Source organism: Macaca fascicularis, chromosome 9 (genome assembly GCF_037993035.2).
Source record: "Macaca fascicularis isolate 582-1 chromosome 9, T2T-MFA8v1.1".
Taxonomy (NCBI): Eukaryota; Metazoa; Chordata; class Mammalia; order Primates; family Cercopithecidae; genus Macaca; species Macaca fascicularis.
In genome coordinates this window covers 56,559,915-56,629,837 of record NC_088383.1, presented here as the reverse complement: position 1 = coordinate 56,629,837, position 69,923 = coordinate 56,559,915, and the positions used below count along the sequence as shown (strand labels likewise).

The 69,923-nt window shown below is 43.4% G+C and overlaps 4 protein-coding genes across 8 annotated transcripts in view; all 4 read left to right on the top strand.

Annotated features, from left to right (window-relative positions):
- The first annotated feature begins 13,661 nt into the window (after positions 1-13,661).
- LOC141407672 (ribosome biogenesis protein BMS1 homolog) lies at positions 13,662-23,649 on the top strand. Of its 3 annotated transcripts, XM_074001579.1 has the most exons (8): positions 13,662-13,849; positions 15,222-15,621; positions 15,850-15,940; positions 16,320-16,509; positions 17,779-17,858; positions 21,584-21,767; positions 22,649-22,791; positions 23,519-23,649. In XM_074001579.1, the coding sequence occupies exons 5-8, from the start codon at positions 17,854-17,856 to the stop codon at positions 23,616-23,618; spliced, it is 432 nt and encodes a 143-aa protein (XP_073857680.1). In that variant the 5' UTR covers positions 13,662-13,849; positions 15,222-15,621; positions 15,850-15,940; positions 16,320-16,509; positions 17,779-17,853; the 3' UTR covers positions 23,619-23,649. The 3 variants fall into 3 exon arrangements, with proteins under 3 accessions (XP_073857680.1, XP_073857681.1, XP_073857682.1); XM_074001580.1 differs by lacking the exons at positions 13,662-13,849; positions 15,222-15,621 and having other exon boundaries at positions 15,803-15,940; XM_074001581.1 differs by lacking the exons at positions 13,662-13,849; positions 15,222-15,621; positions 21,584-21,767 and having other exon boundaries at positions 15,803-15,940.
- A 2,398-nt stretch (positions 23,650-26,047) lies between these two features.
- Positions 26,048-56,172, top strand: LOC102116722 (arf-GAP with GTPase, ANK repeat and PH domain-containing protein 5-like). Of its 2 annotated transcripts, XM_065520681.2 has the most exons (10): positions 26,048-26,187; positions 28,003-28,125; positions 36,960-37,126; positions 37,492-37,557; positions 39,826-39,894; positions 42,529-42,563; positions 49,867-49,967; positions 52,589-52,624; positions 55,643-55,694; positions 55,937-56,172. In XM_065520681.2, the coding sequence occupies exons 3-10, from the start codon at positions 37,036-37,038 to the stop codon at positions 56,063-56,065; spliced, it is 579 nt and encodes a 192-aa protein (XP_065376753.1). In that variant the 5' UTR covers positions 26,048-26,187; positions 28,003-28,125; positions 36,960-37,035; the 3' UTR covers positions 56,066-56,172. The 2 variants fall into 2 exon arrangements, with proteins under 2 accessions (XP_065376753.1, XP_073857679.1); XM_074001578.1 differs by lacking the exons at positions 42,529-42,563; positions 55,643-55,694; positions 55,937-56,172.
- A 5,069-nt stretch (positions 56,173-61,241) lies between these two features.
- LOC123575563 (uncharacterized) lies at positions 61,242-65,649 on the top strand. The gene is made up of 3 exons (XM_045399938.2): positions 61,242-61,345; positions 63,467-63,529; positions 65,408-65,649. The coding sequence occupies exons 1-3, from the start codon at positions 61,273-61,275 to the stop codon at positions 65,539-65,541; spliced, it is 270 nt and encodes an 89-aa protein (XP_045255873.2). The 5' UTR covers positions 61,242-61,272; the 3' UTR covers positions 65,542-65,649.
- Positions 65,650-69,218: 3,569 nt separating this feature from the next.
- LOC102145365 (annexin A8) overlaps positions 69,219-69,923 on the top strand; it is a 16,333-nt gene continuing 15,628 nt past the window's right edge. For both annotated transcript variants that reach the window (XM_045399940.3, XM_005565214.5), the window contains exon 1: positions 69,219-69,315. In XM_045399940.3, coding sequence (XP_045255875.2) covers positions 69,295-69,315 — 21 coding nt within the window. In that variant the 5' untranslated portion in view covers positions 69,219-69,294. The remainder of the gene's footprint in view (positions 69,316-69,923) is intronic.

The following is a 69,923-nucleotide window of genomic DNA, read 5'->3' as shown; positions in this document are numbered from 1 at the left end:
TGTCATTTGAATTGGCTGGTGGTTTTCAGAAACATCCCACTGCCAGGATGTCTTTATTTGTTCTAAGAGCTCACTTAACGCAAAAGCCTTTTCCTTGAGGGCATTTGTCAAAAACATTTGAAGGCCTTTATTCAAGTTGGTGCCTGTATGAGGTTGTACATAACATTTTGGGCAGACAATAGGCTAACCAAAAAGCTTTAAAAGAAAAACAGGAGAATGAGATGTCCATAAGAGCTCTGAAAATTCCAACTGAATGATTCCTGGGAATCTGTGAGGCTACTCCCAAGTGTAGGGCTGCGTACATGTTCAGTAAAGACCTGGAAAGGCTCAAAGCTCTCACCTCTGACTGACCTTGAGGCTCTGGGCAAGCAGGAAGTGAAGGCTAAGGCAGAGATGTAAAGTGCCTGGCTGAGTGTTGAAGAGTAGCCCCAGACTACAAAATTATTTCAGAAAGCTCATTAAACACTGGACAACAATAACAAACAGCAGCAACAACAGCAACAACAAATAGGGGGTATAGAATCTGATTTCCAGAGTTGTTACATTAGATCAGGGGTTCCCAACCCCACGGGCCATGGACTAGGTCCATGACCTGGTGAGGAACTGGGCCACACAGCAGTAGGAGCAGTGAGCAAGCAAGCGAAGCTTCATCTGTATTTACAGCTATTCCCCATCACTCGCATTACTGCCTAAGCTTTGCCTGCTGTCAGATCAATGGTGGCATTAGATTCTCATAGGAGCACCAACCTTATCATGAACTGAACGTGTGAGAGGTCTAGGTTGCATGCTCCTTATGAGAATCTGATGCCTGATGATCTAATGCACTTCCCCTGCAGTGTGTGCATCTGTCACTGTCTCCCATCATTCCCAGATGGGACCGTCTAGTTGCAGGAAAACAAGCTCAGGGCTCCCACTGATTCTTCATTATGGTGAGGTGTATAATTATTATATATTACAATGTAATAATAATAGAAATAAAGGGCACAATAAATGTAATGTGCCTGCTCTTGGCGCAGTTGCTCACACTCATAATTCTAGCACTTTGGGAGGCAGAGGCAGGTGGATCACCTGAGGTCAGGAGTTTGAGACCAGCCTGGCCAACATAGTGAAACCCTATCTCTACTAAAAAGACAAAACCTAGCCAGGTGTGGTGGCTTGTGCCTGTAATCCTAGTTACTTGAGAGGTTGAGGCAGGAGAATTGCTTGAACCTGGGAGGCAGAGATTGCAGCGAGCCTAGATCACACCACTGCACACCAGCCTGGGTGACAAGAGTTAGATTTTGCCTCAAAAAATAATAATAATATAAATAAATACATAAATGTAATGTCCTTGAATCATCCAAAACCATCTCCCCTGCACCTCTGGTCCATGAAAAAATTGTCTTCCATGAAACTGGTCCCTAGTGCCAAAAAGGTTGCGATGAACTAATTTACACTCCCATCAACAGTGTGTTAAGTTTTCCTGGCTGGGCACAGTGGTTCACACCTGTAATCCCAGCACTTTGGAAGACCGGGGCAGGCAGATCACTGAGGTCAGGAGTTACCAAGGTCAAGACCAGCCTGGCCAATGTGGCAAAACCCAGTCTCTACTAAAAACACAAACATGGTGGCAGACACCTGTAATCCCAGCTACTAGGTAGGCTGGGGCAAAAGAATTGCTTAAACAAGGGAGGCAGAGGTGGCAGTGAGCCGAGATTGTGCCACTACACCCCGACCTGGGTGACAGAACAAGACTGAGTCTCAAACAAACAAACAAACAAACAAAAAACCTGGTGCATAAGTGTTCGCTTTTCTCCACAACCTCGTCAGCATCTGTTATTTTTTCTTCATCTGTTATTTTTCGTAATAGCCATTCTGATTGGTGTGAGATGGCATCTCATTGTGGTTTTGATTTGCATTTCTCTAATGATCAAGGATGTTGACCCTTTTCTTACATACTTGTTGGCCACATGTATGTTGTATTAGGGTACTCTAGAGGGACAGAACTAACAGGATATATGTATATATGAAAGGGAGGTTTTAGGAGAATTGAATCACACGATTACAAGGTGAAGTCCCACGATAGGCTGTCAGCAAGCTGAGGAGCAAGGAAGGCAGTGGAGAATCAGTCCGAGTCCCAAAACCTCAAAAGTAGGGAACCTCATAGCACAGCCTTCAGTCTGCAGTGTCCAAAGGCCTGAGAGACACTGGCATAACACTGATGTAAGTCCAAGAGTCCAAAAGCTGAAGAACTTGGAGTCTGATGTTCGAGGGCAGGAAGCATCTAGTATGGGAGAAACATGAAGGCTGGAAGACTCAGCAAGTTAAATCCTTCCACGTTCTTCTGCCTGTTTTATTCTTGCCATGCTGGCAGCTATTTAGATGGTGCCCACCCAGATTGAGGGTGGGTCTGCCTCTCCCAGTCCACTGACTCAAGTGTTAATCTCCTTTGGCAACATCCTCACAGATACACCCAGGAAAAATACTTTGCATCCTTCAATCCAATTAAGTTGACACTGAATATTAACCATCACCTATATCGTCTTTTGAAAAGTGTCTGTTTGTGTCCTTTGCTTACTTTTTAATGGGATTATTTTTTTCTTGTAAATTTGTGTACATTCCTTACAGATGCTAGATATTAGACCTTTGTTGGATAGATAGTTTGCAAAAATTTTCTCCTGTTCTGTTGTTTTCTGTTTATTCTATTGATAGATTTTTTTCACTGTTCAGAAATTCTTAGTTTAATTAGATCTCATTTGTCAATTTTTGCTTTTGTTGCAATTGCTTTTGGTGTCTTTGTCATAAAATCTTGACTCATTCCTATGTCCAGAGTGGTATTGCCTAGGTTGTCTTCCAGGGGTTTTTTTGTTTTTGTTTGTTTTTTTGAGACAGAGTTTTGTTCCATCACCCAGGCTGGAGTGCAGTGGTGCGACCTGGGCTCACTGCAACCTCTGCCTCCTGAGTTCAAGTGATTCTCCTGCCCCAGCCTCCTGAATAACTGGGATTACAGGCACCCGCCACCATGCCTGGCTAATTTTTTGTATTTTTAGTAGAGATTCAGTTTCACCATGTTGGCCAGGCTGGTCTTGAAATCCTGACCTCAGGTGATCCACCTGCCTTGGCCTCCCAAATTGCTGGGATTACAGGCATGAGCCACCATCCCCAGCCATCTTCCAGAGCTTTTACATTTAAGTCTTTAATCCACCCCTTTTTCTTTTTTTCTTTCTCTCTCTTTTTTTTTTTTTAACGGAGTCTCACTCTGTCACCCAGGCTGGAGAGCAGTGGCTCAGTCTCAGCTCACTGCCACCTCTGCCTCCTAGGTTCAACTGTTTCTCCTGCCTCAGCCTCCCAAGTAGCTGGGACTACAGATGTGCACCACCATGCCTAGCTAATTTTTGTATTTTTAGTAGAGACTGGGGTTTCACCATGTTTCTCAAGCTGATCTTGAACTCCTGACTTCAGGTGATCTGCCTGCTTGGGCCTCCCAAAGTGCTGGGATTACAGGCATGAGCCACTGCATCAGGCCAAGTCTTTAATACATCTTGAGTTAATTTTTGTATATGGTATGAAGAAAGGGTTCAGCTTCAGTCTCCTGCATATGGCTAGCCAGTTATCCCGGCACCAGTTATTGAATAGGGAGTTCTTTCTCCATTGCTTGTCTTTGTCAGCTTTGCCAAAGATCAGATAGTTGTAGGTATGTGGCCTTATTTCTGGGCTCTCTATTCTGTTTCACTGGTGTCTGTTTTTGTACCAGTACCATACTGTTTTAGGTACTGGAGTCTTGTAGTATAGTTCGAAGTAGGGTAGCATAATACCTCCAGCTTTATTGCTTTTGCTTAGGATTACCTTGTTTATTCAAGCTCTTGTTTTTGTTATATGTGAATTTTAAGATAATTTTTTTCTAGTTCTGTGAAGAATGTCATGGGTAGTTTAATAGGAATAGCATCAAAGTTATAATTACTTTGGGCAGTATGACCATTTTAACAATATTGATTCTTCCTATCCTTGAGCATGGAATTTTTTCCATTTTTTGTGTCATCTCTGATTTCTTAGAGCAGTGTTTGGTAGCTCTCCTTATAGAGACCTTTCACTTCCCTCGTTAACCGTATTCCTAGGTATTTTATTCTTTTGTGGCAATTGTGAATGGAATTGCATTCCTGATTTGGCTCTTGGCTTCACTGTTGTTGGTGTATAGGAATGTTAGTGATTTTTGTACATTGATTTTGTATCCTGAGCCTGCTGAACGTATCAGCTTAAAGAGCTTTTGGGCCAAGACTATGGGGTTTTGCAGATACAGGATGATCTGCCAACAGGAATAGTTTGACTTCCTCTTGTTCGATTTCTATGCCCTTTCTTTCTTTCTCTTACTTGATTTCTCTGGCCAACACTTCCAATATTTTGTTGAATAGAATTGGTGAGAGAGGGCATACTTGACTGTGCCAGTTTTCAACAGGAATGCTTCCAGCTTTTGCCCATTCAGTATGATGTTGGCTGTGGGTTTGTCGTACATGGCTCCTATTATTTTGAGGTATGTTCCTTCAATACCTAGTTTACTGAGAATTTTTAACATGAATGGATGTTGATTTTTATCAAAAGCCTTTTCTGCATCTATTGAGATAATCATGTGGTTTTTGTCTTTAGTTCTCTTTATGTGACAAATCACATTTATTGATTTGTATATGTTGAACCAACCTTGCATCCCAGGGATAAAGCCTACTTAACTGTGATGGATAAGCTTTTTGATGTGCTGCTGGATTCAGTTTGCTGTGTTTCGTTGAGAATTTTTGCATCAATGTTCACCAAGGATATTTGCCTGAAGTTTCCTTTCTTTGTTGTGTCTCTGCCAGGTTTTGGTATCAGGATGATGCTGCCATCACAGAATGAGTTATGAAGGAGAAGGAGTCCCGTCTCCTCAATTTTTTGGACAGTTTCAGCAGGAATGGTACTATTCTGGTAAAATTCAGCTGTGAATCTGTCCAGTCTTGGGCTTTTTTTTTTTTTTTTTTTTTGTTAGGCTATTTATTACTGATTCAGTTTCAGAGCTCATTCATTATTGGTCATTCAGGGATTCAATTTTTTCCTGGCTCGGTCTTGGGAGGATGTATGTGTCCAGGAATTTACACATTTCTTCTAGATTTTCTTGTGTGTGCATAGGGGTATTCATAATATTCTCTGATGTTTATTTGTATTTCTTTGGAGTCAGTGGTAATATATCCTCCATCATTTCTGATTGTGTTTATATGGATTTTCTCTCTTACTAGTCTAGCTAGCAGTTTTTCTATTTTATTGATTTTTTTCAAAAAACCAATTCCTGGATTCATTGATCTTTCAAGTACTTTTCTGTTTCAATCTCCTTCAGTTCAGCTCTGATTTTGGTTATTTATTGTCTTCTGCTGGCTTTGGGGCTGGTTTTCTCTTGGTTCTTTTGTTATTTTAGTTGTGATGTTAGGTTGCTAAATTGAGATATTTCTAACTTTTTGATGTGGGTATTTAGTGCTGTAAATTTCCATCTTAATACCACCTTGGTTGTGTCCCAAAGATTCTGGTATGTTGTATCTTTTTTCTCATTAGTTTCAAAGAACTTCTTAATTTTGGCCTTAAGTTCATTATTGATCCAAATGTCATTTAGGAGCAGGTTATTCAATTTCCATGTAATCGTATGATTTTGAGTGAATTTCTTAGTCTTGATTTCTAATTTGATTGCACTATGGGCTGAGAGGTTGGTTGTTATGATTTCAGTTCTTTTGCATTTGCTGAGGACTGTTTTGTGTATGATTCTGTGACCAATTTTGGAGTATGTGCCATGTGGTGATGAGAATGTATATTCTGTTATTTCTGTGAGGAGAGTTCTGTAGATGTTTATCAAGCCCATTTGATCCAGTGCTGAGTTCAAGTCCTGAAAATCATTGTTAATTTTCTGCCCCAGTGATCTATCTAATACTGTCAGTGAGATGTGAAAATCTCCCACTACTATTGTGTGGGAGTCTAAGTCTCTTTAAAGGTCTCTAAGAACTTGCTTTATGAATCTGGGTGCTCCTGTTTTGGGTGCGTAAATATTAATATTTAGAATAGTTAAGTTTTATTGTTGAATTGAACACTTTACCATTATGTAATGCCCTTCTTTGTGTTTTTTTGATCTTTGTTGGTTTGTAAAGTTTGCTTTGTCTGAAGTTAGGATTGCAACCCCTGATTTTTTTTTGTTTTCCATTTGCTTGGTAGATTTTTCTCCATCCCTTTATTTTGATCCTATGAGTGTAATTGCATGTGAGATGAGTCTCTTGAAGAAAGCATACCAATGAGTCTTAATTCTTTATCCAGATTGCCATGCTGTGCCTTTTAATTGGGGCATTTAGCCATTTACATTCAAGGTTAGTATTGATATGTGTGGAATTTTTTCTTGTCATCATGATGTTAGCTGGTTATTATGCGGTCTTGTTTGTGTGGTTGCTTTGTACTATCACTGGTCTGCGTACTTCAGTATGTTTTTATAGTGGCTGGTATGATCTTTCCCTTTCACATATAGTGCTTTCTTCAGGAGCTTTTGTAAGGCAGGTCTTGTCATAACAAATTCTCTCAGCATTTGCTTGTCTGAAAGGATCTTATTCTTCCTTCACTTATGCACCTTAATTTGGCTGGATATGAAATTCTTTGTGGGAATTTCTTTTTATTAATAATGTTGAAGATAGGCTGCCCATCTCCCCTGGCTTGTAGAGGTTCTACTGAAAGGTCTACTGTTAGCCTGACGGGGTTCCTTTTGTAGGTGACCTGACCTTTCTCTCTAGCTGCCTTTAACTTTTTTTTTTTTCATTTTTACCTTGGAGAATCTAATGAGTTTGTGTCTGGGGAATGATCTTCTTGTGAAGTATCTTACTAGGGTTCTCTGCATTTCCTGAATTTGAATGTCAGTCTCTCTAGCTAGGTCAGGGAAGTTCTCATAAATGATATCCTGGAATATATCTCCCAAGTTGCTTATACGCTCTCCATCTCTTTCAGGGACACCAATGAGTCATAGATCTGGTCTCTTTACATAATCCCATATTTCTCAGAGGTTTTGTTCCTTCCTTTGTATTTTATTTTCTTCATTCTTGTCTGCCTGTCTTCTTTCAGAAAGCCAGTCTTCAACCCCTGAGATACTTTCTTCTACTTGGTCTATTCTGCTATTAATGAAATTCTTGTATGAAAGGGTGGCCTACCCCTCCACACCTGTGGGAGTTTCTCGTTAGGTGGAACCAGAGACTTGAGAAAAGAAATGAGACACAGAGACAAAGTATAGAGAAAGAAAAAGAAGGCCCAGGGGACTGGCGCTCAGCATACAGAGGACCCACGCTGGCACCGGTCTCTGAGTTCCCTTAGTATTTATTGATAATTATCTTTACCAACTTAAAGATAAGGGAGTGGCAAGACAATAGGATCATTGTAGGGAGAAAATTAGCAGTAAGACATATGGATAAAGATCTCTGTGACATGAATAAGTTCAAAGGAAAATGCTGTGCCTTGATATGCATATGCAAACATCTCCATAAACCTTTTAGCAGCATTGTTTCAGCAAGTCCCACCTTTTGCCCTAAGGCGGTTTTTCTCCTTTCTCAGTAAACAAAGCATACAATTGGGTCTCACACCGAGATGTTCCATTGCCCAGGGACGGGCATAAGACAAATGCTTTTCTCTACCTTAACTGCCAACATCCACCAAAAGGCCTTCTTTCTTCTTGTACTAGTCTCCTCAGCACAGACCCTTCACGGGTGTCGGGTTGGGGGATGATCAGGTCCTTCTCCTCCCACGAGGCCCTATTTCAGACTATCACATGGGGAGAAACCTTTGACAATACCTAGCTTTCCTAGGCAGAGGTCCCTGCAACCTTTGGCCATGTACGTGTCCCTGGGTACTTGAGATTAAGAGAATGGTGATGACCTTTAACCAGCAAGCTGCCTTCAGGCACTTGTTTATGTTTGGGTGAAGGAAAAGGGACAAGATGGAGGAAGGTGAACAAGATGGAGCAGTCCCTGTTGTTTCCGGGTTCTTCATCACAGATTTTCCCACGCCTGGGAAAAGAACCAAATCAACTGAGCATGCGCAGAATGACGTCAAGCCGAGGACACTGAAATTCAAGAAGCCACTCCTACACAAACCCCCCAAACTCCTCCCCTTCCAGCTCCCAGGCATAGAAGTCCGCTGCCAGCAGGAGCCGGCGTGACTTCTTCGGCCCCCCACATTCGTGGACCGGAGAACATCACCCGGGAGCGCCAGCACGACTTCCCTGGCTCCCCCCACACCTGAGGACCAGAGAACTTCGCCCGAGAGTGAGTGCATATTTGCAATAAAAGACTGCCACTTTCTTATGTACTTTGGCCTCATGTTTAATTACTTAGCTCTCCTAAATTAAGTTACATTAAATTAAATTAAAACAGTTTAACAAAGCACATCCCGCACAGCCCAAAATCCATTAAGCCTTGAGTCACCACAGCACATGTCTCTTGCAAGGACAAGGTTGGGGGTAGGGTCACAGATTAACAGCATCTCAAATACAGAACAAAATGGAGTCTCTTATGTCTACTTCTTTCTATATAGACACAGTAGCAGTCTAATCTTTCTTTCTTTTCCCCACACTTGTAGTGTGTTTTTTAGCTCTATCAAGTTGGTTACATTCTTTTCTATACCCACTATTTTGTCTGTTGGCTCCTGCATTGTTTTATCATGATTCTTAGCTTCCTTAGATTGGCTTTCAACACACTCCTCGATCTTGATGATCTTCATTCCTATCCATATTCTGAATTTTATTTCTGTCATTTCAGCCATCTCAGCCTAGTTCAGACCCCTTGCTGGAGAAGTGGTACAGCTGTTTGGAGGAAAGAAGGCACTCTGGATTTTTTGGGTTGTGAGAGTTCTTGCACTGGTTCTTTTTAAATTTTGCAGGGTTATGCTCCTTCAATCTTTGAAGTTGCTGACCTTTGGATGGATATTTTTCCTTTTATCCTATTTGATGACCTTGAGGGTTTCACTGTGATATAAGGTGGATTCAGTCAACTGGTTTCATTTCTGGAAGATTTTAGAGAGGCAGCACTCAAGCTCCCAGCTCCTGGACTGCGTGCTCTAACGCTGGAGGACTTGTGTTGAGCTCCAACTTTGTTCTGTCTCCTCGAGGTTAAGAATCCACTGCACTCTGTGAGCCAAGATACTCTCATACTACTGGTCACTACACTCTAATGGGTGGTGTCAGCCAAAGCATTTAGTAGTGCAGAGACAGTGGAATCCATCCTTCTTTGCATGTGACAGCAGTAGTGGCAGCAGTGGCATGGCTGCAGTAGGGTGCTTGTGGGTGCTGGCATGCCTGCTTCAGTGCCAGCATTTACCACAGTGGCAAAGGGAACAAAGCTGGCAGGGTGGGGGCCCCTGCTGGTGACTGTGCATGTGGTTGCACCAGTAGTGGTACTGGCATGAGAGCAGGGTGCTGGAGAGTGCTCAGGGTAGGGAAGAGTCTGCTGTTCTCTATGCCTAGTTTCATTTGTGGCAGTGCTGGCAAATGAGTGGGGCACTGGCAGAGGCGGGGTTGGGGCTAGCTGGCTCTGTGCCTGCCAAGGCTCTGACTATTGGTGGTCAGAGGGGAGAGTGGAGCAGACTGCACTCCTGCTGCAGCAGTTGCAGGGCAGGGTGTACACATACACGCAGGACAAGATAAGCAAAACCTGCCCGTGCACACACATGCTGGCAAAGCCATGTGGGGTGTTGCCGGGGCCTTGGGGAATATGTAGTGTGGAAGGAGTGTGCGAGCTGGTGTGTGGCCCTGGGGGCTGCCCCGAGGGTGCTTTTCCCATTTCATGCATGGTCCACCAGTACTGGAGCTTTGAGACTCCATCTCAAAAAAAAAAAAGAAAAGAAAAATTATACTTTAATTGCTTTAGCAGCATCAATGTACTGTTCTGTATAAAGTAAGCAAATATCATCTTAGATTTTTAATTCATTGTCTAAATCTTTTATTTTAACCTGAATAAATTTTGAAAAGATAACTAAGCTTTCTGGGAAGCAAATGTTCAGCTGATATTGGAAAAATATAACCTGTTGACAGATCAATTAAAAAAAGGAAAAATACTTTTTTTCATTAAAAATTTAAAATTATAATACATATATTTATATATTTCTATCAAAATTTAAATACAAAAAGAAAGCTGAAGACTCCCTTGAGTACCACATATGACCCCAGTATTCTCTAAGTGTATATCCTTCCAAATCATGTTCCCTGCAGTTATATAGGTACATATCCATAAAACATACAGCTTTGTTTTATGTTAGGTATTTAATTTGCAGCCTGATGGATGGAAGATTATTCATTAAAAGGAGATCTTAGGCCGGGCGCGGTGGCTCAAGCCTGTAATCCCAGCACTTTGGGAGGCCGAGACAGGCGGATCACGAGGTCGGAAGATCGAGACCATCCTGGCTAACACGGTGAAACCCCGTCTCCACTAAAAAAATACAAAAAACTAGCTGGGCGAGGTGGTGGGCGCCTGTAGTCCCAGCTACTCGGGAGGCTGAGGCAGGAGAATGGCGTGAACCCGGGAGGCGGAGCTTGCAGTGAGCTGAGATCCGGCCACTGCACTCCAGCCTGGGCGACAGAGCGAGACTCCGTCTCAAAAAAAAAAAAAAAAAAGGAAATCTTGTAAATTTTTTTGGTAGATTCTTTTATTTTGATCTTGATTGACTGTAAACTTAGTTGCACTCTCACACCAAACAGGTCTTGGAATCAGAAATGATGCTAGCTAAAATGGTGAACATAAAGTTGGATTTAGTAAAAGATAACAGTAACTTGTTATAAAAAAGTTTAAAAGGGATAAAGGCTTGAAACCTCAGCTATCCAGTTTCATATAAATTACTTACAAGTCTAGGTGATATTTGAGATGGGTCTTAAGAGAGGGAGAGGAATCCTAGGGAGGGGGAGGCGAGGCATGGACAGGCAGAGGGACTGCACTATGCAAGGGCATGATGGAGAGAAGTATGTGCCTGGATTTCCAATTTTCCTGAGGATAATTTTACACCAGATCTTCCTTTTTAAAATCCAATCCTTTTTCTTAATAACTCTGTCTGTCCCTGATACCACCATTTTTTTCTACCAGTATCTCAGGCTAGAAATTTTGTAGTTATCTTTGCCACTTCTCTCCTTCATCTCGTAAATCCTACCTGTTCGGAATACATTATTGTCCTTTCTTCAAAATGTTTTATCTGTCTTTTCTTTTTCACTCTCTGCTATTAACTATAACTTCATTCTCAGTTCCACTGCTGCCTAGCTTTCTGTGCCCTGCTAGGTTTATCATTATCCATCCAACAAACATAAAAGGAAAACTGTTTCTACTCACACGCTTCTGACACCAAATGTGTGAGTTTTCCATACTAAGCAGTTCTCCAGTTCTCTGCAGATACAACCTGGGTGTCCTGCAATTCGGTTCTGAGTTGCCATCAACTGAGATCATAAGACTGCTGAGCAGTTCGTTTGAGAGGGAAGATCCTGAGTTCTGTTGGGCATATCACTTTGGAAATGTCTATTAAACATCCAAATGGATATGTCATGGAGGCAGCTGGAGCTCAGGTTAGAGGTCTGAGTCACTGATAAAACTTTGGGAGTTATTGGCAAATGATAGCATATTGGTCAGAGTCCAATTAGGAAAGAGAAGTCACACAGTCATTTAAACAGGAAAAGTGTACATAAGGAATTGTTAATTGCAACAGGGAAGTGGAGTAACCCGGTACAGACTAGTAGGAAGTATAGTAGGAGTAGCCACTAGTCTAGGGCTGAGGTAGGGAACTCAGGAGAGTCCTCCCCTCTTAGTGCCCTGCCCCTGCACCTCATCAGAGGAACCCAGCCATGGCCCTCTGCATGTCAGGGAAGTCACCGGTGCTATACCACTGGAACTTACTAGAAATACTTCCTTAGGTGCTGGGGAAAGGAGTGGTGTCTCAGAAGAGTTACTCTATAACAAAACTGCCTGGAGCTGGTGGGAGGAGTGGGACCTGCTGGGCACTGGCCACTGTGTCCCTGAAGAAGTCAAGCACCTGCAGGAGCCAGGCGAGGGAGCATAGGAGAACCAGTAACAAAGACGGCTTTCACCTACAAATTCTCTCCATTGCTCTAGATAGGAGGTGGTGGTCAGAGTGGGATACTGTGAGGGTTGCAGTCCTTGGACCTGACAAGGTCTAAGGTCTGATCATGGAGGGAGGGGGAAGCTGAGGTAGGGCAGAGGACAAGAGTAGGCTTCATGAGATCAAAAGGATGTTAGAACGATTATCTACCCGGATACTGACATCTCCAAGAAGTAAGAGGCCTAGTGTGAGGAAGTTACATCCTAAGCTCTTCAGGGATAAGGGAAGCATGCGCCACGTGGGTAGCCTCCCTAGTCTAGCACCCAGTATATAGCCTATGCAGAGTGAATACCTGGGGGCTGCTGGGGGCGAAAACAAGGTCCCTGTGACAGGACCTGAAGCCTGGGGTCTTGGTGACAGGAGTGGGCCTAGTTTTTTGGTGTAGAATTGAGATTTGAGTGCACTGGGGGGATCATATTGCAAGGAACCCCTCCAAGACTGGAGGAAGATGCATCCTCTGACAATGTACACTCTGTAGGCATCCCAAGGAGCTGGGCTGGGTGTTAGATGGGCTCCAAAGCATTTCCTCAGGTGGCAATGGGCGGATCCCTGGGAAGGCAAAGCTGTGCAGGAAGAAAATGGCAAAATGCTACGTCCCCTCAGGGAAAGCCCCTTTCTCGAGAGCAGGGAAGGCGAGGCAGTTTAGGCTGGGTCAGTTTGTCCCTGCCCTCAGAGTCTGTTGGTGCTGGAAAAAGAGGGCCTTAATTAATTAATTAATTAATTTATTTATTTATTTTTCTTTGAGACAGTGTCTTGCTCTGTCGCCCAGGCTGGAGTGCAGTGGCTCGATCTCAGCTCACTGCAACCTCCACCTCCCAAGCTCAAGCGATCGTCCCGCCGCAGCCTCCAGTGTATCTGGGACCACAGGGACCACAGGCGCCCGCCATGACTTTGGCTTTTTATTTTTTTGTTTTCTTTTCTTTCTTTCTTTTTCTTTTCTTTTCTTTTTCTTTTTCTTTTTTTTTTTTTTTGAGAGGCAGCCTCCCTATGTTGCCCAGGTTGGTCTTGAACTCCTGGGCTCAAGTGATCGTCCTGCCTCGGCCTCCCAAAGGGCTGGGATTACAGGCGTGAGCCACCGCTTCCGGTCAAAAGAGGGCTATGGGGCACCCCCAGAACGCGAGATCTCCCTCGTCTGTCATCTTTATAGAGGAGGAAGTGGACTCCCAATCAGCCATAGTCCATTCGCCCCGGGTACGGTGACTCCGGGGCGGCCAGAACCAAATGTGTCTCCTTCTGGCTTTTGCACGGCATCAGGTAACCGGCGCCAGGCCGCACAGCTGCTCTGGCCTTCGGCGAGGACTGGGGCGAGCGCGGTGCACGCTGCTAGGGAGTCCCACCGCGGGAGTTGAGGCGGCGGATTCCGAGAGCGGGGTGGGGCTGAATCGGGAGGGATCCGCTGGAACGCTCCGCGCAGACAGCGCCGGCGCCTGCACTCAGCTGTTGACTAATCTTTCTTCCCGCTCACCCCTGAAAGTCGTCCAGGCGGCGGTCTCTCTTTTTCTGCCTTTTTGTTTCCCTCCAGCGAGTCGGCACGAGGGTGAATTTCCGTTTCCGGCAGTGTCCAAGCGGCCCTAAGGAGTTGTAGTTGTGAGCAGGTTCGGTGCGCGGGCTGGGGCAGGCGGCCGTGGGGTCCTTGGCCCTGGGGCACTGGGAAGATCGCGAGTCGTGCGCGTGGGAAGGTCCTCCGCCCGTCCTCCGGGTCATCTTTGCTCCCGAGGAGCAGCATATTTAGCATCTGCCGGAGGTGTGCCCGGGGGTCGTTGGGAGAGTGACGGGATGAATCCCTGCAGAAGGCCCGGACTGGGAGGGAGGGTGTCGGGGAGACGTCGTTTCCTGGCGACGTGGCCCCGGCAGGCGACTTAGACCTGAGCCGAATCTGTTGAGCCCAAATTGTGCTTTTCCCACCAAGAAGAGAAGGGAGAGAAACAGTACGAGTTCGGCACTAAAACATAGTAGAGAAGCAACATAACCTCTGAAATCACACAGCTATTCAGTTTCAAAGCGTTCCTAGTGCCCACCTCTCCTAACTCCCGGCCAGTGTTCCTTGACATTATGGTGATATATAAAGACTTTCTGTTTCCGCTCGTGCGTGTGTCTGTGGGAAGCCTCTGACTCACTTGTGTGCTCCAGTAGCACCCTGTGCAGCCTTGCAATGTAGCCCTTATTGCATGGCACGGAAGACACTAGTTTGGATTTCCTCTGCCAGTCAGATCATAGCTATATCCATTTACTGGCACAGTGGCTAGCGCATCGTAGACAGACACAAATATTTATTGAACGGAATGAATATAAGACCTTTATTGAATGAAATGGCACCCTGCCCCGCTTTTTTTCAATCAAACTGTCAGATTTTATGCAGCCCGATATCCTAAAAAAAACTCACTAATTCAGTGATTACCAATTTATTGGCCACAGCTTCCTAGGTACCTCAGAAATCACTGGGTCTCTGTAAGTCCATGGGGTCTCCAGGCATCATCTCGAACCATTCATATCTGGCACATACAGATATCGCTATTTTTCAAATGTGTGTAGATGAGTTGTAATTTAGGAGTTTTACAGAGTCAACAGGTACTAAAACTAATACTGCGATCATATTGGAAGTTCATAAAAACGTTTTAAATATTTTATTAAAATCTAAGTTTCAGTTTAAATTAGGAAACCACTTCATTAGTCCAGTTGATATCTATGTCTGAGCTGTCAAGTGGCCACATGTGACTATTTAGAGTTAGAATGAAATTAATTAAAAATTCATTTTTTTCAGTTTCTTTAAGTACATTTTAAGTAACCACATGTGGCTAAAGGCTAAATGGATGAAAAGTACAGATATAGAATATTTCCATCCTTGCAGAAATAGATAGTGCTGATGTTGACACTTAAGATGAATAGAAAGTAACTTAACCATAAAATGTAACCTTAGCAGAGGTAACTCATCTAATTTATAGCATAACAGAGAGAAATGAAATTGGGGATGGTTAAGCAGTTTCTACCCTTGTTCAGTGAACAAATAACATCATCTCTTCATAAAGAAATAAATGAAATTTAATGTTTTTGCCTGGGTATTGCCTGGATTGTAAAATGCTTCTCCCACCTCCTTACCCCAGCCTTCTTCCTTGTAGGTTAGAGTGACTTGTTATTGGTAAATAGCCACTATGGAGACTAAAGACCAGAAGAAACACAGAAAGAAAAACAGTGGACCCAAAGCTGCAAAGAAAAAGAAGCGGCATCTGCAGGATCTCCAGCTAGGAGACGAAGAAGATGCCTGGAAGAGAAATCCCAAAGCTTTTGCAGTTCAGTCTGCTGTGCGGATGGCTCGATCCTTTCACAGCTATGTTTAGCTACAGTCTGATGCTTCTTCCACTGATTCTTTTTAAATAGTAGGAGCCTCTTACAGGTGACATTTGGATTCACGAGTTTAGTCCCGCTCCAAAGGACCTGCAGATGCATGTTGTGTGGCTTTCACTAAAATGTGAGAAGCTTTGCCATAGAAGCTGCCTTGCCTCCAGCATCTGTACACTGGTTGGTGTTTCTTGCCCAAGATACAAGAATTTATAAAATTTGTTTCTTCCTAAACTTTAAACTGTTTCTATGGTGATAAGTGTGCTTTTTCCCCCTGGATATGTTTTACAAAGTTGTAATATAAAATACAAAAATTACAGTATGTAATACTAACATAGCTTTATTTAGTGAGTCCTTGTGATATTCTTAGCAGTATACTTTAAACATTATTCAACTAAATCCTTCCAGCAGCCTTACCAGAGTAGGATCATTCCTGCCCTCATTTTATGGACAAGAAAACTGAGGTCAAGAAAACACGTTACCTCCAATCATATAACCAGTAAGTAGGAGAGCCAAATTTAACTCCAGAGCCTCTGCTCTTATCTGTTATGATGCACTGCCTCGGTATTTACCTTTTGGTTTTTAAAAAACTATTAAAATCACTCATAAAATAGTCAGATTTAAGGAGTATTTAATTTTCAACTCTATACTATTGAAGTCATCTTGTTACATCTTTATTGAACAGCAATTGATCTGGATGGGGGTCAGAAGTTAATAATTGACAAGTTACTTATATTTGTATATTGTCTGTTGTATTCTCTATAAAATATACTAAAGTACTCATATCTGTAAGTATACTTTAAAAAGTTTACTTATAAGGTTGATACCTTTTACTCTATTTTGAAAGTGAGTTTATTATTTTTTTTTTAAATAAATAGGACTCAGGATTTGAAGACAAAAAAGCATCATATTCCAGTGGTTGATCGAACTCCACTAGAGCCCCCATCAATAGTGGCAGTGGTGATGGAGCCTCCAAAGTTGGAAAGAGCACTTTGATATAATGCCTCATTTGGAACTTCACCCTGCAGAAGTTGACCGAGATCACAGGCCCTGTGATGGTCGCGTCAGGTAGGAGATGCCGCTGCAGACACAGAGTTGGCGTGGCTGTTGTCATCTGAGGGACATGCATGTGTTTGTTGTTTTCTTGAGTGGAACATGTTAAATATTTTCATATTATGTTACCTGTCTTATACTTTTACTAAGTTAGTTATAACTTCAGAAAAGGGTCAGTTCCCAGAGATAAGGATGTGATACGTATCTTATCCTGACTGCTCTATGGCTTTGCCAAGCATGTTCCTTGGAAGGGCCTAGCAGGCCTGGTCACTGTGAACACATCATTTAACAGAGAGCAGGTACCTCCTATGTGCCAGGTGCACGTGCTTGCCCTTATGAAGCCACATGCTGGTGGAAGTGGGCCTTTTCTCTTTTTCCTATGAGAATTTGTCTGCTTTGGGAGATGGTGACCTTTCCGAGTTTGAGGGAAGATGAAACAAACTTCCAGTGGTAGAATGGCAATGCATACTCTGAAATCTCTTGTTATTGCAATAATATAGTTGGATTGAGGCTTTTCTTTATCTTTGGAGCTTTCACATTTTCTTTTCCTTTTTTTGAGACAGTGTCTTACTCTGTGGCACAGGCTGGAATGCAGTGGTGTGATTACAGCTCACTGCAGCCTCAACCTCCGAGGCTCAAGGAATCCTCCTAACTTAGCCTCCTGAGTAGTGTATGCCACCATGCCTCACTAATTTTTCTTTTTTTTTTTTTTTTTTTTACATTTTTGTAGAGATGGGGTTTCCCCATGTGGTCCAGGCTGGTCTCAAAACTGGGCTCAAGGGATCCACCTGTCCTGGTCTCTCAAGGTGCTGGAACTACAGGCCTGAGCCACTGTGCCCAGCCCATATTTTCTTGACCATTTTCTTACTACCTTAATTTAGAAATAATTATCGTTATAAGTATTCTGTTGCATTATGTTTGAGGATGTTTTTAGCGATAGTGGGAATACAGGAAATTTTGATAGAGGTGAAGACATTGGCCTGCAGCTGAACAGCAAGATCATGGTTATCATGGAGCTTTTCGAGCCAGAATTTTCCCTGTTTGAGCACTTTTATTCATCTGGGTAGACTTTTGATATTATCTAAATTTAGAACACAGGGAAAAAAACGGGATGGAATTTATTTTATTTTACCAGTTTTTGCCTATAAAAATGAACTTCTGGTATACTCCTGTAAATGTATATGGTGTTTCACTGGATGCAATTAAAAAATGAAAATTAAGAGTTCATGGTTAGAATTTTTTCAGGGTCTTTTTAAAGTAAAATTTTCATCTTTTCACTTATAGGTAAAAAGCGCAGACTCACCATTATTGAATGTGGGTGTGACATTAACATGATGGTTGATCTGGCTAAAGCAGCAGATGTGGTAAGTCAGCAGGGGCAGTCTGGGGTGCTGATAGAGACTTACAGCGTTGTGATAGGTTATTTACCCCATGAAGGGAAGAGAGTTTTATGATTATTAAAGGAATCATGGTTAATATCAGGGATACAGTAGATGTGACTGAATTGATGATGACAATAATAATAGCAATAAATGTTGTTATATTAATAATACAGATGGAATGTGCACAATGAAATGTATTCCAAAATCTAAAAGCAAATGACAGCATGGAGAAAACCTTTAATGAACACAGCTAATAAGAGCTCATTAACATGCATGCATATATATGTACAAATATATCATAGTAAGTACCATTTCTTCTTGGACCCTTCCTGGCACTGTGCTAACTGCTTTCTATAAATTTAGCTTACATAAACCCTTGATACACACTTGAGGTGAGTAGGTATTATCTGTAGTTTACATAAGATGAAACAGAGCTTCCCAGCAGTTAAGTAATTTGTGTAAAGATGGGACCCTTGTTCCTGATGGTTCTAGAACCTTCATCCTTAATGATAATGCTAAAGTAAGTACATGAATTGCCTGAAGAAGTGGTCAGAATTTATCAGTAGAAAATGTAGATAGTACTCAGTGTGTGGAAAATGTACACGCTCTTGCATTTATGGAAATGATAATGTTCACTATTTCTGATATTCTATTAACTATCTTTTGAATTAGCAAAAATAAAATACAAATTAGCAAAAAAAAAAAAAAAAAAAAAAAAAGGCCAGACACGATGGGTCACACCTGTAATCCCAGCACTTTGGGAGACCGAAGTGGGCGGATCACCTGAGGTCAGGAGTTCGAGACCAGCCTGACCAACATGCAGAAACCCTGTCTCTACCAAAAATATAAAATTAGCCAGGTGAAATGGTGCATGCCTGTAATCCCAGTTACTTAGGAGGCTGAGGCAGGAGAATCGCTTCAACCTGGGAGGTGGAGGTTGTGGTGAGCCGAGATCGCACCATTGCACTCCAGCCTGGGCAACAAGAGTGAAATTCTGTCTCAAAAAAAAAAAGCAAAAAATAAGCCATATTGATTAGGAAGTGTGGGGTGACAGATACCTTGGTTTTTTCATTTTTATTTAGTTCTTTCTAGAGCTACAGATTTTATACTTTGGCCCAGGAAGACTCCTAAAATATAAAGGAAAAAGTAATACAGATTTTAAAGTTGTGCCATTTAATGTCAGACAACTAAATATCATTCAAATTTTGAACATGTAATGCTACTATTAGTAAAAATAAGTGTAATTAATGTAAAGTTGTGTAAAGATTACTAAACCTTGTATACTTGAAAAGATTGAAACAGTTCATAGAAGTCATTTGTTTCTCTTTTATTTAAAATGTAGCAAGTTTCTAATTTTAAAGACATACATATTAAGAGATACCTTTACTTTTTTATTTTGAGTTATTATGGATACATAATAGTTGTGCATATTTATAGGGGACATGTAGTATTTTGATAGAAGCATACAATGTGTGATGATCAAATCAGGGTAATTCAGATATCCGTCACTTCATTTATTTATTTATTTTTTTAATTTTTTTTTTTTTTTTGAGATGGAGTCTCGCTCTGTCGCCCAGGCTGGAGTGCAGTGGCGCAATCTCGGCTCACTGCAAGCTCCACCTCCTGGGCCCACGCCGTTCTCCTGCCTCAGTCTCCTGAGTAGCTGGGACCACAGGCACCCACTACCGCGCCCGGCTAATTTTTTGTATTTTTAGTAGAGACAGGGTTTCACCGTGTTAGCCAGGATGGTCTCGATCTCTTGACCTCGTGATCCGCCCGCCTCGGCCTCCCAAAGTGCTGAGATTACAGGCTTGAGCCACCACGCCTGGCCAGATATCCACCACTTCAAACATTTATAATTTCTTTGTGTTAGGAACATTTTAATTTCATTCTTTTAGTTATTCTGAATTATATAATAAATTATAGTCACCCTATTGTGCTGTTGGACACTACAATTTATTCTATCTAACTGTATTTTTGTACCTGTTAACCTTTCCCTCTTTGTCCCTCCCTCCCTGCTCCCCTTCCCAGCCTCTTAACCATCATTGAGAGAGATGCCTATGTAAATCTTTTTCAGATTTTCAAAAGGAGCACACACATTTGGTAAAGCACTCTAACTAGTGCAGGGTACACACAATGCGCGTTTTCTCTTTCCTTGCTCTAACCGCTGGTCTCTCAGGGCCCTGCAGAGCAGTATCCTTCCAGATACATATAAACACACATGCCACCCTTTACAAACACAAATGGTAGCTTATTTTACACACTATTCTGTGCTTTGCTTTTTTCCTGTAACGTATCTTGGAGGTATATAATCAGTAAGTACTGTAGCTCTGCCTCCTTCTTTTTAATATAATATTCCATTCTATGGATACACCATAATTTATTTAGCCTAGCTTATGTTGATTGCTCTGCTCTGGGTTGTTAGAGCCTCCTGACTACGGCAAAGGCACACACAGTACGTGGATTTGGGTGTGTGCGTGTGTGTGTGGATTAGGGGAGTAACACTGGCTTAAATGACAAAGATTGGCAGCTGAGGGCCTGTTTGCTCCCTGTTCTTCCTGACCCTACAACCAGCTGCTTGCACCTTGGCACTCTGACATCAGATGTGGTGTGAGGATTTTCCACCTGTTCTTCGAGCTGGTCCAGTGTTGCTGGAGAGCTGCTTGCTGCCTCAGTCTGCAGTGGCAGCTGTGCTTTCCTGCAAGCCCGACTTCATATATTCTGTGGTTTTGGGTTTTGAATGTTTCCTAGTTTAATCAAAGGTGGGCATTTCTGTTTCCATTTTGTGTTATTTTCAGTTATCCATGGAAAGATAAGAACAGAACTATCTTTAATATTAAAACTAGAAGTTTCCAGGAATCAATTCTGAAATTATTTTGCATCTTTGAAGTGTCTTAAATTTAAAAAATTGGTCTTATCTGCTTATATTTTCTTATAGACTACCATTCATCATAATCTTACTGTTTTTTGACTTAATTCTAAACTGGTAGCTGTTAAAAAAAATTTCTGAGCAATTGAGTTATACAAATTAACATACAAGATAGAGGTGTACACTGCATATTTCCTAGCAAAAAACAGATGTGTGTGTGTGTGTGTGTGTGTGTGTGTGTGTGTGTGTGTGTGAGGAGCTTGAAAGAAGAGGTTGGTTTTCTGTACCTATTTAATATATTTCGTTGATTATCACTTTCTTCCCATTCTTTGGGTGTCAGAGACCTGTTATTTGGCTTAAAGATATATTATAGAAAACTTCATTTTTTTAAATTAGGATTTCTTAGGTAAGGACTAGGTTAGACCCAGCCTTTTCTGAGTTACTTCTCACGCATTAGAATTCTTAAAATGCAAGTTTATATCCTAGTGGGCATTGTCTTATGGTTGCCTTTTAGAGCAAGTCAGAGGGTGGTGGTTTCTCTGGGAGATGCCTGTGTAGTCATTAGATTTAGTCTGGAGTGGGACTTTCCTGTCGAGGGCCAGATAGTAAATATTTTCGGCTTTGTGGATCATGTCTTTTACAGCTACTTAGCTCTGCAATTGTAGTGCCCAGGCAGCCATAGACAATATGCAAATGAATTAATGTGGCTGTGTTCCAATAAAACTTTAGTTACAAACACAGGTGATGGGTGGATTTGGCACGTGGGCCAGTTGCCAACCCCTAGTGTAGGTGGTCTGTTTTGGTAGTTTCTTTGAAAAATGATGTGTTCTGTTTGTAGGTACTGCTTAAATGCCAGCTTTGGGTTTGAAATGGAAACCTCTGAGTTTCTAAACATCTGTCAAGTACATGGCTTTCCTAAAATTATGGGAGTTCTCACCCACCTCGACTCCTCCAAGCATAATAAGAAACGGAAGAAGACAAAGAAGCGATTAAAACACAGGTTCTGGACAGAAGTTTACCTGGTAGGAAGAGAAATAATTGTTAGACACCAGCAGTATAATCCTTTTAAAATAGACTGAAGAGGCAGGCACAGTGGCTTATGCCTGTAATCCCAGCACTTTGGGAGGCAGACTTGGGCGGATCACTTGAGGCCAGGAGTTTGGAGCTCAGGGCAATATGGCCAAACCCCGTCTCTACTAAAAATGCAAAAATTAGTTGGGTGTGGTGGTGCGCGCCTGTAATTCCAGCTACTTGGGAGGCTGAGACGTGAGAATTGCTTGAAGCTGGGAGGCAGAGGGTGCAGTGAGCTGAGATTGTGCCACTGCACTCCAGCCTGGGTGACACAGTGAGACTCCGTCTCAAACAAACAAACAGAAAGACTGAAGAGACGTTGCTAAACATCTCTAGGATTTGCCTCCTGATATCCCTTTGTGTTTGTGTTTCCAGTCTCTGGAAGGTTTCCCTCAAGAGAGTGCTTATTCTGGGCCTCTTGGTGTATCTCATTTGTCTCTGTACCTGCTGCAACAGGCAGTGTCTGGGTGTTTGGGGTGGGGACTTAATAGAGTACATCAGAAGTTTCTGCCACTTACAGGACCAGGCACTGCCCCTTCCTTTCCATACTGCTCTGGTCCATCGGCCACAGAACCGTTTCTGTGCTCAGAGGCCTCACCTCCCTCTCCTCACCATACTTAGATGGATGCCCCTGCTCGGCTGCAGAGCAGTCTGCCTCTGTGGGGTTCTAATAAGTCCTGAAAGAAGCCAGCAAGGCTCTGGAAGCCTCAGGACAGTGGTTTTGCTGGAAGTCTCCCTTCTTAGGATTGCCTCTTGTTTAGAGCTTTTATTTTGTTGCAGTATTGATGAGAATTTAATTGAAATTAATTTTTAATTTTCCTTTAATGTTTAGGGTGCCAAGCTGTTCTACCTTTCTGGAATGGTGCATGGAGAATATCAAAACCAAGAAATCCACAATCTGGGCCGTTTTATTACAGTTATGAAGTTTAGGCCTCTCACATGGCAAACTTCTCACCCTTATGTCCTGGCAGACAGGTAAAAAGTGACTGTAAACTTTTTCTTCCTGGGCCATATATTTCAAAGCTAAAAAGGCTAGAAAAAGAACAGTGATAGGATTTATTTTGTGCCTGTTTGAATAGTGGGGGTAGAAGTGTAGTTGATGGAAAATGTCTACTTATATCATTGCTCAAAGATGCTGTGCCTTTGGGAGTAAATTAACTATGAGAAGTTTAGGACAATGGGAGGACTTGGAAACATTTAAGGCTACAGGATGTGGCCCCATCCTACGTTCATCCTCAGTTTTCAGTGATGCTGCCTTCGTGTCCGGGTGCTTGAGTCCTCGTGTGTGCCTTCAGTTTCCTTCCTTTGTGCTCTTCTTTGTGCTGTGGTTTTCTCAGCCTGGAATACCCTTTTTCCACCTGCCAGAATCCAAACCACAGTAAAAATCCCAGAGCACAGGCTCACCCTCTTCCAGAAAGAGATTTTCTGAATGTGTTCTTCACTCCTCCCTGACCCCAGGTGGACGTCATCTCCCTGTCTGGTGTCTTATGGAATGAATGTCAATTTCAGCCTAGAGACACAGTTGTGTGCCTGCCCCTTTTCCGCTGCTGGATGGTGAACGGTGCTTCCTTATTTCTGTATTTTCTAGTTTTCTAAACAGCGTGCTTAGTGGACAAGAGTGTGATGACTCACTGACACATGAAAGGAGGTATAGGAACTTTTGGCATTCATTTCTGCTGTATGGTTGTGTTTATTTTTCTAGGATGGAAGATTTGACAAACCCAGAGAATATCCAAACAAACATCAAATGTGACCGGCAGGTGTCACTTTATGTTATTAAGAGTAGCACACTTGAAAAATAAAAGCCAAATTCACATGGCAAGTATTCTCTTGTTGTAGAACATACTAGAATTACACATAGGATTCTTGGAATGGCTTCATTTCTCAGGAAAACTGAAAAATGACCATATAAGGGAAGATGGCCTTGCTGGAGGTTTTAAAAGTAAGCCAGCTATGTGTAGGCCTGCAAAGTGTTATTGAATCCCCTCTTCTCTGACCTCTTGTCTTGTAGCTAGAGGGACACTATTCCCGTGTGGCATGATGCCCTTCTTTAGGGTCATGGGTTAAGCCCTTGGACTGTGGATCGTTGTTAACCCCCAAGTCAACAGTAGATACTGACTTCCTGTCAGCTGAAGCTGGCTTTTTGGGTCCTGTCTTCCAGGAATAGAAGATTTTGCCATGCATGACATCAGTTTCCTCCCAGACCCTTGCACTCTTCCTGAACAATGAAAGAAGCGCTGTTTAAATGAGAAGGAGAAGGTGGTTTATGTGCCTCTTTCTGGAGTTGGGCGTGTGCTGTATGACAAAGACGCTGTCTATGTTGACCTTAGTGGCAGCCACGGTTTTCAGGCATCGGTGAGATGGGGGTCATTGCTCTGAACTCTCATTATTCTTTCCGAGTCTATTTTTTAATCAAAAAAAGTAATGTAGTCAGCTTTTATTTATTGAAGATTTTTCTCTTGTACTTATAATAAAGGCCCAAATGCATATTGTAAATATGTAGAATAAAAAGAATACCTTTTTTTCATTGTACCAAGCAGAAGCGTCCTGTCCTCCATGCCTCCTTGATCCGTGGCCCCGGCGCGGGCCCTGCTGCCAGTGTGGCACCTGCACGGCTTATCTCTGTTTCTACAAAACCAGTGTGCTCGCCAGCTCTCGTTGGTCTTTTTCTTTTTCTCATTCACAATGGTCTCCTCATTCTTCCTTTTAGAGCAGATTTCCAATGTTTATTTCTTAGTTCTCACGTGGAATTTTATTGGGTTAAAATCAGGGTTATTTTAAAATGTTAGAAAAGCTAGCATTGTTGTAGCACTGGAACTGAGATTTTTCTAGCTAGGTGTTTAGGTTATCAGGTTATATACTCACTGAGCTTTGGAAAAGTTTAATGGAGATGGGGATCCATTTCAAGCTTTGTTGTAAGGATTTTCTTCTCTGGTTTTTGAGGCATTAAGAAAGGTTCTCAGGAAATGTGTCTAAGATAATTTTGAGAACTGAGTGAAACCAGTGTCTCTCCAGGATCTTTGTGCTTTCCTCACATGCCCTTTCTTGGTGGTCTTTACAGGATGAGGTGGGGCCCACCCATGAGCTGGTCCAGAGTCTCATCTCCACCATCTCCACCATTGATGCCAAGATGACTTCAAGTCGGGTGACGCTGTTTTCTGATTCCAAGCCACTTGGGTCAGAGGCTATAGATAATCAAGGGGAAGTCTGCTTTTTTTTCTATTTTTAATGAAAAGATATACTACAGAAGATCATATCACCTGTAATTCTGCCATTATAACACATTTTGGTGGGATTCATTCTATGTTGTTTTGTTTTTCTTTGTGTATGCATGTGTCTCTGAGGGCTCTTCACTTACCTGACATTATGAGGGAGTCTTTTCTAGAAATAAAATACAGGATGCATTTTTCAACAGACCCAAATGTTCCTTAAATACCATGCCATCTTCCATAGGTTGCTTTTTTGTTTTTTAAGAGACCTGAGGCCACTTGGCTTTCTTTTGGTGGCCAAAACACTAGAGGAGAGTCAGGGAGTTTGTGGCTGTCCAGAAGCCACATGCCTTATCTCTGAAAGTTTTATTTAGATTATGTTGTATTATCTCCCATGGGTAAGTTTCCACTGATGTATGGCTTATGTGAATTATTTTTCAGCCTGGGTTAAGAATTTGTATACCTTTATGCTTAGTGGATGTTTGCAAAACATTAGTTTTGTTGTGTTGATTTATGATTCCCAGTAAAATTTATCTGATAATTTTGAGATAATCTAGTATGTAATTTGTTACAATGTGCATAAACTACCTACCACAGTGCCTAAGATAACGAGTGTTATTAGCTATTTTCATTTTTGCATATCCTTCTAGTTATCCTTGTATACAAGAATACTCTCTTCTAATATAGTTACAGGTAAAATACATAATTTTATTTCTATATTCTGAGCATTTTTTTTTCTATACAGTCTTTATGTAGTCATGATTTTGTTGTTACCGGTGTTTTTTTGTTATTGTGGTTTCTTTGTTTTTGTTTTTGTTTTTGTTTTTGTTTTGTTTTTGTTTTTGTTTTGAGATAAGGTCTCACTTTGTCTCCCAGTGCAGTGGCGTGATCTTGGCTCACTGCAGCCTTGAACTCCCAGGCCCAAGTGATCCTCCTGCTTCAGCCCCACAAGTACCTGGGATTGCAAGAGTACACCACCACTCCAAGCTAACTTTTTTTGTTTTGTTCTAGGGACGAGTTCTCATTATGTTGCCTAGGCTGGTCTCGAACTCCTAGGCTCAAGCAATCCTCCCGCCTTGGCCTCCCACAATCCTGGGATTACAGATGTGAGCCACTATGCCTGGCCTATTATTCCTGTATTCTAACTTATCCATCTCTTATGGTAAAATTTTTAGTTTTTTCTAATTTATGTTTTCATATTTTTATCTATTGTGCTTCGCATAGTTTTCTTTCATCCAGTGATTTTAGCCTCCTTATGATCTCTATCAGTTATGGCACTGGTGACTTAAACTGGATGTTCTTCCTCTGTCATTCCTCCTACATTTGTTAGCTGGACTTTTTAGCAAAGAGCTTTCAATTCTTCCCTTTATTTTGGTATCACTGCTGACTAATGCACTTGCGTTTTATTCCATGGGTTATTTTCCATCACTGTCATTGTTCTTTCTGATGCCTATGGTGTCCCAGATTCGGCCACGGGAGCCTTCAGCCTGTCTCCTGTGTCCTTTCAACTGTCTTTTTTAGTCTTGAGCATTTCTTCCTTTCTGACAGAACAAGAGGATCCAGGCTCATTTTGCCCTCTTTCTGCCTTGGGCCTGGACTCAGCCATTTCTCTTAAGGATCATGTGTGTTTAGCTTAGAAATTAATCAGCTTTCCAAAAGATCTACAAAACACTAACTTCCCTGTTGAGCAATTTTTTTCTAAAATTAGATTTTTTTAAAGGATTATTCCTTTATTCTCTCTATAAGTTCTTTTGAAGTGTGGTGTTAGGGAACCATGCCTGAATTTGCTTATTAACTCTTCCAGTGTTTATCAGATCATTTTTTCAATATGCTATGTCATCTTAAACATCTTAAACAATTCCTTGACGTTTTCTGTTTCTTTGTATTTTCATTGACTATATTGCCATTTCTAGATGAGCTGATCAATGTACAAATTGAATTATTTTGCGTTTCCTTGGTAATATATGCTGTTGATGCCAAAGGAGGAAAAACAAATGGACTTGAAAACTGGTTGAATGTGTCGGAAAGCCATTTTGGGAGATGATTATGTGCTAACATCCTCTCTCCTTTCTTGGTTTCTTAATTTTTTTTTCTTACCCAGATATATACAGGTTGATTTTGTCTTTCTAGAAGATCCAAGATCTTTGGTTTAGAGATATGTTCTCTTAATGTTAATTGGTATTAGAATACTCTTTTCTGTATTTTATTTCAACACATTTTAAGAATAGAAATGATTGTATTTTCTTTTAACTTGTGAAGTAGAGCATAGCATACAAACGTTGTATTCTCAGTATTTCAAAAACTTTCCTTCTTACTATACAAGTTGTATTCAGCATATAAAGTCCATCCAGCTTTGTTGTAGATGCAGTGTGATTATTACATGTTGATAAGGTATGAATTGGAGATGGGATCTAAAAGTACTGTACTTATTGTAATTTTTAAGCTAATTGTAGGTTTGGTGGTGAATATTTTGCTTCTGCAAAATGCAAACAGCATTTCATCAGAGATTGTCTTATGGTCTTTCAGACATTTTGTTTTATATCTTTGGTGCTTTTTGCCCATGAAGTATCTCTTTTGTGTGTTTGTGCGTGTGTATTGATCTGCCTCGAAATTTCACAGCGCTCATTGTCAGGAATCAGCAGAATCAGGCCTAGGCAGAGAACTGAGCAGTACTCTCAGTATGTCTCTGTGTCCTGGTTGCCACATTTTCTCTGTTGTTTATTAATAAATTGGAGAACTCTCTGACCTGTAACAAAGGTTGAATAGATCAGAGACAATTGGAAGAGGAATCCTCTACTCTGTTGTCACCTCTTCTTTTTCTATTCACACATGTCAGATAGAGACATGTGTGCTGTAAATTATTTTGTCAGAATGAAAGCCTGGCCAATTAAATGCTTTCTTCCTACCGTACTTAATGCCGATCTCTTGTTCATTTCTTGGTAATATATTTGGTTATTTATGTTTTCATTGCTTTTAGTGTCAGAGATGGCTTTGGATTCCCAGTTCTGTGTGTTCCTGTCTAGCTCCCGAACCCAGCTGGAGAGGTGTGTCAGTCCCAACTGGTGAAGTACTGAGAGGAAGCTACACAAAAGGCAGCAAGGTATTAATAAGTGTACCTCTGAGATTTTAACCACCTCTGACTGTTCCATGGAATGGACAAGTAGTAGTCTCTGTCAGAACTACATTTTAAAGGAAAAAAAGAAACTTGAAGTCGTAAACTGTTTATTAATTTATGCTGTTATTTTTGTGTTTACTCAACTCATTTATATTGACTTATAAATTAGCAATTTATGAACTACTATTTAGCAATTCATTGCCTACATGTCAGCAAACAAATTTTGTTCTTAATAAAGAATCTAGTGACTGGGCACAATGGTTCATACCTGTAATCTCAGCACATTGGGAGGGCAAGGCAGGAGGATTCCTTGAGGCCAGGAGTTCAGGACCAGCCTGGGCAACATAGCAAGATTTCATCTCTACAAAAAAAAGAAAACATTGACTGGGCATGGTGCCTCATTCCTGTAGTTCAGGCCACTCAGGAGCCTCAGGTAGGAGGATCATGTGAACCCAGGAGTTTGAGGCTGCAGTGAGCTACGATGCTAACACTGCTCTCCAGCCTGGGTGACAACCAAGACACCATCTCTTCAAAAAAGGAATCTAGGGGCATCAGTGTGTGCACGCAGCATGGCTTGTGAATGCGGAAGTGCATGTGTGTATAGTTGTGCTCAAGAATGTGTTGATGATTATACCTTCTCAGAATGAAGGTAATTTTTTTTTTTTTTTTTTTTTTTTTTTTGAGAGGGAATCTCGCTCTGTCATCCAGGCTAGAGTGCAGTGGCACAATCTTGGCTCACTGCAACCTCCACCTCCTGGATTCAAGCGATTCTCCTGCCTCAGCCTCCCAAGTAGCTGGGATTACAGACGCCCACTACCACGCCCGGCTAATTTTTGTGTTTTTTTTTTCAGTAGAGACAAGGTTTCACTATGTAGGTGAAGCTGGTCTCAAACTCCTGACCTCAAATGATCTGCCCACCTTGGCCCCCCAAAGTGGTGGGATTACAGGCATGAGCCACTGCGCCCAGCCTGTTTATTCTCTTAAGAGGGAAAATGAGGGGATTAATGGACTGTGGTTCTGGACAAGGTGGAAAACTCTTAAAGTGGAAGTACTGGGGCAAGTGCTGTGACAGGCTAGGATGGTGTAGTCAGTCCCTTCACCCAGAAATCAGTAGAATGTTAGCAGTTCAGACTCAAACCTTGTGAAAAACAGGTGGTGGAAAGGAAGTCCCTCACAGCAACTGGCGCCATAATCAAGACAGAATGTTTTCAGAATAAATGGAGTTACTTGCTTTCAGCCCCAGGTGGTAGCTATTGTCTGCCTTGACGATAGGTGATATTAATTTGTGATCCTGTTGTCTTAAAATGGGGTCACTCATCTCCAGTAGAAATAAGTCCACAGTGAAGTTGTCCCCCCATCCCCAAAGAGATAAACATATATGAATGTACTCACGTGATAACAACTACTGCTGCCTGGGATCATGACAGACCTGAAATGAACTGATAGGAAGTGAAAGGTTGCTGAGATAATGAGAATAGACCCATCTGCAGAGGATCATAAAACCAGCAAAGACAAGGTCTTGTGTCAGATGCCTTCAGAAGCTTTGTCTGTGAGAACTCTAAGGACTTCTCCAGACCTGTTGTCTGCTGCCCAAAAGGAGCCTCTGACCAGCATCCAAAGGGCTTCTGGACCCACTGGACTCTTCTGGAGGTACACTGGTCTCCCGAGCCATGGCTGTGGCTTTTTACTCGCTTTATCACTGCCTGTGTGTAGAATGATAATTGCATAATTAATAGTGTGAAGACCTCTTGATAAATGGCAAATCTGAACATCTGTATTTGGCTGATGTGTCATTGTGAAACCTCACAGCTTCAGTCAGTGTCAGCACAGCTAGGGAGTTTGTACATAATGCACATGTCACTGGGCATAGTCTAGAGGCACCTAATAACTCAGGTACCTTAACAGTCACTAATGAGTGTATCTCCAAGGAATAGTCCAACAACACATGACTGGCCTGACTCAAGGTGTCCAATCCATGGTCATAGTGAGTGGGCATCTGCCAACCAGGGGTCATTCCCCCTGCCTGCCATTGAGCAATTCAGAAGTGACTGGTATAAGCAGACATGAGTGAGCTTGCTCAATTCACTATTTGCCTCTTTGGAGGGGATCATACCCAGGACCTAGGTCATTGTGCCTTATCGGAGTCCTACACATTTCACTTGCAAATTATGTTTGAAAATTAAATGACCATGTTGCAAGTCATTCACGAGACATTTTTAAAAATTGCATTCCAGAACCCATATTAACATCCAGTGACCTGTAGAAAGCAGTAGAGAAATGTATTAGGCAAAAAGTTCTGGCAAAGACCAGTCTGATACTGGTCTGATTATCCAACCTCAGGAATTGGCCACATCAACTCGAAGAGCGAAGAAAAATAAAAAGTACCAGATTTATTACTCAAGACATTAGGAACTGTCCATTTAGATAGATGATTTTAGCTAATAAAATATTACAACGTCATCCTGAAGAATATGTCCCTCTTCCAGAGAACCCAGGAGGTTATCATGACCCCTGGAAAGCCCGACCAGCAGTAACAGTGCAAGTGGCATAGGTGCATGAGTGCAGAAATACAATCTCTACTGAAAGTAAGTTTCATACTAGGCAAGAATTACAGGATATACATAGAACTTTTGCTCACAAAGTCAAATCAGATGTACAAATTCAATATGGTTTAGGAGTTAATGGTGGTAAATTCATCATGCTTACGGGAAGTGAAGTAGGACAAATGACTGGAATAGCAAATAACTCCAGGATTAATGATGAATTAATTGCTAGAGCAGAAAATATCCAAGACCTTCCTGACTTATGGTGGGGATGGGTAAAGAAGTTGGATGAGATGATACCCAAACATGATTCCCAGGTTTACCTAAACAATGGAAGACTGTAAAAGATGCCATTAAGATATCTCAAGAATATGGAAGATTATTATTCGCTTCTCATGGGAAAGGACTTTATAGGGCACCTGAAAAAATTCCCAAGCAAAATCACTTTTACAAAATGTCAAGTTATGATATCCAAAATGAAACCAAAAAGTCACAACATTCACATAATACACTGTGCAACCCTGATCTCCTGACTGTCATAAAATGTTTCTTACCTCTAAACCAAAGTTTCATTTTATAATTTAATTTTTCTCATTTTTTCTGTTCTCTTAGCTTAGGAAAAGATCATTACAAACTTTTTGTATGTTTTTCATATATGCTTGCAAAGAATTGTAAAACTTTGTTGTGATTATTTTTCCTTTAAGCTGAAACTTCCCTAATCTTTCTTTAGAGATTGTGGCATAGCATGCTAGTTTCCTTTCCATATCCATTTGTTTTCTGTAATGAATACAGAAATACAGGCACTATTTTGTAACTTTAAATAGACATTATCTCAAGTCTACAAGAATTATCCAAAATGGTATCTAATGACATTTCTAGGTCTTCAGACACTTAACACAGATTGGAGCCTCTAGGTCTTGAAGATTTTACTAGATATTGGTTACTGAAACTGAGCTTTCTTGAATTATTTTTCCTTCCACTGTGGTTTCCTGCATTTCAACATATCACCGAGTTTTATCCTCAAACATTACTTATTTTCCACAGAATTAAATAAAATATGAATCATCCCTCCTTTTCTGATTTTTGAAACGACCCTTTGTTTCCATTAATAATGATTCTTCTGGTCCGTTTTGTAGTTATATGTTAGAGTTTGTAAATATTCACACATTTTGCAATTGCATATAATTTTCTTATTTTTTCCTCTTCCTCTAAAGTTGCTGTTATTTCTTTTAACTTTTTGTGGGAAAAATTAAATCCATCTTTCACTTTGTTGATATGCTTATTTATAATTCAACTCCTTGATTTTTACTCAAATTACTTTTCAAGTTACCCACTTTTAGGGAAGGTATTTTTTGGGGTTTTGTTTAGTGTGTCAGGCTTTCTTTAATTAGTTGTATCAAGAAGTGTAGACTTTCCTATACGTAATATTCTTTTTCCCACAGTAGTTTTGTTTTGTTTTGTTTTTTTGAGAGAGTCTCGCTCAGTTCCCCACTGGAGTGCAGTAGCGCATCTCAGCTCACTGCAAGCTCCACCTCCTGGGTTCACACCATTCTCCTGCCTCAGACTCCCAAGTAGCTTGGACTACAGGCGCCCACCACCACGCCTGGCTAATTTTTTTGTATTTTTAGTAGAGATGGGGTTTCACCATGTTAGCCAGGATATTCTCAATCTCCTGATTTCGTGATCCACTGGCCTCGGCCTCCCAAAGTGCTGGGATTACAGGCATGAGCCACCACGCCCGGCCTATATTCAACTTTTGATCAGAGAGTTCCATTTTAATGTGACACTGAGAGTAAAAAACTATCTTTTCTTCCTTACCCATTTCTCTTCCTACATTCTCTGCCAGGAGGAAGGCACCGCTACATACCCAGTCTTTGCCAGCAGAGCCTGAGCGGTTCTGTTTTTCCTCTGCTTCCCCTCTTCTTTCACATCTCATGACCAAGCACTTCCTATTCTCTCTCCCAAATGATCACAGGTTTTTTCCTCCAGTTTTGTCACTGCCACTGCCTTTAGCATTACTCTGCCTTTAGATAGTCTCTTAATTGGTCTGGTAGCTTCCTTCAGTTCTTCCTTATTATACAGACCGCTACACACACATCTGACAGAGACTTCTCACCTTTTTATGGTTCAATGACTGAAATTCCCAGAATAAAATTAAAACCACCCCAGCATCAAATTTGAGGTCAAATAGAGGTGGGTTTGTATCCCAGGTTCATATACTGTCCAGCAGTGTGGTCTCAGAAAACGGAACTCCTTAAGCCTTTGTGTATCTGCCTGCACTCATTGAGCATTGGGACTATTTCACACATACCATCCCTGGCATGTAGAAGGGACTTAATCAATGTTGAAAGAAGGAGAGGCATTTTAAAATCCACATCAAAAAGATGGTTTTTTTGTCCAGGAGCGGTGGCTCACACCTGTAATCCCAGCACTTTGGGAGGCCAAGGCAGGTGGATCACCTGAGGTCAGGAGTTCCAGATCAACCTGACCAACATGGTGAAACCCCATCTCTACTAAAAATACAACCATTAGCTGAACATGGTGGTGTGCTCCTTCAATCCCAGCTACTTGAGAGGCTTAGGCACTTGAATGAGAATCACTTGAACCCAGGAGGTGGAAATTGCAGTAAGCCAAGATTGTGTCACTGCCTGGGCAACAGAGTGAGACTCTGTCTCCAAAAAAAAACAAAAAAAGTTGTTTTAAAAATATATTAATCAGGCTGGGTGTGGTGGCTCATGCCTGTAGTCCCAGCACTTTGGGAGTCTGAGGCGGGTGGATCTCCTCAGGTTGGGAGTTCGAGACCAGCCTGACGAACATGGAGAAACCCCATCTCTACTAAAAATACAAAATTAGCCGGGCATGGTGGTGCATGCCTGTAATCCCAGTTACTTGGGAGGCTGAGGCAGGAGAATCACTTGAGCCTGGGTGGTGGAGGTTGCAGAAATCCAAGATTGCGCCATTGCACTCCAGCCTGGGCAACAAGAGTGAAACTCCATCTCAAAAAAAAAAAAAATGTGTTCAGCAAGGTTGAAGTGTGTCCAGAATTGGTGGGTTCTTGGTCTCACTGACTTCAAGAATGAAGCTGCACACCTTTGCGGTGAATGTTACAGCTTATAAAGGCAGCATGGACCCAAAGAGTGAGCAGCAGCAAGATTTATTGCAAAGAGCAAAAGAACAAAGCTTCCACAATGTTGAAGGGGACCCAAACCCACAAGGGTGGCCACTGGCTGGCTGGGGCAGCCTGCCTTTATTACCTTATCTGGCCCACCCACATCCTGCTGATTGGTCCATTTTACAGAGAGCTGATTGAACCATTTTGACAGGGTGCTGACTGGTGCATTTACAATCCCTGAGCTAGACACAGAGTGCTGATTGGTGCATTTACAATCCTCTAGCTGGACATAAAAGTTCTCCAAGTCCCCACTAGGTTAGCTAGATAGAGTACCGATTGGTGTATTTACAAACCCTGAGCTAGACACAGAGTGCTGATTGGTGCATTTACAATCCCTTAGCTAGACATAAATGTTCTCCAAGTCCCCACTAGACTCAGGAGCCCAGCTGGCTTCACCTAGTGGATCACACACAGGGGCTGCAGGCGGACCTGCCCACTGGTGCCGGCAGTGTGCCCGCACTCCTCAGCCCTTGGGCAGTCGTCAGGGAGGCTTGGGCTGAGCAGGAGCCCACGGGGGGGTGGGGAGAAAGGGGGAGGCTTGGGCATGGCGGGCTGCAGGTCCCAAGCCCTGCCCCGCGGGGAGGCAGCTGAGTCCTGGTGAGCCGACACTGCTGGGGTACCCAGCGCACCCTCTGCAGCTGCTGGCCCAGGTGCTAAGCCCCTCACTGCCCAGGGCCGGCGGTGCCAGCCAGCCACTCTTGAGTGCAGGGCCTGCCAAGCCCACACTGACCCAAAACTTGCGCTGGCCTGGGAGCAGCATGTGTAGCCTTGGCCAGCCCAGAGGGGGGCTCCCACTATGACATGGTGGGCTGAAGGGCTCCTCACGCACTGCCAGAGTGGATGCCGCGGACGAGGAGGTGCCGAGAGCAGGGCTGCTAGCATGCTGTCACCTCTCAGAAGCATAAAAGGTTATTAGCCAGAATCATTTATCAATTGTATTTCTGTACATCTGCAAGACACAATCTGAAAATGAAATTAGAGAAACAATTTCATTGGGCAACAAGAGCAAAACTTCATCTCAAAAGATAATAATAATAATAATCTACAGTGCCACTTCCCGTCCAAGCTTGACTTCTACCTTTACTTTCTAATATGGTTTTGCTATGTCCCCACCCAAATCTCATCATGAATTGTAATCCCCATAATCCTCATGTGTCAAGGGAGGGGTCTGGAGGGAGGTGATTGGATCATGGGGGCAGTTTTCCTCATGCTCTTCTTGTGATATTCAGTGATCTCTCATGAGATCTTACAGGGTTTCATTTCGTTTTGTTTTTTGGGGATGGAGTCTTGCTCTGTTGCCCAGGCTGGAGTGCTATGGCATGATCTTGGCTCACGGCAGCCTCTGCCTCCTGGGTTCCAGCGATTTTCCTGCCTCAGCCTCCTGAGTAGCTGGTATTACAGGCATGCACCACCACACCCAGCTAATTTTTGTATTTTTAGTAGAGATGGGATTTCACTACATTAGCTAGGCTGGTCTCGAACTCCTGACCTCAGTTGATCCACCTGCCTTGGCCTCCCAATGTGCTAGGGTTACAGGTGTAAGCCACTGTGCCCAGCTGAGATCTGATGGTTTTATACATGTTTGACGGTTGCTCCTTCACATGTTCACACTGTCTGTGTGGCCACCATGTAAGGCGGACCTGGTTCCCCTTCTGCCATGATTGTATGTTTCCTGAGGCCTCCCCCACCATGTGAAACTGTGAGTCAATTAAACCTCTTTCCTTTATAAATTACCCAACCTTAGGTATTTATATCAGTGTGAAAACAGACTAATATACTTTCTGATAACCATGCTTGAGGAATTGGGGAATTCAGACTACCTGGGATCAAATTGTGCCCCACCCTTAGCAGTCATGTGACCTTGGGGAGGTTACTTACCTTCTCCATCTCCACTTCTTCTGTAAAATCTGTAAATGAGATTGTTTCTGAGGGTTAAATGAGCGTAGCACAGTGGGGACACTGTCAGGCACACACTACTTGTCAGATGTCGAGTATTCATCTTTATTAAATTAGGACTGTGGTAACCCACTTTATGGCTCTCGATTTTGTATGACAAAATCATGCTTAGTGATTTGTTAGTAAAAGAAAGAAAATCTGAAAGTCCCTGCCGTGGAAGGAAGAAATAGCGGGGAGAAAAGGGAGTTGGTAAGTTTCAGCATTTCAGAGCTTGGAGGGACAAGTTAGGTTTCTATTTTATGGAGAAGGAGGTGGAGGCAGGATGGGTCCTAAGGTGTCATTCAAGACACACAGCCGTAACTCTTTACTGAGAATAGAGCTAGGGCCCCAGGGATTGCTGTGGTCAATTTGCAGACAAAAACGACCACCCATTGGAAGACAGGAGAGGAGTGTTTTGTTACAAAAGCAGTCAGTAATTCAGGTGTATCTACATTCAGTCAGCAAATAAAAGTCATTCAACTTGGTTGCTAATGGGACCCACTCTACTGAGGCTTTGTGTAGAACTCATAGAGGAAGATGGCTTCAAGCAACGAACTACCCTGTGCTTTTCTTAGGACTAAAAATCTCAGGAAGCTGGTGATGGATGAAAACCTTAGTCCCACTGGCACTGCACGAGGGGCCAGGAGAGCAGCAGCCTCATAAGCCACAGGGTGGGGCATTCTGAGCTGTTGGGGAGGGATGGCAACCAGGGTGGGGCACTGTGAGCTGTCAGGGAGGGCATTGTGATGTGTGGGGTGGGGCATTGTGTGCCACATGCCTGTGCTCCCACCTGGGCTAGTGGGCTTCAGTCTGTAGGTGACTACAGAAGGAGGAGGAGCTCCGTCTGTTCTCTCTTCAGGCAGTTGTGTCTCTCAGCGCTTGTTGGGTTCACAACCTATTAAATAAGCCGGCTGGTCTTCACCCTCCCAGACAAGTCAACTCAGGGGAGGCGGCAGGGCACAGGCCTTGGCCTACATCCCCATCTGGGGCCAGGGCCGGGCTGTGAGGTAGTCAGGCGAGCAGTGGGCAAGACCATCTCTGCAAGTGCAGCATAGCCTCGGCCTAGGATAGCAGGAGTGCGTGGCCAAAGCTGTGAGCAGAGGCCCAGGTGGTGGCAGACAGTAGAGACGTCCCATGGGGAACATACTGACCTGTTGTGTGTGCCCCAGGGACAGCCCTGAGTTTGACCAGCAGCAGGGGTCAGTGTGCCCCTCGGAGTCCAAGATCTATGAGGCAGGAGCGCCCATGGCTGCTGCTGTACAGCCTGCTGCAGTGACTGTTGAAGTTGGTGAGGACCTCCACATGCACCACATCCATGACCAGGAGATGCCTGAAGGTAAGGAGGTGACGAGTGCCATCTGCCCTCGTCTTGCCTCTGGTCCCCAAGGTCCCCTGGGAGGCATTGCGCACTTCGAGCTCCTTTCTGCCTGTAGCCAGCTTTCCCCGGGCTGGCCAGGAACAAAAGCTGACTCTGCCATGCATTCCCACCCCTTAGTCTTTCCCCACCGAGTCCAGTCAGTTTCTTTTCACCTCCCCTCCCAATTGCCCAGTTCTTGCTCTCTCATCTCATTCTCCCAGGCTGGCATGGGACCGTTTATTTCTGGCTATTCTTGTCGAATAAGCAGCAGTCGAATAAACAAGTTGATAAATTTTTATAAATGATTATATCTTTTTTTTTCTTTTCTCCCTCTATACATATAGCTTTGGAGTTTAAACCTGCCAATTCAGAAGCAAGCACAATATTCCATGGGAACTCTCAAACAGATGGTGAGACAACATTGTCTGTAGCTCTATTTATTATCCTGTGGGACTTTGTTGAGGCTTTGGACCATTTTCTTCCTTTTCTCAATAAAAACTCAAATATCCCAACTTTCCAGCACCCACCTTATTTTTTCTTTGTACCTGTCCACATGGTACCTAAGTGAAGGAACCAGGTAAGTGCCTAATTGTTTCCTTTGTTAAAGTAGCTAAATCTCAGGACAGTTCGTATTCAGATATTCGGGGATTTCTTATTTAAAATCAGAATGGAGGTTGCCATGGGAGAGGCTGTATGGTATTCTTAATGGGCTGCTGTAAGTCACCTTGATAGAGGCTGCTTAGTTTCTTCTAACTGTAATTTGAACAGAGAAGGAAAAAAAAAAGGAGGGTGCTTAAAATAATTGTGAAAGGTGTGAAACGTCGCCGCCAGGACTGCAGAAAAATTGTTATGTGTTGTGGGGGGGAGGGTTTGTCAAAGGAGTTTACCCATGAGGCTCTGATTACTTTAAAATTCTTACTTTAACACAAAATGTGTCTCCAGATTTATTCTGGTGACTTAACAGACTTTATTTACCTCCTTGTTCTAAAAGAGAGGTGGGGATTGGTTCATGGCCAAAACTTTCAAAAGACATGAAACGTCAATGTAGACTTTTAATGTGTAATATAAAGATTGCAAGTTAAAATGTCACAACTTCCCTGTAAGAGTGATTGTTGCCGTGGCTCCTCCTTTGTCCTTTCACCTCCTGATAATAGCATCTTGTTCAAAGATAGGAAAGTCAGAGTTTTGGCTGGGCATGGTGGCTCACACCTGTAATCCCAGCACTTTGGGAGGCTGAGGCAGGTGGATCACCTGAGGTCAGGAGTTCGAGACCAGCCTGGCCAACATGGTGAAACCCCGTCTCTACTTAAAAAAATACAAAAATTAGCTGGGTGTGGTGGCGCATGCCTGTAGTTCCAGCTACTCGAGAGGCTGAGGCAGGAGAATTGCTTGAACCTGGGAGGTGGAGATTGCAGTGAGCAGAGATCATGCCAATGCACTCCAGCCTGGGTGACAGAGCGAAACCCCGTCTCACAAGAAAAAAAGAAGAAAAGGAAGAAAGTTGGAGATTTTTAAGTCTCTACTCTGCTGGGAGAGGCGGGGGATGGGAGCCAGTAGAAAAGAGAAAACAGTTGGTTTGCCTCTAAAATTTTGCAAAGAGATGACTTTAGGTAAAAGTAATTCTGGGTAATAACATGATTCTTGAATAAAAACTAAAATTTTCAAAATAGAAAGCATTGCATCATAAAGATATTAAATCCAGTCGGCTTATTGGTTTCATTTAAATGCCAGAGATTTCATTGCTGTAGAGGAGATATCTTATAGCTCTTCTATTTAAACTTTGGTTGGGCTCTTAATTTTTTAAGAGGTAGGCTAATTAAGACTCATGATGAGTATGACTTTGTAACTTGTAAGTACTATCTTCACTTTTCAAGATATTTAAGGATTGCTTTAGAATAAACAAATATGTGAATTAAAGTACTTACAAAGCATGTAAGTGCTTGTGTAAACTTATAGTCTGGTGATGTAAGGAAAAGCTGATTGATGTTACACACCAGTTAGTAGATGGGCAGTATTGGATGAGAGCCCAAAAACGGTTGTTTATTGTCATTCTTTAGGATTACAATACAGTTTATGTGTGTCTCACTTGGCCCTTTCCAATACAAATAAGGCCTGTGTATGTTCTCCCTATGTATTGCTAATGAAGAAATGAAGACTTAGAGATATCGCATGTCTGAGGAAGACAGCTACTCAACAGAACTAACATTCTATGTCCTCAGAATGATATGGAAGTGACAGATATGCTGAATTTACTTTTAAAAAATTTTTAAAACTCTAGAATACATTTTATATTTTGCCTATAAAATAGACTTGTCTTTTAAAACTTACTGCCATCTCGATTTATTTTATGCAAAGTTGATTTTACACAACTCAAAGCCGACATTTACCTCTTCATTTTTTTTTTTTTAAATAAAGGAGGGTGTCACTATGTTACACATGCTGGCCTCAAATTCCTGACCTGGGTTGAAGTGATTTTCCCATCTCGGCCTCCTGAGTAGCTGGGACTACAAGCATGTGCCATCTTGCCTGGCTCTCTCTTATATCCATACATTCATTTCAATGGATAAGAATAAAAGGAGAGGTAGTGACATAGCTTAAATGCAGCAGTTGAATAAATGAATTGATAAATTCTTATAAATGATTACATCTTTTTTTCCTTTCTCCCTCTATGCATATAGCTTTGGAGTTTAACCCTCCTGCCAATCCAGAGGCAAGCACAATATTCCGCAGGAACTCTCAAACAGATGGTGAGACAATGTTGTTTTTTCCACCAAGAGAAAGAATAAAAACTCTTGTTTGATCAGGTGTATTATAGGAAGTATTTAGAAAAACTCACACTGGTTTAAATTTTTCAACTTTTCACATATTCACTTGTCTTATTTTAATGTGTGATATACTTTCCTTTAGTTGTTACCATTTTAGTAAAAACATGTAAACTTTTTGTTTATGCATTTTGCCATCTTTTTATCAACACAATTAATTTGTCATGTGATGGAGGAGTCATGGATTTCTCTTTATTCATAATTCTTGGTCCCTTTTCCTTTGCTCCAAAGAGTACATTTTAAAGATGAATGATAGAACTTAGGCTTCAGCTTGGTTTTCATTTAAACAAATTAAAAACATAGCTGTTTATCATCGGGGATTGAATCTGTGATTTGGGCCTCCTCTCACACAGTCCTCTGACCACATTCATTTACCACATCCAAGTTCATGCTACTCAAAACTTTTAAGTTATTAACCTTTTCATTTGATGTAATGTCAATTTAAACATGCCCTACTCCTGCTTATTTTCCTTAATGTTATGCTAAGTCCTCATTTGTTTGCTAAAAAGCCATACACAGCCAAGTTTTCCAGTTGACTTAAACAGCAAGAATACAAGTGAGGGTTCTATAATGATATGTGAAGTAATGCAGCACAGTAAAACATGGGAGTTTCTAACTTCGTTTTTATAGTTTGAGTAGACTTTGCCCATCCTGAGTCAGTTATTTCTGGTTAGAATTTGTGTTCATTTTTTACATTACTGTAAACAGATACCTAAGGCTGGGTAATTTATAACAAAAAGAGGTTTAATCGGCTCATAGATCTTCAGGCTGTACAAACATGGCTTCAACATCTGCTTCTGGAGAGGGCCTCAGCAAGCTTACAATCATGATAGAAGGCAAAGGGGAAGCAGGTGGTTCCACACGGTGAAAGTGGGAGGAGCGAGGGGAAGGGGGAAGGTGCCGCACTCTTTTTTTTTTTTTTTTTTTTGAAATGGAGTCTTGCTCTGTTGCCCAGGCTGGAGTGCAATGGTGTGATCTCAGCTCACTACAACCTCTACCTCCCAGGTTCAAGCAATTATCCTGCCTCAGCCTCCTGAGTAGCTGGGACTATAGGCGGGCACCACAACACCTGGCTAATTTTTGTATGTTTGGTAGAGACAGGTTTTCACCATGTTGACCAGGTAGGTCTCGAACTCCTGACCTCAGGTGATCTGCCTGCTTCAGCCTCCCAAAGTGCTGGAATTACAGGCTTGAACCACCACACCCGGCCGGTACTACAGTCTTTTAAACTACCATAATGACAATTTGCTTATTACCATGGGGATGGGACCAAGCTATTCATAAGGAATCCCCCGCCATTACCCAAACACCTCCCACTAGGCCCTGTCTCCAACATTAAGGGTCATATGTTAACATGAGATTTGGAGGGGGAACATATCCAAAACATATCAGAATTGTATTTCCCAGCTCCTTCCAGAGCCATGGGCTTCTGACACCTAGAGAGCGTGGAAGCGGTAAAAGAAAAGCTATTCCATGTCCCTCACTCTTCAGTGGTAGGAACTTTTGCCTACAAGGCCCTTCCAGCATCAAAGGCAGAGGTAGTGTAGGAAACAAAGCATGGCCCAAGTCCCTCTTGGGGCTTTTATTATTATGGCCTTATTTTAGAAAAAAAAAAAAATGATTTTTTGTGCTGCAGACACCATGTCCAATTAGGTTTGTATACTCATTTTAAAATTAAAATTTAGGCCAGGCTCTGTGGCTTACGCCTGTAATCCCAGGTCTTTGGGAGACCGAGGTGGTGGGAGGCCGAGGTGGGTGGATCACGAGGTTAGGCGATCAAGACCATCTTGGCTAATGCGGTGTAACCTCATCTCTACTAAAAATAAAAAAACAAAAATTAGCTAGGCGTGGTCGCGTGTGCCTGTAGTCCCAGCTAGTGGGGAGGCTAAGGCTGGAGAATTGCTTGAGCCTGGGAAGCAGAGGTTGCAGTGAGCTGAGATCCCACCACTGCACTCCAGCCTAGGTGACAGTGAGACTCCGTCTCAAAAAAAAAAAAAAAAAAATTTAAGACAGGTTACTTTCCAGTTGTGCAAAGACCCCTTTTTGTTTTGTTTTGTTTTTAGTGACATATTAGTAGGTAACCACTAAGTGTGGTTCAGGATGCTTACGGGGATTCTGTTGCATCTAGAGATAGGTGCCTGGTCAGGAAGTAGTTCTTAGAGCTGTTAGCGCTTAGCTTCTGATAATTAAAGTAAGCTATGTGTAAATACCGAGTGAGAGAATACTAATGGATCATGGCTCATATATGCAACAGTTAAACCTTTTTATTAGCTAAGATTTTCATCTGGCCTAATTTTTTTGCCCTTTTCTTTTATACATGAGGATTCTTTCATTTTTATGTAATATAAACTTTATGAAATAGAAACTTTCATTTGTACATAATAGAAACGTTATGAAATTAATCATGCCAGATAATTTAAATTATAAATTATTGAAAATAATTTTTTAAATGGAATTTTGCCTCATTTTACATAGGAGTAATCAGTAAGATGTTAGTAACTACTTTTATTTTATGGTATTTGTATCAGAAGTGACCAGTTTGGTTTTTTTTATTCTTAGTTGTAGAAATAAGAAGAAGCAACTATACAAACCACGTAAGTAAACAGTCAAATAGTTAAGAAATGAATAGTTTGACATAAAAGTATCTCTCTCTTGATTTCTTTAAATTACAATATGGACCCAGTGGCGATAGTATGGACCCCTTTTTGTGGATTTTCTTTTTTTTTTTTTTTTTGAGATGGAGTCTTGTTCTGTCGCCCAGGCTGGAGTGTGGTGGCCGGATCTCAGCTCACTGCAAGCTCCGCCTCCTGGGTTTATGCCATTCTCCTGCCTCAGCCTCCCGAGTAGCTGGGATTACAGGCGCCCACCACCGCGCCTGGCTAATTTTTTGTATTTTTTAGTAGAGACGGGGTTTCACCGTGTTAGCCAGGATGGTCTCGATCTCCTGACTTCGTGATCCGCCCGTCTCGGCCTCCTAAAGTGCTGGGATTACAGGATTGAGCCACCGCGCCCGGCCTGGATTTTCTAAATCTCTTCTATTTTCCTAAGTATTAAATGTATCCAGAAAAGTCTTTAGCTTAGGGTGTCCTTTTAAGGATTTCTGATATTTAAGTTAAATTTCAATAGTCTGGTTGTGGTAAAAAGATCTGCTTTAAGGCTGGGCGTAGTGGCTCACACCTGTAATCCCAGCACTTTAGGAGGCCAAGGCGGGCGGATCATCTGAGGTCAGGAGTTCGAGACAACCCTGACCAACATGGTGAAATTCTGTCTCTACTAAAAATACAAAATTAGCCAGGCACAGTGGTGCATGCCTGGAATCTCAGCTACTCAGGAGGCTGAGGCAGGAGAATTACTTGAACCTGGGAAGCAGAGGTTGCAGTGAGCTGAGATCATGCCATTGCATTCCAGCCTGGGTGAGAAAGTGAAACTCTATTTCAAAAAAAAAATAAAAATAAAAATAAAAAAAGTTTTGCCTTAAATATTTAATCTTATTTTTAATGAAATAACAAAAATAGAAGAGCTAAGTTAATTGCCAGCACAGTCTACTGACTTTCTATCACAGCAGGTGAAAGCATACCTTCCTCGCTACACCATGGTCTTATGTTCCTCCCTCTGTTTCTTCCAATTGTAGCACACTTTTTCATTAAATCAGTAATATTTACATGATTATGACTCTGCAAATATTATTCTCTGCTAAGTCATATGGTGTTTTCACTGTGCCTCTGCATTGCATGTCCTTCATCTTGTCTCTGAAACAGTTCTGAAATCTGAGCACTTCTGCAATTCTCCTGGATCTTCTCTTTTTTCCTAGCCGATGTTAGTTTATCCATCCAAATATAGTAAGTAGCCTCTGGGTGGTCTGTTTGCTTTCACATCCATTGATTTTTAGCTTGAAGCTAATTTTCTGACTATATTCGTTTGCTTATTTTCTAACAGCTATTTTCCCCCAAGTGTTGTAGCATTTATCACATGCCTTTCAAAGATACTTTCCGTCTGCGAAAACACATCTGTTCCTTTTGTGTGTGTGTCGTGGGCAACTTTCTTTGGCCTTTTGTCATCCTAGTTCAATATGGAGTGGCTTTCCCTAGATAGGCTCGATGTCTGCTTTTCTGCGCTATCTCCTTAAAGTCTTTTGGGATCTCACATAACTGCTGTCTTGTGTGGGATCGCCTGAGTCCCTGATTCTGTGTTTCCTTCTGTCCTGTTATCCTCTCTAGTTGTGCTTGAACACATTTTCCTGGGTGGAGATGTTTAGAGAGCTGGCCAGTCTTAAAATCCCTCCTCTTTGATAGAGAGGACACCTCTAGGTTGAATCTAGATTTTATGGTTCTGAAGACATTTTGCAGTTGTGCTGTCATTACAGTGTTGTTCTTGAATCTGTTGCCAGTGTGTGATACACTATTTACAACCAGGTTTTAGGTATCTGTGGAAGCTTTTTAGGATCTTCTCTCTCTCTGAGGTTCTGAAATTTTATAATAACAGCATGTTGGGGACCTTTTCATTTTATTTAGGCTACTAAACCTTGAAAACTTTTTTATTTTCTCTGCTGCTTTTACTGATAGTCTTGTTATTCAGACGCTAGGCTGCTTAGACCAGTACACCTGCATTGGTTTTTAATTTTTCCCCTTCTGTTTTTTTCAGTTTGTCTTTTTATTCTAGTTCTGGGATATTCTGTGACTTTATCCTCTACTATTTCTATTGAATTTTATATTTTTGAGAGTGTTTTAAGATTTTTTTTGTTAAGTTTTGCTCCTGGTTTTAACTGCTCCCATGAATTCCTTTTTTCTGTTGCTCTGATTTCTGTTGTTGGAGGCTTCCCTCCAATATGTGGTGGTCCCTGGCCTGCTTTATTTGGAAGTAGGACTTCTGTTAACTGGTAGCACTCAGTGTGAGGTGTTGGAAGCCAAACTAGCTTTTCATTTGGGGGACCTCAGTGTATTATCTGGGGATCTTTATTTGAGACATTTCAGTTTCTTCTGAGAAGGATCTCCCAATTTTCTGCGTGGAAAGTAAAAGCGTGGCCACTTGCTTTCCAAAAGCAGAGTTAGCGAAGGAAGGTGGAAATCCATTTTTGGTATATAGTTTTCTTTATATCTCAGGTTTAAGTCATGGTATCTCTGAGCCAGAAATTCTCAAGTTTGATATATCCAGAGAACACACATCTAAGTTTCATGTCAGATGGAAGGACAGGTGGACTTGGGACTCTGGTTAGAGATTTTCAACTGACCTTGCTGGCTTTTGTTTTATATTTTACCCAACTTTCCAAAGTGCCATTTGCCTGTTAAGTTCACAACCTGCCTTTAGTTCTGCAAGACAAACTGGCTTGCTTCTGTTCCAGTCACTTTCTGTAGGGACCAAAGTTGTGCTTCCGTGTTATTTACCACTCCTTTATCTACTTTTTATATCACAGCATTTATTAAAAATTATCTCTGTCAACCTTCTCTCCTGGTCATGTGTGTAACCTTTATTTTATGACTAATGAGACTTCTGGAGGGAGAGGAAATAAATTCGTGGTCAGTCTGTTATATTTAATCCAAATTTAGGACCTATGTTTAAATCAAAGTCTAATTTGAGTATAATTAATGATATTAACCCAGAGAAGTTTTAAAACTAATATATCTATAATAAGCATATTACACTTTTATCCTAAGGCCTTGTTTAATATTTTCTTTCAAACTTTATCCACCGCCATATACTTCCCTTTACTTCACAACAGAGATGGAGCTGTTTTCATGAACGCCCAAAGTGTTAGAAATATTTAAGTTAATTAAGATTTGTTCATTTTTAGCCTGGTCAACATAGCAAGACCTCATGTCTACAAAAAGGTAAAATAACAAATTAGCCAGGCCTGGTGGCATGTACCTTTCATTTTACCTACTCAGGAGGCTGAGGCAGAGGATCGCTTGAGCTCAGGAGTTTGAGGCTGCAGTTAACTGTAATTGTACCACTGCACTCCAGCCTGGGCAACAAAGGGAAACCCTGTCTCAGAAAAAGGAAAAAAGTTATTAATTCTTTCAAAACATATCTAAAATTTGTCCTGCCCAAAAGGAGAGCAAAAAATGTGAACTTTAGTCTTTGTTTTATTTTATTTATGTTTGCTGAGAAAAATGCTGTACTTTATTTATTTATTATTTCTATAGGTTTTTGGGGGAACAGGTGATATTTGGTTATATGACTGAGTTCTTTAGTAATGATTTGTGAGATTTTGGTGCACCCATCACCTGAGCAGTATCCACTGAACCCAGTTTGTAGTCTTTTATCCCTCACCCTCCTCCCAGCCTTTCCTCCGAGTCCCCAAAATCCATTGTATCATTCTTATGACTTTGCATCTTCATAGCTTAGCTCCCACATATGGATGAGAACGTATGATGTTTGGTTTTCCATGCCTGAGTTACTTCACTTAGAATAATAGTCTTTACTTCCATCCAGGTTACTGGGAATGCCATTAATTTATTCCTTATTATGGCTGAGTAGTATTCCTTATATATATATATAGGTGTGTGTATGTATATCACATTTTCTTTACTCATTGACTGATGGGCATTTGGGCTGGTTCCATATTTTTGTAGCTGTAATTTGTTTGAGTTCCTCGTAGATTCTCGATCATAGCCCTTTGTCCGATGTATAGCCTGTGAAGATTCGCTCCCACTCTGTGGGGTGTCTCCTTACTCTGCTGATTGTTCCTTTTCCTGTGCAGAAGCTCTTCAGTTAAGTCTCACCTGTTTGTTTTTGTTGTATTTGCTTTTGTGTTCTCGGTCATGAAATATTTGCCTAAGCCAGTGTCTAGATGGGTTTTTCCAGTGTTATCTTCTAGAATTTGTATGGTTTCAGGTCATAGATTTATGTCCTTGATCCATCTTGAGTTGATTTTTGTGTAAGGTGAGAGTTGAGGATCCAGTTTCATTCTCCTGCATGTGGCTTGCCAATTATCCCAGCACCATTTGTTGAATAGGGTTTACTTTCTTCACTTTATGTTTTAGTTGGCTTTGTTGAAAATCAGTTGGCTATAGGTATTTGAGTTTATTTCTGGGTTCTCTATTATGTTCCATTGGTGTATGTGCCTATTTTTGTACCATGCTATTTTGGTGACTATGGCCTACTGTTTTACATTTTACCCTACTTTCCAAAGTGCCATTTCCCTGTAAGTTCACAACCTGCCATTAGTTCTGCAAGACAAACTGGCTCGCTTCTGTTCCGCTCACTTTCTAGTATAGTTTGAAATAAGTAATGTGATGCCTCCAGATTTGTGGTTTTTGCTTAGTTTTGTTTTGGCTATGTGGGTTCTTGTTTGGTCCCATATGAATTTTAGGGTGGTTTTTTTCTAGTTCTGTGAAGAAGGATGGTGGTATTTTTATGGGAATTAGGTTGAATTTTTAGATTGCTTTTGGCAGTATGGTCATTTTCACAATATTCATTCTACCCATTCATGAGCATGGGATGTCTTTCCATTTGTTTGTGTCCATGATTTCATTCAGCAATGTTCTATAGTTCCCAATGGCGTATCAAAAAGATAATCCAGCCGGGCACGGTGGCTCACACCTGTAATCCCAGCACTTTGGGAGGCCAAAGTGGGTGGATCATGAGGTCAGGAGTTTGAGACCAGCCTGGCCAACATGGTGAAACCCTGTCTCTACTAAAAATACAAAAATTAGCCTGGTGTGATGGTGCGTGCCTGTAATCCCAGCTACTCAGGAGGCTGAGGCAGGAGAATCACTTGAACCTGGGAGACAGAGGTTGCAGTGAACCAAGATCACCCCACTGCATTCCAGCCTGGGTGACAGAGCAAGACTCCATCTCAAAAAAAAAAAAGATAATCCACCATGATCAAATGGGTTTCATACCAGGGATGCAGGGATGGATTAACATATACAAGTCAATAAATATGATATACCACATAAACAGAATTAAAAACAAAAAATCACATGATCATCTCAATAGACACAGAAAAAGCATTTGACCGAATGCAGCATCCTTTTATGATTAAAACCCTCAGCAAAATTGGCATACAAGGATCATACCTCAATGTAATAAAAGCCATCTATGACAAACCCACAGCCAACATAATACTGAATGGGGAAAAGTTGAAAGCATTCCCCGAGAACCGGAACAAGACAAGGATGCCCACTCTCACCACTTCTATTCAACATAATACTGGAAGGCCTAGCCAGAGCAATCACACAAGAGAAAGCAATAAAAGGCATCCAGATCAGTAAAGAGGAAGTCAAACTGTTGCTGTTTGCTGATGATATGATCATATACCTAGGAAATCCTAAACTGATAAATGAATTCAGGAAAGATTCAGGAGACAAAATTAATGTACACAAATCAGTAGCTGTGTTATACCCCAACAGCAACCAACCTTAGAATCAAACCAAGAACTCAACCCCTTTTATGATAGCTGCAAAAATAAAATAAAATAAAATAAAATAAAATAAAATAAAATACTTAGGAATAGACCTAACCAAGGAGGTAAAGACCTCTACAAGGAAAACAACTTTAGTATTTTTAATGGGTTAAAATGAGAAGCAGCAGGTACAGCGGAAGAAGTCGGTGCGCATCGGCGTCCAATGGGTACTGGACCTTTGATGGTAAGGCTACTAAATTACTAGGTACAATTATTTTCTAGTTTTTGTTATTAAACCTTAAAACTACTAAGTAACCCCTTCCATTTCTTGTTAAAGATCATAACATTTCAAGCTCTGATTTATGCTGACTGATGTTAGATTGTTTATATTTTGTGACTACCTTAAATAATACCTATAAACAGTAAACCGTTAGTAATGTTTTTGCTATAATTAAATGTAGTAAGACTTATCTTCCAAATTATAACTGAGTTGTCAAACACTTGTCAAAGTTTTGGATTTACTCAAAATTCTATGCTCAGCAGCTGGAGGTAGGAAGAGTAAGGGCCCTCCGTTACTCTTATGGAGAGGCATACTTTCTCATGAGGGGAATACTCTGCAAGAATTCATATCTTGTAAGCAGTGGTGAATGCTACTAATTAGTGTACAAAAAAATTTTTTTGGCGTGGCTGCCAACAAAGAGATCCAAGAGGGTAGATGGAGTCAAGCTTGCTGAAGCAAGGAAAGAGAAAAGCAGTATTCTAGGCAGAGAGCAGGGGTAGAGCAGGAAAATGGCTAGGTGCAGGTCAGATGATTTATCGAATGAAATGGATCAAGTTTTGAAATGAATGGAAAGTATTCTCTGAGTCTCATTTGAGTCATGTCATGGCAGTCTTATTTAAACATGAAGTGAAAGTTAGATTTTTTAAGTTGTCATCTGTTTTCAGGGTGTGAGAGAATATTTAAGTGATACTTTTTTTATCCTCAACATAAGAAAATAGGACTAGAGAAACCTGTGACTTCCTCACTTGTTGGTGGCCTAGCAGCCCTGGCACACAGAGCCTCTGAATCTGAAACACTTGTTTTGTCACAATATCACCTGAAATAATACATTTAGGATGAGTAATTTAGTAAATGCATTAGTCTTGTATTCACTGCAATAAAATGCTCTTGTACCAGTATTATTTAATGCATTACATTTTATTGTAATAAATAAATCATAGAAATAGAAATTCTTGGCTGCTTTATATTGCTGTAGAAAAAAACCAGTGAAATCTTATTTTAAACTTTTCTCATGATTTTTAAAGGGAATTCATAAAATCTTTGTTAGGTTTGATGACAGGTACCATATTAAGGGCAGCATTTTATAACCCATATCTTAAACATCGTCTCTGGAAGTTAAGAGCCTCCAATGGATTTTCTGTAGAGTGCACATGATACCGCACTCAGGCAGTTCATGGAGTGTAAGAAATATCTTAGTGCTTTGTCATTTCACATTTTAACCAAGAAAAAATACACTTTGATAAGTTTAGCTTACACTTCCCTTCCCCTTCAGGTATCTACTGTGCGTTTCAGTCAACAATACAGCTCATGTTCGACAATACTCCTTGAAGACAGCACAGCCAGCCAGCCTTATCTTACAATGACAATAATATCGTGAGTACAACTATACTGCCAAGGGATGGATTCCTTTATTCTAAAATTATTTCAGTCATTTGTTTTTCCTCTTCAGCAATCAGTTTAAGAAATTGGAGTCAACTATATATTGATATCCAGATTCTAAATATTAAGTATCAATTTCTCTTTTAATCTTAGATGTCTTGGTGGAAGGAAAAATCAGCAAAGAAACAATCCCAGAAAAAGCATATTTTTTTTTAATGCCTTTATGCCTTGAGACACTGTTGAACTCAGTGAGAAGGATACGTTCCCTTTATTGAATGTTTTTCATGAAAACTTAGTTGTTCAGTGCATTATAGGCCTAAATCAGTGTGTACTACTTTCAACATTCGACTCAGAAGAAGGAACAGCTTTTCCTCTTCTGGCACCACAGTGTATCTGCATTTGAATTTCTCCCATTGTGCATGAGCACCTCATGGGCTACAAAGATGCGCTTTGAGAGCACCCTGAGTTGAAGTTTATTTTAAAAGGAACAACAACCAACACCAGCACCAGCTCCACAGGGGCTGTCCAGTGTACATTATTATCATCTCCTGGGTCATGAGTGTTGATTTTGAGAACACAGTTTGGAAAGTAGTAATTTAGAATATTAATATTTTTATCTTTAATTTTACTATTCATTCTGTAAACATAACTAGCTTATAAACAATTTCGTTTCAAATGCACTAGCCTTTTTAGCTAATTCAATTTTACTTCAATAAAAGTGGCAAGTTTATACTCATAATAATGTCACTTTCCTCCCTCCCTTTTAACAATAGTTGTGATGAAATTGTGTTTCAGCAAAAACTGGACTCAAACTCTGTCTCAAGTCCTGAGCTTTGGGACCTGTTGAGTAATCACTAAATGTCTGTAGTCAGCCAAGTCTCTGAAATCTTTGAGCACACATACACCAAAACTGCTTTACCTAGAGTCCCTGGCTTCTTTGAGTTCAAAAGATTTTGATGTGTTAGCATACAATTCAAAAATAGCTTTGAAGATTAATCTTGCTCAAACATATTTCATGTTTTTTTCCTCATTCTACTTTTTAGAAGTCTACTTTTGAAAGTAAAGTAAGTTTTAATTTGCCATCAGCAAGTTTGAGAAATAATCATTTGGTATATTAACTATTGGTGAAATAAAGGTTTATTGAGCAAATTAATAGGGCAAATTGGCTTCAAGAAAAGGTTTTGAAAAATGTTTATCACGAGTCAGTAGTGCAGTGTTGTCAGTGGGATAGGTGGAACTCACTGAGATCACTTATGCAAGGTTTTTTTTCAAAATACAGGTCTGCAAACACATGTATCTTCCCATCTTCACCTTCCCTCTATCTCTAGGCACTGAGAAGCCTTTTAGGAAAATAGGGATGGATGTGAGGCATCTTTATGTGGAGAAAGGCATCCCAGAAGATTCTGATTTTCACCCCAGCGCTATCATTCCAAACTTTGCTACACATTGAAATCACCTGGGAAACTTTTACCAACAACCTTGATGCCCAGAGTCATACCCAACACTAATTACATTGAAATGTCTCATGTTGAAGATGAGGCAGTTATTAAAGCTTCTCAGGTGATTTTAATATGCAGCAAAGTTTGAGAACCACGGCTTCATTTGAGTTTAGGATGAGAAACTGCTCCTATTTGGTGGGACCTTGGGCAAGTCAGTTTTAAGGTTTGTTTCCCTGATCTGTAAAATGAGTGTTGAATTAAATATCATGTAAGGTCATTGGTCCTTTCCAGCATGTAACTTTAAATTCTGTGATTTTAAAATTATTTCAGAGATGAAAACTACTTGAAGCACTATAGACATATCCATCTTACATGCTAATGTTTCAGGCTTTTTAAAAAGTGCTAATATTGTGTAGACCTATTACTAAAATTGAGATTTGCCTTCCCTCAGTTGTTTTCAGCCTCACTCTACAAAATTAGCTGGGCGTGGTGGTGCATGCCTGTAATCCCAGCTACTCAGGATGTTGAGGCAGGGGAATGGCTTGAACCCGGGAGGCAGAAGTTGTGGTGAGCCAAGATCGCACCATTGCACTCAAGCCTGGGCAACAAGAGTGAATCTCTATCCCAAAAACAACACACACACACAAAATTACCTGGGCATAGTAGCACAAAACTGTGCTGAGGCTGAGACTGGTGAATCGCTTGAACCTGGGAGACAGAGGTTGCAGTGACCCCCAGCTACTTGGGAGGTTGAGGCATGAGAATCGCTTGAACCTGGGAGATGGAGGTTGTGGTGAGCCAAGATCCCACCACTGCACTCCAGTCTGAGCAACAGAGCGAGATTCTGGGTCAAAAAATAAACACATAAAATAAATCGGATGGGACGAAAGGTTTTGTGGGTAGAAGAGCATATAACAGGGAAATCTGTTATTATTTATATATTATAATCATCAACAGAAACACGTCTTCTTAACAGCATATTGCCTCACATTTTAGTTCTCGTATTTTTGTGAAAAACCAAGAAATGAAACAAAGTGCCCTTATGGTGCTGTTCTGAACTAGAAGATTTGAATTTCAGGGCCGCTAGGAGAGTTTCCTCTGCCCTGCTTTTAAAAAGTGTCTTCAGGCCTAACAAATGGTAACATCTATTGTTATGAATTGTTTTTCTTTCCACAGAGTGACCTTGGAGATACATCATGATATCACGCAAAGGTGAGCTTTTTTGAAATCTGTCTTGTTATTCTAGCTAATTGCTTTGCAAGATACCAAGCTCAGTGTTAGGTCACAGCTCTAGACATCATAAGCTGTATTGTGCCTGCTAAAATATCGAAGCAAATTATTTGTGTTTTCTTTGTTCCTTAAGACTCTTAATTCTTAAATGATTGAGAATCTCAAAGAGTGTGTGTTTATATTGATTATACTGATATTTACTGTGGTAGAAATATAACATTGAGATTTTTTTTCAAAATCTATTTTTAGTTTAGATTTCACAGCCTTACCACTGTTGATATTATGAGCTAGATAACGCTTTGTTGTGAGGACTGTCCTGTGCATTGCAGAGAGTTTAGTAACATTCATGGCCTCTACCAACTAGATGTCAGTAGTAACCCATGGCCCAGGTTGTAACAACAGAAAATATTCCTTGAGAACAATATTATTAACAGAAATTTTTCGTTGAAAAAATAACTTTTCTACAATAAAAAGTTGAGTAAAAAGTGTGTCATGTATTTGTATTATTTAAAGTCTCTCATGTTGAGCTTAATAGGAGACAACTGGATTCTCTAGATGTTTCTTTACAATTTGCTATAAAAAAGTAATAAGAGGCTGAGCACGGTGGCTCACGCCTGTAATCCCAGCACTTTGGGAGGCCAAGGTGGGTAGACCACAAGGTCAGGAGATCAAGACCATCCTGACTAACATGGTGAAACCCACCTCTGCTGAAAGTACAAAAAATGGCTGGACATGGTGGTGCATGCCTGTAGTCTAGCTACTACTTGGGAGGCTGAGACCGGAGAATCACTTGAACCTGGGAGGCAGACGTTGCAGTGAGCCGAGATCTCGCCTTTGCACCCCAGCCTGAGTGACAGAGGGAGACTCCATCTCAAGAAAAGAAAAAAAGAAGCAATAAGATGACCCAACCTCATGCAAATAGGTAGCTGGTAAAAGGTGTATTTTAAAGTTTTCAGACAGTTGTGGGTATTCTTTAATACTAAATCAAAACTTCACAAGTGCTAGTTTCTTAAATTAGTTACAGTGGCATTTTCCATATTAATAAATTTATTCCATCAGTACTCATTGATCTTTCTTGCACAGTAAATGGATCTTTCCCCCATACTTGCATTTACAATATTATGCATTAGTTACTTGGAATATATTGGTTTATGTTTTATTATGTCAAAAATCACTTTTAGTTTAATCACCAATCTTACTTTAAAACGCCTTTAAGTATTGAAAAGCTGTCAAGGCTACAGTAGAAGGAACAAGTTTTTCAGAGTTCTCAGGAAAGCTTAAATTTCATCATTGGGAACAAATACTCAATTTCCTTGAAGGAACAAACTCTCACTTCATTTATTTTTGAGAATGATAGTTTTACTTCTTTTTTTAGACTGAGTCTCACTCTGTCACTTGGCTGGAGTGCTTTGGCATGATCTCAGCTCAAGCAATCCTCTCACCTCAGGCTCCTGTGTAGCTGGGACCACAGATGTGTGGCACCACGCCAGGCTAATTTTCTTGTGTTGTTGGTAGAGGCAGGTTTTTGTTATGTTGCCTAGGCTGGTCTCGAACTGCTGAAGGAGCTCAAGCCATCTGCCTGCTTTGGCCTCCCAAAGTGCTGGGATTTTACAGGCATGAGCCACAGCGCCGGCCCAGTTGTACTTTTAAATAAAAACAATGTTCTGTGAAAAAATTGGTTGTTCAGTTCACAATTAAATCACGAATTCTTTTTTTTTTAAAAAAAAAAAAAAAAAAAACAACAATGACTGTACTGCAGTCAGCAGAAGCGCTTCTTGTTAACTTTCCACTTACCAGAATCGTAAAGAGACATGTCAAGATTTAATAACATTAATTTCTACTGCTTCATCAAAGACATTCTTAAGTAATTCAGGCTACCTTTTTTAACTATAGGGGATAGTAAAGAATAGAGTGACTAATGTAATTGGTACCACTGCCTTGATTTATGCTGAGAAACCAGCAGTTTTACCCACTTTTACTTTTATACAGTCATGGCAAATGTCAACGAAAAAGCAGGCAATGACTTTGTATTACTTTTACAAATTTTTAAATTTTTAAATCAGCTTTCTCAGGTTTAATTAGTATGATTCAGAACAGTGTTGGCCAGGCACAGTGGCTCAGGCCTGTAATCCCAGCACTTTGGGAGTCCAAGGCGAGCAGATCACCTGAGGTCAGGAGTTCAATACCAGCCTGGCCAACATAGTGAAACCACATCTCTACTAAAAATACAAAAATTAGCTGGGCGTGGTGGTGGGCGCCTGTAATCCCAGCTACTTGGGAGGTTGAGGTAGGAGAATCACTTGAACCTGGGAGGCAAAGATTGCCGTGAACCGAGATCGTGCCATTGTACTCCAGCCTGGGCAACAAGAGTGAAACTCGGTCTCGAAAAAAAAAAAAAAAAAAGAACAGTTGGCCTCTTAGGCCTTCTGGAAAGGGTCTTGGGGATCCTGAGAGGTCCACAGAGCACATCTGGGGAACCACTGGTTTATCATGTAGGCACAATGCATTAGCTTTACAAAGTTTAAAGTTCATCAAAGACTGGCCTCTTAAAAAGGCAGATGAGTTTTTAATTCAAACAACAGAAAATACATAAATATGTCACGAGAGTATACTACAGAGAACTAAAGAGAAAGGAAGCTAGAAAATCTGAATCACGTTTACATTTATTAAAGTTCATCACTACTGCTTTGTAAAACATTCTTGTGTTTCAGTGTGTGGTTAGAAGAGTGAAAATATATTTGGTTTGTTGCCATTGCCTGTTAGGGAGAGTCAGTACTTACGGGCATTTCTGACTGGTTATTGTAAAAAAGACTTCACAGTACAGGACATGAAGTTCTGAGAAAGAAGAAGTCAGAAAACCCTCTGCAAGTCAGGATCCAGGAGAATTCATAAAAACTGCTTCGGTAAACACCAAAGCACACAGGAGGCAGTATTTTACTAAACATATGTGATACTAATATATTAACAGTTTTTGAAGTAATGCACACTCTTATTTTATAGAGATGCAGATGGATCTTTGAGCATATCTGATGAGAAGTTATACTCATTTACGGTAAGTGGCGCTTTTATTGTGGTTGTATTTTCATCATACACTTGTATCTGTTTCATGCTGAAGTCAAAGGCATCTTTTTAAAAATCTTCCCCGTTTCATGTTACATTTAGTCATCTTAAGTGTTGTAAAAAGAATGTGCTGTAATAAGAACTGATCTGCAGCTCTGTTTAGTTAGTGAGCTAGTATGAGTAAATATACTACCCAAATAACAGAAAGTGTATCTTTTTTTTTTTTTTTTTGAGGTGGAGTCTCTCTCTGTAGCCCAGGCTGGAGTGCAGTCATGTGATCTCGGCTCCCTGCAGGCTCTGCCTCCCAGGTCCCTGTTCAAGCAGAAACCTGAACCAAGTGAACAAGTTCAACATCATCAGTAAGAAGAACTATCAGTGCCATAACTCTGATGGAATGCACGGGGAAGGATTCCACATCATTTTTGTACTGTAATGGCCAAAAGTGCATAACTTCAGTCCAATCATGGAAATACATCAGAAAAACCCAAATCGAGGAACATTTGACAAATACTGATCAGTACTGGTTCAAAGTGTCACGGTTAGGAAAGGTAAGGAAAGACTGAGGAACTGTCACTGCAGTCCTACAAAATGTCAAGAGACTAAGAAATAACTAAATGCCCCGTGATCCTGGATGGCATTTGGGAACAGAAAAAGGACATTAGTGGAAAAAGTGGTGAAACTCCAATAAGGACTTTAGTTTAGCTAATATGTTCAATTTAAATTAAATAATTTAAATATATTTAAACATTATTTAAATGTATTAAATTAATAAAATTGTTTATTTTGTGAAATAATTTTAATCTGGTTAAATATGAGAATGTGGATTTCCTGGTTCTGATCACCGTACTGTGGCTATCTAAGAGGTGAACGTTCAGGGAGGCTGGGGGAGGAATAAATGGAAATTATACTACTGAGTTGGGAGAGAAACCTACCCCATCAGTCACGAAACCCTCACATTCACGGCAGTGTGTCGGAGGTTCCAATATGAATGGCATTTCCCAGATGTCAGTGCGAGGTCCCTGTGGAGGGAGTGGGGCTCCCTGGGAATCTAGTGGAGAGCATTCAGGGCTCTCTTCCTCAGGAGCCTGCCCTTCCTGCACAGAAGCATCAGCCTCACCTCTGTAGCGCTGCCCCTCTGCCTCTCAGAACCCACTCGGCTTCAGGCAGTTTCTACTGCCAGCCTCCTTTCACAGATACAGCCTCCAGGAACTCAGCCCTGCCTTCCCAAGTGTTCCCGCCTCTCTTGGGAAGGGATGCTCTCAGATTCCGCACCCCTGGACTTCCCCGGGCAGCACCTGCTCCTTCATTCTTCACTTCCGCAGCTCTCCGTTCTCACTCTGAGGGTCCTCTCCTCCTGGGAGTGTGTGTTGCTGGCAACAATGAAGATCCCCCCGAGGTCGCCCCCCATGCCCTGTTCTTCTGCACTTCCCTGGCTTCCTGTGTTGGTTCTGCTGGTGTCACCTGCTTTTGGGTTTACGTGGCTTCCCAGCTTCCTAATTTCTCTGAAGTTGAGTTTGATGTGTGTGTTGATGAGGGGCTTTTTCTTCCTCCTCCTCCTCCTCCTCCTCAGTCTTGTTGTTGCTCCATATAGTTTCCAGAAGGAGAAAAGGGACACTGTAAAATTAAGCTGCTACAGGCCTAGCACAGTGGCTCACACCTGTAATCCCAGCCCTTTGGGAGGCCGAGGCAGGTGGAGCACCTGAGGTCAGGAGTTCGATACCAGGCTGGCCAACATGGTGAAACCCGATCTCTACCAAAAATACAAAAATTAGCAAGGCATGGTGGTGTGTGCCTGTAATCCCAGCTACTCAGGAGGCTGAGGCAGGAGGATCTCTTGAACCTGGGAGGTAGAAGTTACAGTGAGCCGAGATCGTGCTACTGCACTTCACCCTGGGCAACAAGAGTGAAACTCCATCTCAAAATAATAGTAGTAGTAGTAGTAGTAGTAGTAATAATAATAATAATAATAATAATAATAAAGCTGCTGCCATGTTTCTATCAGACCCAGACATCCCGCAGAGTGAGCTGGAATTCTCTGTTTCTCTGTTTCGCCTCCATACCCACTGGCTCCTCTCTGCCCGCTCCCTCTTGGGCTGCATCACCAGCATGCCTCGCTCTCTGGCCCTAGTGGAATTCAGACAGTGGGGGATGTCACAGGAGGTGGGAGAGAGAGAGGAGAGGTAGTTATTTGCTCAGATTCTTCCTTGCTGGTTTGGCAGTGGCCACATCTTTCTACTGATGACTGCAGCTCCTGATGATCCTCCTCTACACCCACAGCTGTCTTTGGGGTCTGCGGACACCTTTCCTGTCCCTCTAGACCCAGGGAGAGAACAGCTCGCCCTCTTGCTGCTCCAGGGCATTCCTCATCTCTCACTGGTTCCCTTAACTCTGTCCACACTTCTGTGAACAGCCCTTTCCTCAAGTACCCATTCGAATACGTCCTCTGGCTTCCCCCAGGAGCCTGGCTGATACCACAGGTGGGTGGATGCTGGCGCGCTGCCGGGCCCCTCTTCCTCTGGTGACTGGCCAGCCAAGTTTCCGGGAGTCTCGTTAGCGGGGGCAGGCGGTGGGCACAGCACAAGCTGTGAGCTCAAATCCACAGAACAAAAGTGGGAGAAGACACCGGCAGGATGGACTGCCACAAAACTCTCGGCATTCGTGACATCTGTCCTTTAAATCACACAAGGCATCATCAGGCTTCAGACATGAGACAGCCTAAGTATTTAAGTACTTCAGATAAACAAATTGTTTTTCAGAATTGGTCATTGCTAAGTTGGCAAATTGCTATTTGAAACACTGGCTCTCCTTGACTCAGTGATTCAGCCAGCTAGTCCCTTGCCAAGCTAGTTTGTTGGGCAAATTCCACCTTGAGAATGTATCTGCTCCTGTCAAAACCAGATTCTCCCTGCCTGAGGCTGGACTTGACCTTCTGACTCAGGATATGGTGACTGGGGTCCCTGGGCCCAAGGGTGGCCCCCTTGGGCCATTGTGGGCTGAACCTCTTCCATGATGGGGTGGGGGGGGCAGGCCCCACCTAATTCACCCTTGACCTCATCCAGGCAGGTGAAGTTCCCTGCAGGAGTCACCTGAGCCCAGCCCCTCAGACCAGGATCCATCATGGTTAGGAGGATTTGGGGCTATCTCAGGTTCTTTGGCTACAAAGGGGTCCCACTCTTAGGGGTCTGCCCCAGAGGTGGGGCACAGAGGGCCTGCTGGGGTCCATGGGCTGGGCTGGGTGGACGGGGATCTGGTCACAGCAGCAGCAGCTGGAAGGCCAATGGGAGGGCACCAGGGCCTGGGGCCCATGTCTGGTCCTGGGCCTCCCCAGGCCTCTTGTCTTCTCCCCCGCGGGCATTCGGGATCTGTGTCTGGACCCAGCCTTGCCCAGGAGGTCTAGGGCCATGGGGTGTTGTCATTAGAATCGCAGTGCTCACACCAAGGCAGTGCATTGAATTAGCAGGGCAGGGTCTCATGGGCAGGGACCATGTGGAGGGGTGGGGGGAAGGGCAGTTGTCCCCAGAGGCTGTGGTGGGCCTGGCTCTGGGCCGGGCAGTGGGCCAGGGTCTGCTGTGTGGCTGAGCTCTGACCACAGGCTGTCTGGGGCTGGTGAGCTCCTGAGAGAGGGGACTGGTGCAGAGTACCCTAGGGTGGGAGCTCACGAGGAGGGGTCTGTGGGGTGTGGAAACCATTCTAGAGCAGGCAGATGACACTTGTCAGGGGAACAGGCATAGAAAGGACCCATGTGGGGGTGGGGGACACACAACCTCAGAAGGAGCAGGGAAGGGGCTTTGACAGGTCCAGGGAGCATCCCTGAGGTTTCCTAGCACAATTCCCACCAGCCATGTCCCAGGGGTCCCCCTGCCCCCAACCCTCTGCAGTGCCAGCCCAATGCCCTGGGCAAAACATCCTGGACTCTGGCTGTTACAAAGGAGGACAGGGTCATCTGGACCCGCCCGAGCTCCAGGCCCCCCACTTTCACAGCCCCGTCTGGGTCCAGAAGTTCGTACATATATAAATGAAAAATGTGCAGGAATCATATGATTGTATTCCCTTTCATAAAGAGGGCCCCTCTAAATTGTTTAAGCCCCGATTCACCCCTGGCCAAAGGAGACAACAATGGCATGTGTGGGGCCGTGGCCTTGAGACCCAGAGGTCCTGCTGCCCCACGATACCCACTGCCCACCCTAGGGGGACTGGCCATAGCCCTGGAGCCCCCAAACACCATGCAGGCATGCAAGAGGGTCTCAGCTCCCGAGTACCAGGCTGGGAGGGCCCACAGTCCAGTAAACTAATCAAGCTCCGCCACACCCAGGAGAGCAGCTCCGGGAGCCTGCACTGGGGAGAGAGCCTCAGACCCCTGCCCCAGGCCTGCACCCCAGAAGTAGGAGCATGGGAACACCTCTCCTTGGCTCCCGGCCAGCAGAAGTCACATCCCCAGCCCTCTGGCTCCAGGCAGCCTCATGTCCCAGTCACTCCTTGGCCCACCTCACTGGTTGGTCAGAGCTCACTGCCCAAGGGCACCTCCCAGCACCTCAGTGACGAGTGGAGGGAACAGGTGTTTACCAGGAGCTGGCATGCTTTGTCTCAGGGATGAGTAGTGACACAGCCAGGAAGGCACGCTATCCCCATTTTACAGATGAGGAAACGGAGGCTCAGGTTGGGCTGGTGACTAAGGGAAGCAGCATGTGGCAGGTGGCTTGAGGCATCTCTGTCCATCATGAGTGACTAGGGAGCAGCCCTGCCACTCCTCATGCGATGTGCCAGGAGCCAGGGAAGCTGCTTTCTTGGGGATTCTAACTAGAGCCAGAAGCATCTCCCTGAGTGGTGGTGGAGGCTTCTGTCTACTCCTCCAGGACTGCCAGGGGATAGGAGGGCACCGCTGACGTCACAGAGCCTCTAGGGTGAGTGAGCATCAGCTGAGCGGCACCAGGTGACTACGCTTCTCCTCAGTGCTGTCCCCCCTCTGCCTTGGGCAAGGCACCACCCTGAACGCCCCACCTATCCCATGGAGGCTGCAAACTGCTCTGCAGAGCCAGGGTCTCCAGGAATGGGGAGGGCAGTCACCCTCACTCCACTTGTGTTCACGACTCAAAGCACTGCCCAGGTCTCCAGGACCATAGAACCCCCAAACCCCCCACTGGGCCATACTGGAGACATGGAGCAGCAGGCTTAGAATCCTAGGCCTTGTCTCCAGGTACATATCCGTGCCCACAGGCTTGGGAAGCTTTGGTCTCGGGGAGCTGGCACTCACGCCCCCTGCCTCAAGGAAGGGGCATGTCCAGATCTCTCCTGTCCAGCCTCAGCCCTGTTCCCTGCCCCTATCCGTCACGGGGTCCCTAGGACAGGGTTACAGAAGTCTCATGCTGTCAGGGGATGCTGCCAACCCAGTGCCGGGGTGGTTCCGCCCAGCCCCTTCCTGCTGCCGCCCTCTCTGACTCACCTGTCCAGCCTCCTACTGGGCTGGGGCAAGGGCTTGTTGCCCCAGAGCGTAGAGAGGCACCAGAGGCAGCTATAAAAGCACGTTGGGCCAGTCCTCAGCATCCTAGTTGGCCACTGTCTGCTGCCACACGATGCTGGGAGGCCTGGGGAAGCTGGCTGCTGAGGGCATGGCCCACCGCACCGAGAAGGCCACCGAGGGAGCCAGTGAGGACCTGGGGCTCCTTTCTACCTGGGCTGGGGGGATCTGGGGCAGACTGGGTCTGTTGGAGGCGGATCTTAGTGGGCAGGTGAGGACCTGGGGGGAGGCCTTGGCCCCTCAGGAACCCTGGTCTCCAGCCCCACCAGGACAGCACAGAGTTGAGGGGTGCAGAGCTGGGGAGGTCTCCTGGGGGCAGGGCATGAGTCTGGATGCTGGGTGAACACTGGCAGCTTGGACCCTTCCCTCTGGAAATCTGGGGAACCTTTCTTGTCAAAACAGCCTATTCTGAATAACCTATGCAGGAAAAGGAAGATGGATTTTTATTCTTACCATAGCTTTAAAGCTTCAGAGATTTCTTAACAAGTCACCAAGTCTGATCTGTTCAAAGTCAAAAAGGACATTTTCAATGTCATCCAAGTTCCCTACAGCATGTTTATTTTTATTTGTATTTGTATTTGAGATGGAGTCTTGCTTTGTCCGCCAGGCTGGAGTGTAGTGGTGGGATCTCGGTTCACTGTAAACTCTGCCTCCTGGGTTCCAGTGATTCTCCTGCCTCAGCCTCCTGAGTGACTGGGATTACAGGCACCCACCTCCATGCCCGGCTAATTTTTGTATTTTTAGCAGAGACGGGGTTTCTCCCTGTTGGCCAGGCTGGTCTCAAACACCTGACCTCAAGTGATCCGTTCCTCTTGGCCTCCCAAAGTGCTGGAATTACAGGCGTGAGCCACTGCGCCCGGTCCCGAAGTGTATTTTGTAGGCAGAAGTCAGCAGCTGTGTGTGGGGAGATCCAGCCAGACCCCACCCGTGGGTCATTGTGTGAAAAACCGTCTTGCCTGAGTTTGTGTCCTCTTTCTAAATGGCAGTAGATGCGTATTTTGTTTTTGACTCTGCAGCTAGTGTGGACCACCTGCTTTAACCTTTCACTAGCCTCTGAGTTTCTGTGATTCCTGTTGGGAGAAAAGCTGAGTGTTGGGAGAGAAACTGAGGCGGTGCTTGCATGTCTGCTAGACTTGCTGGCTCCTGGCTTCCAGCACTCCCATTATCTCAAGTAGCCATACGTTTCTCATCCACTTGATACATCTTTTCCTTTCAACCCTCACATCCTCACCACCTGTTTCCTTGCTAGATCGCCAATAAATAGCATGGGCTCCCAAAGCTCGGGGCCTTTGCAACCTCCACACTCACGATGATCTCTTGGTCCTATTTTCTCTCTCAAACTTTTTCTCATTTCTTTGTCTCCGTGGGACTTTGTCGCCCCCACGACCTGGTGTTGGTCTCATCATCCCAACAAATTCCCATTCTAAAGATGAGGGAACCCAAAGGTGGAAGGTAGAGTTAGAGTAAGAACCATTGCTTCTGACTCCGAAATCTTTCAGTTCTAGCAGGCTACCATCCACACTTTAAAAACCCTGAAGTAGGCAGAGAATTCCCTCTTGTTGGAGGAATTGCTTTGAGAGATGTGGTTTTACTGGATGAGGCGTTGGAAACCGACCTGGGGCAGGCACCAGCACATCCTGAAAGGGGTGTGACCTGGCACACAGGCCCAGCCTGGGCTTCATGTCTCAGCTGGCAAGATGGTCTGCTCATTGCCATTCCAGGCCGGGCAAGGCCAAGGGGCTTGGGGAACCTGTGCCCTCACGGGACTCACTGAGCTCATCTTCAGGCAGCCAGGGCCCTGGCATCTCCGAATGAAGCCAGCTGTGGGGGAAGTTCCTTCTCATGAGTCAGTCTGTCCTGGCTGGGGGTGGCATCCCAGAGCCCCACCTTGGATGTCCAGGGACGTATAGGTCCATTGTGAGGATAAGTGGGCCTGCTCTAAGCCCTAACCCTGGACTCGGGGGGCATGGGCCTGCTCTGAGCCCTCACCCTGGACTCGGGGGGCATGGGCCTGCTCTGAGCCCTCACCCTGGACTCGGGGGGCATGGGCCTGCTCTGAGCCCCCACCCTGGACTCGGGGGGCATGGGCCTGCTCTGAGCCCTCACCCTGGACTCGGGGGGCATGGGCCTGCTCTGAGCCCCCACCCTGGACTCGGGGAGCAGTGGAACTTCTTTGAGCCCTCTCCCTGGACTGGGAGGGCAGCGGGCCTGCTCTGAGTCCTCACCCTGGACTTGTCTCCTCTGTTCAGTTCATGCCGTGGAGGAAGTGGTGAAGGAGGTCGTGGGACATGCCAAGGAGACTGGAGAGAAAGGTACAGTCGGCTGAGGTCGGGCAGGGAAGCAGGGAGGGAGGAAGGGAAGCCAGGTGCTGGGCCAACCTGTTCTTTGACTAACCAGGTCAAACTCTGCCCCTGATGTCACAGCCTTTCAGAGCCTCTTGGCTGGGGCGGTTATCTATGCTCATCGGAGGCCACAGAGCGTACTGCGTTAGGGCACTGTCTAGATGGTTCTCTCTGTGGAATGATAAGAAGACAAAGTCACAAAAGACTATGTGACAGCACACTGGGACAAAACATTTAACACGGCCGGGCTCAGCAGCTCACGCCTGTAATCCCAGCACTTTGGGAGGCCGAGGTGGGCGGATCACGAGGTCCGTGGTGAAACCCTGTCTTTACTAAAAATACAAAAAATTAGCTGGGCGTGGTGGCGGGCACCTGTAGTCCCAGCTACTTGGGAGGCTGAGGTAGGAGAATGGCATGAGCCCAGAAGGCGGAGCTTGCAGTGAGCCGAGATGGAGCCACTGCACTCCAGCCTGGGCGACAGTGAGACTCCATCTCAAAAAAAAAAAAACAAACAAACAAACAAAAAAAAACCTTGTAAAATTCTATGTTAAATGTTAAATTGATGTGTGTGAGCTATGAGTAAAACTATGCACAAAGCATGTGTATATTTCATTCCGTTTCAACAAAATAGATTCCAGGTAGATGAAGGACTTAAATTTACATATATGAATTTATTAACTTACTAGGAGATAACCATCTTAGCTCAGGCTGCTATTATAAAATACCATAGGACAGGTGCAGTGGCTCACACCTGTAATCCTAGCTCTTCGGAAGGCCAAGGCAGGTGGGCCACCTGAGGTCAGGAGTTCGAGACCAGCCTGACCAATATGGTGAAACCCCATCACTACTAAAAATACAAAAATTAGCTGTGTGTGGTGGCACATGCCTGTAATCCCAGCTACTCAGGAGTCTGAGGCAGGAGACGCCCTTGAACCAGGGAGGCAGAGGTTGCAGTGAGCTGAGATTGTACCACTGTGCTCCAGCCTGGGTGACAGAGCAAGACTATCACAAAAACAAACCATAAACTGGGTGACTTAGAAACAACAGAAATTTATTTCTCACACTCCTGGAGGATGGGAAGTGCAAGGTCAAGGCAATGGCAGATTTGGCATCTGGTGAGGGCGTCTTCCTGGTTCGTGGATGGGCCTTGCTGTGTCCTCACAAGGTGGAAGGAGCTAGCTCTCTGTGGTCTTTTTTATGTGGGTACTAATTTCAACCTCCCAAAGGCCGCACCTCTTAATATCATTACATTAAGGCTGAGGATTTCAACACAGGAGTTTTGAGGGGGAAGACATCATAAACATTTAGACATTGTAATAACATAAGAGACTTTGGCCTAATCTTGGAGAGGGGAGAATCTTTAGAACCATGACAAAAAAAACCAGCGGCCATAAAGGAAATATTAAGTAAATTTGGCAACCCAAAACTTCGAAATTTTCTATAGCCAAAAAAAAAAAAAAAAAAAAAAAAAAAAAAAAAAAAAAAAAAATTATAAACCAAGGCAAAAGAAAAACTCATTAAAAATATTTGTAATAAAAATGATAATCCAATATAACAACCCAATATAAAAATGGTCAAAAGACATGAGCAGGCATTTTCCAGAAAAAAGGACAAGCAGGCAATGTACCCATGAGATGCTCAGTCTCACTCACAGTTGAAGAAATACAAGTTGTTGGGGAAATTAAAACCAAACTCAAATTCATTCTGCCAGGAGTCCTGCTGCCCTTGGTCCCATTGGGCCACTCCAGGGACTAATCCATTAAGATGGCCACATCCCACAGGTCACTCAAGGGGACACAAGTTCAGCGGGTGGATCACTAGGACATTCTTCCTCTTTCTTTCCAACAGCCATTGCCGAAGCTGTAAAGAAAGCCCAAGAGTCAGCAGACAAAAAGGTGAAGGAAGTCACTGAGACAGTGACCAACACAGTCACAAATGCCATCACCCATGCAGCAGAGAGTCTGGGCAAACTTGGACAGTGAGTGCACCTGCTACCACGGCCCACCCTTCCCGAGTCTCAATAAAAAGCCATGAAATGAGTACATCAAGCCCTGGATTTATTCCCATTTGGATGGAAACACTAGGCAAAGTATTTTCTTGTTGATATAAAATATTTTACGTATTTATGGAGTACATTTGAGTATTTATTACATGCACAGAATGTGTGGTGATCAATCAGTGTTTGGGGTGTCCATCACCTTGAATATTTGGTATTTCTATGTGTTGGGTACATTTCAAGCCCCTCTGTTAGCTACTTTTTTTTGTTTGTTTTTTGTTTTGAGACAGAGTCTTGCTCTGTCACCCAGGCTGGAGGGCAATGGTGTGATCTTGGCTCACTGCAACCTCTGCCTCCCAGGTTCAAGCAATTCTCCAGCCGCAGTCTCCCGAGTAGCTTGGACTACAAGCACAGGCCACCATGCCCAGCTAATTTTTTTTTTCTGTATTTTTAGTAGAGATGGGATTTCACCATGTTAGCCAGGCTGGTCTTGAACTCCTCACCTCAAGTGATCTGCCTGCCTGGACCTCCTAAAATGCTGGAGTTATAGGCATGGGATACTGTGCCTAGCCTTCTAGCTACATTGAAACATACAATACATTCCTGCTAAATATAGTCACCCTAGGTGAAATATTTTTCAACAGAAACACTTTGCATGTCCTCCCTGTCTCCTCTGCTGAGGCAGACACTGGCACTGGGGCCCCTGCTGCTGGTTGGATAGGCTCCCATGATGAATCAGATGCTTCTCTCTCACGCTAAGACCTTTCATGTCAGGAAGGGGCTTTTCTGGAAGAATAGTTAGTGTCTGTGCTACATTTCCTAAAAAACTGTTTCCCCAGAAACTATACAAACTTTCAGGCACCTCAGTGCTTCAGGAACACGCTAAGGAAGGACCCTCATCTGTCTTGCATGTTTTGGGGGATTTTTCTTGAGATGTTCTTACAGGACTCAGGGCAGATAACAGACCAGCTTGATCAAGAATTTAGCAAGGCAGGCCCCCACTGAGCTGCTTCTTGTTCTCGCAGAGATCAGATAAGCATTTCTGCTGGACAGTCACAGAATCTGGTCAAGGAGAGACTGAGTCACTGCTTAGTCATCCTAGAAGCCACTGTTGATTTTTTTTTTTTTAAGACGGAGTTTCACTCTGTTGCCCAGGCCGGAGTGCAGTGGCATGGTCTTGGCTAACTGCAACCTCTGCCTCCTGGATTCAAACAATTCTCCTGCCTCAGCCTCCCGAGTAGCTGGGACTACAGGTGCCCGGCACCAGTCCCAGCTAATTTTTTTATTTTTAGTAGAGACGGGGTTTCACCATGTTAGCCAGGATGGTCTCGATCTCCTGACCTTATCATCTGCCTGCCTTGGCCTCCCAAAGTGCTGGGATTAGAGGCGTGAGCCACTGCGCCCGGCCCAGAATATTTAGCGACTGATGTCAGGCCTACGTGTTGATAGTGGGTAGTAGTGGGCGGATGCCTGGCCCTCTCTCTTTCTTCTCATGAGCAAGTCAGTATCACAGAGGTTAAACATATCTTTAAGTAGCGTTTAACTTAAATTTTTTTAAATAAAAAAAAGAGAAGTAATTTGTAAAAATATTGCATCCCCTTTCTCTGCTGGAAGCTATTTGTTCTTAGCATAAATTAGAAGAAAAGGTGTTTTGCTTAAAAAATAAGTGAGTTGCTCACCGTATTTCTGAATCTTATCTAGAATTGGCCTCACAGTTTGTGAACAGCCCAGGAATAGCCAATGTCTTAGCTTTGGAACGTTTGCCACTTTCCAGCTACAGCTGAATCTTATAGCCTCGTTTGGTTCCTGATGACTTTCAAATTCTCCTGATCCAAACGCAAACTCAGAAGCACGAGCATATTGTTGGTGGCAGTATTATAGACTGAAACATCCTCTTTGGATGGCAGTTCCTCTCCCAGGACTTCATTCTCCAGGTATGCACAGGTACACACAAGTGCCCAAAGGATAAACACACAGATCTATTGTAGCATATTTGTATTACTGAGAGATTAGAAACATCCTAAAATGTTAGCCAAATCACTTGGATGAAAAGTTTGGCTCTGCTTATTAGGTTTGGTGTGCAATGTGGAGGTGACATCTGTTACTTCCAGTGTATTCTAAATACTTTAGCTCAAAAAATGAGACCTGTACCTAGATGGACACCAAAAGGGACTGGTTAACAAATATTGCATATACAGGGGTGTGGGGTGGCTCCAGGGCGGGGGATGGCGGCAGCCTTTGTTGCCCTGGCTCCAGGACAAGCGGATGGATCCGGGGAAGTGCTGCAAAATGGCTGGCTCCCCAGCCAGCCGGTGTCATGTGCCTCCATGTGAAGAGACCACCAAACAGGCTTTGTGTGAGCAATAAAGCTTTTTAATCACCTGGGTGCAGGCGGGCTGAGGATTTGGGTAGGTAAAGGAAAATTACAGTCAAAGGGGGGTTGTTCTCTGGCGGGCAGGAGTGGGGGTTACAAGGTGCTCAGTGGGGGAGCTTTTTGAGCCAGGATGAGCCAGGAAAAGGAATTTCACAAGATAATGTCATCGCTTAAGGCAAGGACCGGCCATTTTCACTTCTTTTGTGGTGGAATGTCATCGGTTAAGGCGGGGCAGGGCCTTTTCACTTTTTTGTGATTCTTCAGTTACTTCAGGCCATCTGGGCGTATCTGTGCAAGTCACAGGGGATGCAATGGCTTGGCTTGGGCTCAGAGGCCTGACAGCCGGGAGGACGGGAGGATACTTACTACAGCTGCTCAGAAGCACCACTGGAAGCTCAGATGTGGGCGCCCCCGCCAGAAGAAGAGAAGGGTACAGAGAAGCTACAGAGAAGCCTCTCCTGATGCCCCAGGGAGCAAGCCGACTCCTTCCAGGCTCCAGGAACACCACAAAGCAATATGAAACCTGTTCATGAGAGGAGTGAGGAATGGCTTCCACCAAAGAAACGAGACCTCCCCGTGACCAGAGGGGATATGGGGAGAACTACCAGCGCTCCACTAACCACACACCCTCCAGTGATGCCTCTGAATGGTCCCAAGGGGTTGTGGTGGCCGGGCAGAGTCAGGCAGGAGCCGGAGTCAGCCGGGGGGTGGTGGACTGAGACCATCATCTGTCTGACAGTGGCCCAGTATGGCATGCTGTATAAGGTGGCTGTGCCGCCTGCCACCTTCTCACCAACTGGCCTCCCAATTGTGGTGAATATGAGCCCCTTGCCCCCGGGGAAAAAAAAATATTGCATATACAGTTGATTAAATGGAATGCTCCAGGGCTATTAGGAATGATGAAAATGGGCTGGGCGTGGTGGCTCACGCCTGTAATCCCAGCACTTTGGTAGGCCGAGGAGGGCAGATCACCTGAGGTCGGGAGTGTGTGACCAGCCTGATCAACATGGAGCTGTGTTTACTGAGTGGGGATTTCGCAGGCTGGAGCTAAGAATTTCCAGTATGCGTAACAGCCACAGCCCAAATATCTGACAGTGAGTTGCATAATTCCCGAGAGCAGGCCTGGACAGTGTCTGGGTGGGGCCTGGGAGCCACAGGAGACGCCCAAAGCCAGGCAGAGCCCAGGGGCAAGGGGGCGATAGGCAGGTGTGGCGCTGGGTGCGGCCCAGGGCGGGCTTGCACCCCCACACCCAAGGCAGCGGCCTGCTCATTCCTCAGCTGCAGGAGCCAGACGTGTGGAGTCCCAGTGGAGGCTGACCTGTGTCTCTTCATCTCCCTGGGAAAGGTGCTCCCGAGGTGAACGAGATGGCCTGGTGGAAAGCCTGGGTAAGTGGCAGCTGGCAAGAGAGTTGGGCTCCTGCATGGTGTTGGGTGCTGGTCACCAGGGAGGCCTGAGAAATGTAAAGTCGCCCTTGGCTGGGAGTGGCTCGTTCTACATTTGGCTGCCTCCTGGGCCAAGCATGGAGGGTGGGGAGGGGCCGAGATGAAACAGTCCCAGGCCTAGAGTGCCCATGGCAGGGATGGGACCTGAGCCGGGAGACAGGCCGATGAAGAAATCTAGAAATGCAAGGGGGAAGCTGAGGTTTGAGAGGAGTCCAGGGGAGACCCTTGCAGGGGTGAGGCCACTCAAAGGAGGGAGTGTCATGGTTGAGTCTTGTGTGTAAATGTGTATGGGGTGCACACACGTGTGCATTTGGGGAGAATCAGGCATACTGCTCCCGGCAGAGGGAACTGTGTCAGAGAGTCAGAGGGCGGGGAGCTTGGCTTTGAGGGAAGCTGCTCAGCACAGCTCGAGGGTCCTGGTTCCGGAGGAGATGGACCTGGGGAAGCAGGCAGGACCAGGTCCTGAAAGGCCTTGCCTGGCAGGCTGAGGAGTTCAGGCTTTACCTTAAGAGCAGTGGGACGGCATTGAAGGGCTTTGAGCGGGAGAGTAA

Coding starts and splice junctions, on each gene's coding strand:
- LOC141407672 (XM_074001579.1), top strand. Junction 21,768..22,648: donor TCTGGACAGAAGTTTACCTG/GTAGGAAGAGAA, acceptor TTTAATGTTTAG/GGTGCCAAGCTGTTCTACCT. Junction 22,792..23,518: donor CCTTATGTCCTGGCAGACAG/GTAAAAAGTGAC, acceptor TTATTTTTCTAG/GATGGAAGATTTGACAAACC.
- LOC102116722 (XM_065520681.2), top strand. CDS start 37,036: ATGGCTGCTGCTGTACAGCCTGCTGCAGTGACTGTTGAAGTTGGTGAG. Junction 37,558..39,825: donor TGGGAACTCTCAAACAGATG/GTGAGACAACAT, acceptor CTATGCATATAG/CTTTGGAGTTTAACCCTCCT. Junction 52,625..55,642: donor CATCATGATATCACGCAAAG/GTGAGCTTTTTT, acceptor CTTATTTTATAG/AGATGCAGATGGATCTTTGA.
- LOC123575563 (XM_045399938.2), top strand. CDS start 61,273: ATGCTGGGAGGCCTGGGGAAGCTGGCTGCTGAGGGCATGGCCCACCGC. Junction 61,346..63,466: donor GAAGGCCACCGAGGGAGCCA/GTGAGGACCTGG, acceptor TCCTCTGTTCAG/TTCATGCCGTGGAGGAAGTG. Junction 63,530..65,407: donor CAAGGAGACTGGAGAGAAAG/GTACAGTCGGCT, acceptor TCTTTCCAACAG/CCATTGCCGAAGCTGTAAAG.